The sequence below is a fragment of the Eptesicus fuscus genome, chromosome 13, assembly GCF_027574615.1.
Source record: "Eptesicus fuscus isolate TK198812 chromosome 13, DD_ASM_mEF_20220401, whole genome shotgun sequence".
Taxonomy (NCBI): domain Eukaryota; kingdom Metazoa; phylum Chordata; class Mammalia; order Chiroptera; family Vespertilionidae; genus Eptesicus; species Eptesicus fuscus.
In genome coordinates, this window is record NC_072485.1 from 77,188,615 (window position 1) to 77,257,782 (window position 69,168).

At 56.7% G+C, this 69,168-nt stretch overlaps 2 protein-coding genes across 8 annotated transcripts; one reads left to right on the forward strand and one right to left on the reverse strand.

Moving 5' to 3' along the window:
- The first annotated feature begins 5,882 nt into the window (after nt 1-5,882).
- Nucleotides 5,883-53,887, forward strand: LTO1 (LTO1 maturation factor of ABCE1). 7 transcript variants are annotated; one of them, XM_054724688.1, is made up of 6 exons: nt 5,893-6,101; nt 7,402-7,507; nt 8,517-8,587; nt 11,900-12,017; nt 12,237-12,314; nt 12,767-13,308. In XM_054724688.1, the coding sequence occupies exons 1-5, from the start codon at nt 6,052-6,054 to the stop codon at nt 12,303-12,305; spliced, it is 414 nt and encodes a 137-aa protein (XP_054580663.1). In that variant the 5' UTR covers nt 5,893-6,051; the 3' UTR covers nt 12,306-12,314; nt 12,767-13,308. The 7 variants fall into 7 exon arrangements, 6 of the variants coding, with proteins under 6 accessions (XP_054580666.1, XP_054580667.1, XP_054580665.1 ...); XR_008557875.1 differs by having other exon boundaries at nt 5,894-6,101; nt 12,237-12,847; nt 13,097-13,308; XM_054724690.1 differs by lacking the exons at nt 11,900-12,017; nt 12,237-12,314 and having other exon boundaries at nt 5,889-6,101; nt 12,767-12,847; nt 13,097-13,308.
- On the reverse strand, nt 17,806-28,782 carry CCND1 (cyclin D1). The gene is made up of 5 exons (XM_008146841.3): nt 28,427-28,782; nt 26,710-26,925; nt 26,042-26,201; nt 22,583-22,731; nt 17,806-20,848 (listed from the first exon to the last, which is right to left on the reverse strand). The coding sequence occupies exons 1-5, from the start codon at nt 28,622-28,624 to the stop codon at nt 20,684-20,686; spliced, it is 888 nt and encodes a 295-aa protein (XP_008145063.1). The 5' UTR covers nt 28,625-28,782; the 3' UTR covers nt 17,806-20,683.
- Nucleotides 53,888-69,168: the final 15,281 nt, after the last annotated feature.

Genomic DNA, 69,168 nt, shown 5'->3' on the forward strand with positions numbered 1-69,168 from the left:
GCAGTCATCATGTGGGCGGCTCACGGGAGGCCGCTGCGTGGCGCTGGGACGGGGGCAGTGGTGGTGGGATGGCGGTGGTGATGGTGGTGGCGATGGCAGTGGCTCTGGGATGGGTGAGCGCTGGGTTCATCCGAGCTCTGTTGACACAGGAAACCACGGCCACTCTCGGCGAAGACTGTCCCTTTCATTATTTAAAAAAATTAATTGACTTTTAGAGCGAGTGGAAGGGAGAGGGAGGTAGAAAGAGAAGCATCGGTGTGCGGGACGCGGGCTGCCTCCATTGGTTGCCTCCCGCACTCACCCCGACCGGGGGAGGGAGCCTGCAACCGGGTACGTGCCCTTGATCTGAATCGAACCCGCGAGCCTTCCGTCTGTGGGATCGAACTGTGACCCCTCGGTCCGTGGAATCAAACCCGTGGTCCTTCGTCCGTGAGATTGAACCCGTGGCCCCTCGGTCCGTGGGATCGAACCCGTGGTCCTTCGTCCGTGAGATTGAACCCGTGGCCCCTCGGTCCGTGGGATCGAACCCGTGGTCCTTCGTCCGTGAGATTGAACCCGTGGCCCCTCGGTCCGTGGGATCGAACCCGTGGTCCTTCGTCCGTGAGATTGAACCCGTGGCCCCTCGGTCCGTGGGATCGAACCCGTGGTCCTTCGTCCGTGAGATTGAACCCGTGGCCCCTCGGTCCGTGGGATCGAACCCGTGGTCCTTCGTCCGTGAGATTGAACCCGTGGCCCCTCGGTCCGTGGGATCGAACCCGTGGTCCTTTGTCCGTGAGATTGAACCCGTGGCCCCTCGGTCCGTGGGATCGAACCCGCGAGCCCTCGCGCCCTCTCCTCAGGAGGCTGGGAAGAACGTACTTGGCAAAGTTCTTTAAAGCCACGTCATGGTCAGAGTAGTGAGACACCGACAGGCAGTAGAAGTCCTGGTGCTTGCGAGGTGGATGTGGGGGAGTCGCTGTCGCCGTGGTCGGCATTGCCGCCATTGCCGCGCCAACCTCGTTGCGTGGTCACATCGTCACAGTCAACGCGGTGAGGCGCGGACAGGCAGAGCGGGAAGCGGGGCTGCAGGCTGAGCCGGGCTGCTGGCGGCCTCCGAGTCTGAGTAGTAGTTCGAGCCGCTGGCGAGATGGGTGCGGTGGTGGTCCTCTCGCCGTGGTCGTTATCGCCGCCATTGCCGTCATCATCGTCGTCATCATGGGAGTCATTGCCGAGCCCTCTTCATCCTGGTTGTGTGGTCATCATGATGGGCGGCTACATGGCGCTGGGATGGTGGCCAGTGGGACGGGGCGCTGGGATGGTGGCCAGTGGGACGGGGGGCTGGGATGGTGGCCAGTGGGACGGGGGCACTGGGATGGTGGTGGCACCGGGACAGTGGCCTTGAGGCTGTCCGAGGCGCTGTAAGGAGGTGACGAAGGCTGCATCTGGGCAGCTGACTGGGATGGGTGAGTGCTGAGTTCGTCCGAGCTCTGTTGACACGGAAACCACGGTGATCCTCCACGAAGACTGTCCCTTTCATTGTGTTTTAAAAATACACTTTCAATTGAATTTCAGATAGAGAGGAAGGGAGAGAGAGAAAGAGAAACATGGATGTGAGAGAGGCACATCGATTGGTTGCCTTCTGCACTCCCGACCAGGGGATGGAGCCTGCAACGGGGGGGAGGCGCCCTTGACCGGAATCGCACCCGCCAGCCCTCCGTCCGTGGAATCGACCCGTGACCCCTCAGAGCCCACCGGCCAGCGCGTCCGGCTTCTGGAGACGCTGCAGGAAGGCGCGCCCTCCGCGGGGCTGCAGCGCCCCCAGTTTCTCAGCTCTTGCCCTCGCTCCAGGAGGCTGGGAGAACGTATTCGGCAAAGTTCTTCAAAGCCACGTCAAGGTGGTCAGAGTAGTGAGACACGGCCAGGCAGACAGACAGGCAGACGGACAGGCAGACAGGCAGAAGGACAGGCAGACGCAGGAAGCGTGGAGCTGCAGGCTGAGCTGGGCTGATGGCGGCCTCCGAGTCCAGGCAGCAGTTCTGCGAGGTGTGGTGGTGGTCCCTGACGCCGTGGTCGTCATTACCGCCATCGTTGTCCAGTGGTCGTCTTGGTGGGCGGCTAGGGAGAGGCGGCTGCGGGGCGCTGTGTGGCGGGGCCTTGGGGCTGTCCGAGGCGCTGTGAGGAGGTGGCGAAGGCTGCATCTGGGCGGCTGGCGGGGATGGGCACAGCCCCGGGTTCGTCCGAGCTCTGTTGTAGTGGAAAACCATGGCCACTCTCCACGAAGACAGTCACTTGCATTGTTTTTTTTTTTTAATTTCATAATTGGTTTTTAGAGAGAGAGAGGGAGAGAGAGAGAGGGAGGGAGGGAGGGAGGGAGGGAGGGAGAGGGAGATAGAAAGAGAAACGTCAATGTGGGAGACAATTGGTTGATTGCCTCTCGCACTCACCCCTACCAGGGATGGAGCCTGCCAAGCCTGCCACCAAGCTACAAGCCCTTGACCAGGGTCACACCCAGGACCCTTTAGTCAGCAGGCCAACGCTCTAGCCACTGAGCCAAACTGGCCAGGGCTGGCAAAATGCTTCAAAGCCATGTCATTGCGGTCCAAGTAGTAAGACAGGGACAAGTAGATGTAAGAAGTGGGGAGCTGCCGTTAATTTGCTGGGTGATGGCACCTCCAAATCCGGGTAGTAGTTCTGGCGAGGTGGATGCGGCGGTAGTCGCTGTCGCCATGGTCAGCATCGCTGTTGGTCCTCGTTGTGTGGTCTCGTCATGGTGGGTGGCCAAGGAGAAGTGGCGCTGGGACGGTGGTGGCCATGGCAGGGCCTTGGGGCTGTCCGAGGCGCTGTGAGGAGGTGGCGAGGGCTGCATCCGGGTGGCTGGCGGGGATGGGTGAGCGCCGGGTTCGTCCGAGCTCTGTTGATGCAGGAAACCACGGCGACTCTCTGAGAAGACATTCACTTTCATTATTTTTAAAATATACTTTAAAAAAATCCTCACCTGAGGATATTTTCCCATTGATTTTTAGAGAGAGGGAAAGACAGAGAAATATCAATGTGAGAGAAACACATCGATTGGTGGCCTCCTGCAAGAGCCCCAACCAGGGCCTGGACCAGGGAGGAGCCCGCAACCAAGGTCCATGCCCTCGACCGGAATTGAACCTGGGATCCTACAGTCCGCAGGCTGATACTCGATCCACTGAGCCAAAACAGCTAGTGCTAAAATATACTTTTTAATTGACTTTTAGAGAGAGAGAGGGAGAGGGCGATAGAAAGAGAAACATCGATGTGAGAGAGAAACATCTATGGACCGCTCCCCACGCGCTCAACCTAGGGATCAAGCTCGCAACTTCGGCATGTGCCCTGACGGGGAATCAAACCGACCTTTTGGTGCATGAGACAGCGCCCACGCAGCTGAGCCACACGGGCCAGGGCTCACTGTCCTTATTTTAAAAGACATAATTGTTTAGCCCTGGTCGGTGTGGCTTGGCTGGTTAGAGCAGCCTCCGTGCACCGGGGGACCGCGGGGAGGTGCTGTCGGGTTACTGTTTTGTCACTGTAAACTGTTTCTAACCCCTGGCTTTTACAGATCGCGCTGCACTGGACATCACTGTACCAAAAACGGTCACTTTTTTTCCTGGTTATTTCCTAGAGATGAAGTCCTAGACATGAAATTACTAGGTCAAAGTTAAAAACATTTAATTCGCCCTTACTATCTTTCTACATTGCCAGAATGAAAGGTGGCTTTCATTTTTGCATCTGCGGGCAACGATAATATCTTTCCATTCTAAAAGAAGAATTTCTTTTTAACTATTGTAAAAGGTAACGGCTGCATCATATTTTTCTTTCTATTGGCACTCCTGCATTTACTCATAAGGCGGACCTTGCTTTTCTGTGAATTAGAAAACGCCCTGGGCCCATTTTTTCCTCCTGTGAGGATGCATTTATTTCTTGTTCACTTGCACAAGTTCTTTATAAAGCAGAAGCAGTATGCCTTTCGTTATCATATTTATGACAAATAAACCCCCAGATTGTCCTTTGGTTTCTAATTTTATTACCACTTCTGAAGTGCAGAGGTTTGCATCTTCACAGGTTTTTCCTTTGTGATTTTCTCCATGGCCTCTTATACATTACAAATGCATCTCCAGGCTCACCTGAACGTTCCACTAGATTATTACGTGTCCATTTTTTTTTAAAAAAGAAGTTAAGTCTTTAATTTGTCTGGAACTATTTTAATGAATGCGGTGAGATATAAATGGAACCGGACTTTCCCCAAACAGCCCATTTTTCCATTATAGCAACTGCTTCATATTTATTTTCCCTATTAAGTTGTGCTTCTTTTTATCATACGAGAATCCCTTTCCTGGGCCATTCTACTCTATTTCACTCATCTGGTTTCTTCTTGAACTAACGAATTACAATATTTTAATTGAAACTTTATGTTTTTTAGATCTGGTATGGTAAGTTCTCCATATCATTCTTTTAAAGAAATCTTATTCTTATCAGTTTATTCATCCAGATGACACTTAGAATTTTGACACATTTCCCCCAGATCATGTGGAATTTGGGTTGCAATTGTTCCTACCACGGATCAGGGTGTGGCTGTAGTTTTCTTCACATATATTCTGCTCAATTATTATTTCTAAGCAATTTATTGTGACTATTGAGAGTGGATTTCCCCACCCTCCATGCCCTGGCTACTACTAATTATTGTTAGAATAACAGAAGCAAGTGATTTCTTTCTTCATTTCTTTTTGCTACTACCAATTCTGAGAATGTCTTAAATGCTTATTTTGGGGTTTCTAGATGGGCCACCACACATACAAATAATGATACTTTGGTGTCTTCTTTCTGATACTTGGGTGGCCTTCTTGCTGCTGTTTCCTGTGTTACTGCCTTGGTGAGGCCTGTAGAGAATGTTCAATGGGCCCGTGAGGAAAGCCTACCTGCTTTAGGCTTATTTTTTTTTTTCTTCTTGAGAATGCTTCCAGCACCCATGTCTGTATTCCACGGATAGTCTGAGGCACCTTTTAAAATATCGTGCTCAGAAAGTCTCTCTCCTGGAAACGACAACTGGGAGAAGTAAAACCAGATACTAATTTTTAAAGTGGGGGGTTGTGGGGAGGATGCCTCCGGCTGCAGTGGGGGCGCCCGCTGCTCTTACACACCTTCCTGTACAACTGGATCTGGACTCTGCACGAATTCTGAATTACTCTGCTTCTGCTTTAAAATCAAGCAACAGCAAGGGGCGGGGCGGGGTGGGGGGGAAGGACACAAACATTTCTATTTCCAGTTTTCAAATAACTTAAAAGTTCAAGAGGGGATGCCAACATTTATGACAGACTGCCTTTCCCAGCGAGTGTGAGGACGGCCAGGCTGCTTCTCAGCCAGCTCGCCAGCCAGCCTTGCGTTTCTGGAACCAAGGCCCGCAGACCCTGGGCTACCGCTAACGTGGGCCTGGAGGCCTTTTAGGCTGGGGTCTGAGGTCCAACGTCGTGCTGGACGCTGTCCCCCCGCTGCGAATCGGATCAGTGAGAGGTGGTGGAGGGTGGGAGGGGGTGGGAAGGGTCGGGTCCCGTGACCACCCGGAATTGCCCTTCCGGGAACTTTTCACCCCCAACCCCCCGGGGCAGAGCCTCGCTTTTCCAGTTTCTTCCCAGGTTCTTTCTGGAGCCGCCTGAGTAATTCAGACCCATCTGCTCGCTTTTGTAAAACCTAAAACACGTGCCACGCCCCCACCCCGCGGCGAGGTGGCTGCTCCCTGCTGGGGCCTACTAGCCCATTGTGGAGCGGGGGGCGGGGCTGTGGAGCCGGGGGCGGGGCTGTGGGAGCCGAGGGCGGGGCTTCGTCCCTGCGCAGCGCCGCCTAGCACCGCCCGACGCTGTCCCGGCGCACGCGTTCCGGCTCCGCGCCGGCGCTGCTGGACCCTCTGGCGTGCCGTCCTTTCCCGGCCTGCTCCGCGCAACCGAACCCGGAAGTAGGGCTCGCCTCCTCGGTAGAGGTGCGTCCGTGCCCGGTGGTGGTAGCGCGCATCCCGCAGCCCGCAGCCCGCGGGCAGGGGCTGGTCGGGCTGCCGCCATGGCCGAGGGTCAGGACCTGTTCGACGCCATCGTGATGGCGGATGACAGGTGGGTCCCCGTCCTGTCGAGTCCGCTCTCAGCTGCTGGGGTGCAGCGGCCGCTCGAGCCTGGTGTCCCGCCGGCGTGGGCCTTGGAGGAACGCTCTGTGGCCCTAGAAGCAGCGGACACGTGTGGGGGCCGAGCTACTGTTGATTCCTCTTTACTTCTCGGCCTCTGGGGCGGGGCGGGCCCCACGTGCCCAGCTGCTCCTCCAAACCCGCCTCCGCGCCCGGGGCTGCCCCAGGCATCTGCTCGGTCTGTTGACTGTCTTCCTCCAGGAACGCCCTGTCCTCGGCTGGGACAGACCTCTGCCATCTGGGCACTGCCCCTTTCTCTTGTTTCTACGTGGTAGGACATAAGGCAGCATTCATGGACATGCTGATAAATGTGTCAGACGTCATCCCTGACCCTCCAGAACCTCCGGGAGCGCCTGGGGCTGTGACCAGGGGAGCTGTGAATTGCTTTGTGCCTCTCTGAGACAGCAATAGATGTCAATCAGTCGCTGCTGACTTTTATTTGGAGCTTATTGTGAATCCGACACTGACTTGAGTGTTGCAAACCCCCACCCCATTATCTATTTTAGTAGATTCTGTTATTCACCCTATCTTACAGATGAGGCAGGGTCACTGTCCAGGATCACACAACCAAAACAGGCCAGACCTATATACTCTGCCTCATTAGGGGCTCCCACAAACAACTTTCCTTTTTGGTGACTGAAGGTGAAATGGTGCCATTTCTACTGTTGAGCCCTCAAAGTCAGAACTGGTATTATACTCTAGGCCCCACATACGTTTTGTGGTGATCTAATGGCATTTTCCTCTGCTAGTCTACTCTGATGTGATGGAAAACCCTGTGTATTTCTCAGAGTTCTTGGAAACAATTGGCTGAGTGTATATCTTACAGACTCATAGGACTGTGGCTGCAGACAGCGTCACCTAGGAGGTTTCAAAAAGTAAGATTCCTAAGTCGTACTCCAGACTTAGTGACTAGTGGGGCGAGGCTCTTGAATTGGCATCTTTGAAAATTTTCAGCGTGTCTCCGGCGTGCCACCAGGTTTGGGAATCACTAAAGAGGCCACGCTCCTCATTGCAGAAGAGGCCAGTAGGGCTTCAAGAGGTCCAGTGACTTGTCAGAGGACAGACGTAGGAAGGGGTACAGCCGGGATTGGAACCTAACTCTTCTGACTTAAATTCTGTACTTCACCTACTATTCTGTGCGTTGTCTTGCTGGGTCTGGGCAATATGGGAGAGAAGTTTTTCCAGGAAAAATGCTCTCCTGTTTGCTCAAACCCGCTTCTTCTCTGTCGCAGGTTTCGCGGGGAAGGGTATCAGGAAGGCTATGAAGAAGGCAGTGGTTTGGGCATAATTGAAGGAAGACAGCATGGCACAGTATATGGAGCAAAAATTGGGTCTGAGGTAAGTGGCCGTCCCCACGCAGCAGTGAATCCTGCTCATGGACCGTTTAGAGCTTACTTTGATGATCAGTCTGATCAAGCCAGCACTTCAGGCCTCTTACAATGGCCCTGACTAGACCGGATGTTGATGGACAAATATTCTTAGCACAGAACCAACAGCACATATTGCTGATGGACGTAATGCATTGTGCGTGTGGCTGGGGAGTGAGAAGAGCAGTCCACAGTCACCTCCGTTGCGGGCAAGGGTCACGGTGCCACCTCGTGTTTTCAGCCAGCTGAGTCCTCACTCAAAAAAACTGCTCTGTGTCATGTGGGAACACTGCATTTTCATTTATGTTGAAACGCCATGATTTTCCTTCTCTTTACCCTTCGTCCTACATTGGCCCTCACTTACAGACATCTGGCCTCGAACGCTAAGTCGAGGCAGTCATGACCGTGAGATAGATATCTGCTGCTGCGGAAAGAATCAACACAAAACGTATGGACTGAGGTCAGCAGACATTGGTTCTCAGCAGCTTCCGAGGGCCAGCAGGCCAGGAGCAGCTGAGCTGGGTGCTCACGGCTCCGGGTCTCCTGATGACGGTGTCAGACCAGCCAGGGCTCCGTGGGCTGGAAGAGCCACTTGTAAGGTGGCTCGCACGGCAGCTGTTCTCGCCTGTGGGCCTGTCTGTGGGTCTGCTGTAATGTCCTCATGACACTTGAGTGAGTGAGTGATCCAAAATAGCAAGGTACAGGTGACGTTGTCTGTGTGTCTAGCCTCAGAAGTATGTGCGCCCTCTTCCTCCATGTTCTGGTTATACCGGCCACCCTGGTGCAGTCGGAGGGGGTGGCTGCCCCACTGATGACTTGACCTAACTCCCCCTGCCTGATGCTCGACACCTCATTCCAGAATAGCAATACAAGAAGCACCACTGCCCTCCGCCCCCCTCTTGTTTAGAGGGCTTGATCATGAAATCGAGTGTAGCTCGTTGTGTATTAATTTTACTCTTAAAATATTTGTGAATTCGCAGATCGGGTGCTACCAAGGCTTTGCGTTTGCTTGGAGATGCCTCCTGCACAGCTGTGCAACTGAGAAAGACAGGTAAGTTCGAGACTTCTTTCTTTTCCAGTGTATGGACCAAGAGTTCTGGTTCCATAGCTTGCTATGGCCTTGGGCAGCTAACGTCTCAGTCTTCTCATCTGCAAAATGGAGAAAATAATCAGGCCAAACTTGAACGGTGTTGTGAAATGAATAGGAAATAGCACGGTAATTCTCCTTTATCTGCAGTTTCAGTCATCTGTAGTCTGAAAATATTAAATGGAAAGTCCCAGAAATAAACAACTCATAAGTTTTAAATTGTGCACCGTAGTGAGTGTTGTGACGAAATCGCATGCCGCCCTGCTCTGTTCTGCCTGGGCCACAGATGGTCCCTGTGTCCAGCGAATCCACGCTGCAAACACTCCCTGCGGTTAGTCACTTAGTCGCCATCTCGGTGATCAGATCGACTGTCCTGATATCGCAGTGCTTGTGTTCAAGCCCCCTCCCCCCCTATTTTACTTAATCATGGCCCCAAAGTGCAAGAGTGGTGGTGCTGGCAATTAGGATACGCCATGGAGAAGCCATAAGTGTTTCCTTTAAGTGAAAAGGTGTGTGTGTGGGGGTGTGTGTGTGGGGGGGAGGCGGGGTGGGGGAGAAACAATATATGTAGCATTGGGCACTATCCACGGTTTCAGGCATCCACTGGGGGTCTTGGACTGTATCCCCCGAGGGTAAGGGGAGATTATTGTAATAGACAGTCCTGGGCACATTTTCAGTGTCTGATGAACACCGGGTGTTACTACTTCTCAAGAGTTCTCATGTCCCCTGGCTTTTCATGGCGTCATTTAGAGCAGTGGTGGCCTTCGGGTGCCCGGCCAATAAAATAATGTTGAAATTGATTATATCTTCTCCTTCACCTGTACCTGAATGTCTACCCAAGTACCATGGTCACGGTATGACTAGGGCTCGGAAATGCTGGCTTCACCGTCACCAGTTTTTTAACGTAGCCAACCAGATCTGCTAACGAGATGCGTGTTCAGTGTGCTTAGCAGGCGTCTACACTTGGAAGCACTAAGTGCTGTTGGCCGTCACAGGCTTTTTAAACTGTTCTTACTGTGTGGCCCATAGCATCTGTCTTCATTCTGATGCCTGGCGGCCTCGCCTCGCCTGGGAGGGGCGTGAGGAGAGAGGGCGGCAGAGCAGAGAAGGTGGCATTCCCGTCTCTGTGACTCGTCTTATTTGAGATACTGTGAGTCTCTGGAGCTTGGGCACCCCTGTGTTCAGATGTAAGAACAGGGTGCTTGCAGCTGAGCGGTTGGTCCTAAGTTGCTTGCCCTCTGGCTTGTCTGCTCACCAGCCGCTCCATCTGCATGGAGAGTTGGAAGCTGACCAGGTTCTGGCGCCTTTGCAGGCGTTTTCCCCTGCGGAGTCAGCGGGAGCGCAGGGTGGCTGGCCATCTGGTTGGAACCGTGGCTGGCAGCCTGGGGCACCACTGGGTGGCAGTCACAGCTGAGCTTGGCTCTCCACTCCGATCCATGAAGGGGCGAGGGGAGGTGCGTTCTCCGGAGTTCTCCATGAGTCTCCCCAGTGCCAGGTCTGCTGGCGGGTGGAGGCATGTTGCCCTGGGGCTCCAGTCCTTGCCCAGAGCAGGGGTTCCCTGTGCCTAGTCTGTCAGAGAGCAGGAACCGCAGCTTTGGCATCGGCAGGCGGATGCCCGCAGCCCACCTTGTGGCCGCCCTCACCCTGCCAGCAGTGCCTGAGGGTCTCTGACGCACAACCTAGAGGCCTCTATTTCAGCGCCCTGGCCGGGGGAATGGCCGGTGGAACGGCCTGCAGCTTTTGGCTCTTGTAGGTCAGTACAATTTTGAAAAAATGATAGAAAGCTGATCGAGGATCTTCTGCTTCTGTGTGTCCCAAATGAGGATGCTGAGAGAGAAACACCTGCGTCCGCATCAGCTCTCAGTGAAATTGGGCTCCTTACAGCAGAGGAGCCATAATGGCAGTATCCCAGACTGAGGATGGTGCTTTACACCTGGTGGCCGTAGCTTTTCCATAAACTCTGAGCTGCTGCTTTGCCCTATGAGCAGCCTGGTGAAGCCTCACAGCCCGACGCTTGGCCAGGGCTGAGCTGGGGCGGCTGTGAGCGGTCCACGCCCTCCTGGCACACACGGACTCTGCTGGGTGTGCTCGGAGCAGCGTCACTGACCAGGGAAGAATAAGTCGCTGCTTGCAAAGTTGGAAATGGTGCTGTTCTTCCTATCACGTTCGAATCCGACTGTTTCCCACATGCTGGCCTCTGTGTGCGATCTCCCTGGAAACCAAGTGCTTTGTTGCTTTAATTAACTTGCTCTGACCTTTCACCGCGCTGCACTTTCTCAGAGAGGTGGCCACCATGGTCCTGGTCCAGCGATTTGCTTGGCAGACTCCCTCACGCCTGTATCTAAAGCCGGCAATACAGCAGGCTCTCAGGAGGTCTTGGTTGCTTCGAATTGCTATTGATTCACCTCCAGGTGAATTCTTTGAATTTCCCATGAATCAGATTCTAGCAGACTCTAGACACGCAGATGATCATATGTGGTCCAGGGCGGTGCCGTCAGGGTCCCTTGTGGCACATTACCCAGGTGTGCACATTCATGACTGTTTTCACCCTTGAACTTCCCCAGGTGGGACCCCGGTCTCCAGGATCTGGTGGAAGCGAGGAGACTAAATTTATTGAGCACCTACTCTGTACTAGGTTCTGCATTTTCCATAGATTATCCGTGTCCTCGAAAGCCGGTAGGGTCACTGCTAACTCCCCATTTCACCGATGAGGACACTGAGGCTCAGGGGTTAAGTAACTGAGCTCCTTGGAGCGGTCGCTCAGGGCTGCTCTTCCTACAGAACCACCCGCCGCCCAGAGCTCTGTCTTCCTGGGAACAGGAGCTGGACTCACACACCAGACGCCTTGTCTGCCCTTTGCAGGGAGGGGCTAGCTGGTTCACCCGCCACTGAACTCTGGGAGCGAGTGTCTAGGTCCCGGAAACCGCCCAGGTCCAGAGCAGGCTCCATCGTGCCGGCGCTCTGTCCTGCCTGCTTTTATCTGTTCCCACGTCTCTGACCTGGTTGTTGAGGGCTGTCCCAGTCGCCCGGCTCCACGCCTGGGATGGAGGCATATCTGTCTGCTCAGTGCACTTGATGTGGAGGCATGGGAGTGGGCAAGAGCACGTTGCTAGGTAAACAAATATTGTTCAGTGTAATAAGAAAATGAATCATCCAGCTTCTGAACTCGGCCCATTAGCACGCCTGTTACTTTTAAGTGAGTGATGGCCGTAGTTGTTACATAACCTGAGCCCGTGTGTACAAAGGACTAAAAGTCTTTGTCTCTGTGCTTTACAGCAAAAAGATGAAGGTCTTAGAATCCTTGATCAGCATGATTCAGAAGTTCCCTTACGGTGACCCTACTTATGCCAACCTTCACGAAGACTTAGACAGAATTAGAGGGAAATTTAAACAGGTTTGTCCACCGTGTGTTTCTTTGGGGCAGGAGCGGCGCAGGCCCTGGGGGTCACTGGACTGATGGCCTGGGGGCTGTTTGGGCCGACAAGGGGTCGGTGTGGACTTGCGTGAGGGCCCGTGACGGAGACAGAAGTTGCAGCTAGAGGTAGTCATGCTCCAATTGAGAGTCAAAATACACAAGATTATAAAAACCCTCTCTTCTCTTTTGTGTTTTCAGCTTTGTTCATTACTAAATGTTCAGCCGGACTTTAAAATCAGTGCGGAAGGTTCTGGACTTTCATTTTGAGGATGACAGGTGAACAAAGATGAAACACGAAGGAACAGATGTCCATATGCTAAGTGTTCAAAACTGTGATGAAGGGAAAACAATGATGGGCCATTCATTGTTCTGGAGGGAGGGATCCTGCCCCGAGCCTGCCTGTGTCGCCTCGGTGCCCCCACAGCCCGCGCAGGCCTGAGCCCCGTCTGCCCTGCGGTCCGAGTGAGGCCCCGGAGTTGGCTGGCCTCACTGGTCCTGCCCGGCGGGCGGGCCCTGCTGCTTCTAGATGCAGCGGGTTCCCCAGCCTGGACTCGGCGCTCAGGAACCGTTTACAGAAATGAGAGCTTAGGGTTGCCATGTAGTAAGTGCACGGGAAGTAGTGACCTGTGCGGTGACATTGACTGAACCCTGGGACGGGCCAGCACTTGCCTCCCTGTTGTATTTGATCCCTTCTGTAGCCCACCAGGTGGGTCATTCCCATTCTCCAGGGCAGGGAGCGGAGACCTGTGGACCTGGCGGAGAGGAGAGGCCAGCTGGACTTCGGGAGCCGGACGTGCTAGGTGTTCCAGGTCGGGCGGGGCTTTGCAGCATTCAAAGTGGTTAAGGGGGAGCGTGTTAAACTGGAGACAAAGCGATGGGTTATGCTGGGTGCACCCTCATGTGCAAGACACTGCGGTCCTCTGGGTAGGAGTCCTCATGTTTGTCTCACGTACAGGGTATCATGCGCAGGGAGAGGCCCGGGCCAGTCCTCCCTGAGCTGAGTGGTTCTCCACATTTCTCTGTGCTCATGCGTTTCCCCCTACCCTCCATGTGCCCAGGCAGATGGCATGCTGGTTCCCATCTGCTCCTGTCGGAGGGAGTACCTCTGAAAGCAGGGAGTCCGATGAATAAAAAGGCGACCCAGTCTTACAGTCCTTCCACAGCGTCTTGTGAACCCTACTCCTGGGCGAGGGGACCGGGGCTGGGAGTCCCTGCGGGGCTGACGGGCGTTTTCTTCCCTCACTTCGTGCCCTTGCTGAGTGCTGAGGGGGGCGGGGGGGGGGGGCGGGGAGGCGGCAGACCTGCAGTGCTGCCCTGGCACTGCCTTCTGCTGGTCCTTGGGGCGCACACCCCACCAGGGCTCTCCAGGTGGTGGGAGTCAGGGTTTCTGCTGCTTTCCTTGGTGGATTTTGTGTCTTCTGTTACCTGCTTTTATAATGTATTATTTTTACAATTGGAGAAAAAAATAAACAGTGTATTGTAAAGCAAAAGGCCGCCTGGGACTATTTATAACTCGACATCCAGCCAGTACCCTCCTGGGGTTCTGGGATCTAGGTACAGAGGAAGGCGCCGCGGGTCAGCCCCGTGCAGCGTTCTGTCCCCCTGTTTCATTGGCACATGTAGAAACTGTTACTGGGAAAGAATGGTGCCCATGATGCTCAGGCAAGGGTCAGTTCCCCTTGACCCCAGCCCAGCCGCCTGTCAGCAGTTATTCCTGATCCCTCCTGCCCACACGTCCCTCTTCTCCCTCCCCCTCTCAAGCTCAGCCTGTCCCGTCCAGGTGTTAGTGTGAGTGTGGGCAGCCACTTACTCCTCTGTTCCATCACAGGGCTGGGCTGCCTCAGTGATCCTCAGGGTCTCCAGACACGGGACTGTGCCCGCCCAACTCCTTGGAGAACTAGACCGAGTTTCTAGGAACCCTTGTTGCCGGTCAGGGGTAAGCATGCCCCTCTTCTGGCCTCTCGTGTCCTGTGATCAATCACACCAGCTCAGTGACTCATTCCCCCGGGTCGCAGGCCAGTTCCTCTCTTCATTCATTAAGGACCCGAACGACTGTGGAAATTGGGATGTCCTGGCCTGATAATCATCGTTTTTGATATCTAAGTTACAGTGGTGTTCCCAGGGTCATGTTGAGGTCACATGAAAACTCATAAAGTAGTTGTGCAATGGTCACCTCCTCCAGGAAGCCGTCCCTGCCTCTTCCCCCTCCCTCATTCCCCAGCCCCGCGAAGACAGACACAGAGGAAAGACGGCCACGAGGACACGGAGGCCATGATCCGAGCAATGAGCTATAAGCCAAGGACTGGGGGGCGGGGAGTGCCCGCAGCCCCCGGGAGCTGGGAGGGAGCAGACACCTTGAGTTCGGACGTTCACCCTGGAGAGAACTGCTGCTTTAAGCCACCCAGTTCGTGGTCATTGGCTAGGGCAGCCCCAGGACACTGACAAGGCCCCTCTCTCTGTCGGCTGCAGTGTGCGCTGCGTTGGGTGGAGTCAGACGCAGGCTCTGTGCATTTTCAAGCCCACTTTTGAGGACCGTGCCCTTTCTTCCCTGAGGCAGCCAAGGACTGACAGGAGTGCAGGCTCCCCAGACCGCCCTGGCCCCGGACGCAGTTCCCGGCTGTGTGACCCCGGCTCGGTGACTTCGCCTCTCATCTACAACAGGGACCAGAAAGCCAGCACCCTCAGCCCGTACTCAGCCTGCTGCCCGTTTGGCAGAGAAGGCTCGCCTGGCCGCAGCCATGCTCATTCGTTTGCCATCGCCTGCGGTGCTTTTGCTCAGCGTCTGAGGTGGGACAGAGCCTGGGTGGCCAGTAAAGCCTATCTGCTGACCCTTGACCTGGAAAAGGGGAGAATTACACCTGTGGGAAGGTGGGCTCCCGAGGGCCCACTCACCGGTGTGCCCCCGGACTGTTGCCTACCCTGGGAGGGTTGTTCCAAGATTTAGGGAGAAACCTTATGTTGGACACTTAACACGTGCCTGGTGCCCAGTCTGTGCTCAGTGAACGTGAGCAGTTCTCTTCTCGTGATGGAAGCTGGGAAGGCACGGGCCCTCACGTACTCGGACGGCCCGGGCTCCAGTGTGGGGGTCCTGGGGTCAGACCATTGGGCCCTCGGGAGCCTGCGGTGGAGACGAGTCCCAGCTGCCTTAGCTGAGATTGAAAGGGATTCATGGTCGCTGCTGTCTTCGACAGGCTCGGGGCTGACCGCAGCGACAGGGGAGGGCTGCAGAGTTCTCTTCCCCATCCTCCTCTCGAGCGGCGGGGACAGTGCCCCCGGATGTGGGCCCCCAGGCCCGAGCCTGGAGCTGCCCGCCCACCGCGCCCTGGCTATTGTGTGCTGGGCCCTGGTGTGGCTCAGGGCTGGGGCCAGCGCTGGGACTGTGGGAACGGATTAGAGGCGCTGCTCTGCTTCCCCTCAGTGTAAACCTGATCAAAGACATTCCTGGGATGACAGAGCCCTGTGTGCTTAGAGGCTGCACCCCCACGCAGCAGAGCCCGCTGCTGGATGGATGGTCTGTGGGAGGGGTGTGGGGAGCATGGCACTGCAGCCGCCCCCAGGGGCCTCCTCTGTGGTCTCAGCTGTAGCTGCCTGCTCTGGGGCCCCCGCCTCTCCCCTCCGTGGCCCCAGCAAGGAACTGTCTGTCCTTATCTCGTAGCCCCGTAACCCCGCTGGGTTCTGGGGCCTGCTGGTTCTGCTGGGTCCCTGGAGAGGCCCCTGCCCCCACCTCCTCACAAGGCTGGGTCTATCCTCCCCCTCCCCACGCCGCCAGCTGGGTCAGGCAGGGCGGTCTCTTTCTCTGACTCACAAAGCATCTGGGTGACCTGTGGGAACACGCGTGCCCCTTCCCTTCGGCTCCCACTTCTCAGTACCCACTGTGTTTGCCAGGCTGGCTTTGGGGGCAGAGAGCATCAGCAGGACGCCTGTCCTGAGGCTCGCACCCAGGGCACCCAGGGCACCCGTGGTGGGGTCTGGCAGGAGCCTGGAGGGGGCGGAAACAGTTAGGCTAGGGGAGATGGAGGAGGGGGCGAGAGGGGGGAGTAAGGGGGGAGAAGGGCCAGGTGTCAGGACCTTGGATGGAGCCAGAGGAGCCAGCAGCCCCAGGAGGGTTTAGCAGAGGGCGGCATGGCCACCTGAGGCAGGGAGCTGGGTTGGGAGGCCGGGCAGGCCCAGGTGAGGGCAGTGGGCTGCAGCAGGGGCAGTGAAGTCCCTAACAGTTCAGTTTCTATTTTCGCCATAGGCACGGGCCTTCACTGCCATCTCTGAGTGTGCGCGGGCACCCGAGGGGCTGTGGGTGGCTTGAGACGTCAGCCCAAGGCATCACCCAGAAGAAGAGCCTTCTAGACACCTGCCATGGGGGCTTCCCAGAGGAGCCAGGGCTATGGGGGACACGGGACCCCCCTTGCTCGGCCCAGACCTCTGTGCTTTTAGTTGTGCAACCCATTGGGTTGCATAGTCCGGTTCATGCCTCCGCCTTCCACTCTGTCCACCAGGCAGCCCTCACACACCATCTGCACAGGGACACTGAATGCCACGTGCATCGCAGCCCAGCCCCAGGCATTCCCCGACACAGGGCGCTCTCCCTCTCTCTCTCTCTCCAGGTTCTTGCTAGGACTCAACACTCAGACTGTTGCCCCTCCCCCAGGACTGCTCCTCAACATGACCTGGGCCCTGGTGGTGTCGCAGCCACTGCTCAGCCCCCTGTACACATGTGTAGGCCACAGATGTCCCTGGGCCCCCTGCATCGATATGCCTAGCTGGTCCCGGGCTGAGCCGCCACGATGGCGTGGACCCGGACCTGGCCTTCAAGGCACCTTCTCCGGATTTGACTGTCCCTTGGCCTCCTGCCTCATGGGATCCCCTTTGGAGCACCCTGCAGGTTCCTGAGGCAGCCTCGCCTCATGTCCCATCCCCCCTGGTACGGACAGGGCAGCAATTCCAGCCCTCCACCCACCTCCTCCCAGAAGCCCCAGTGCCCTGCCAGCCTCGTGGGTGCCCCCTGGGAGCCCCGGAGGAGAGCCCTCCTGGGCAGGGCACAAAGGCCGCAGTGAGTTGACAAGTAGTGACATCCTTGACAGGTAACCTGGGGGAGAGCACTCACTGAATTATCTGACAGCCCAGGGGCAAGGACACACAGGGGATCCCCCCCACTCTGGGAAACTGGGACCCAGGCCTGCTGACACCTGCCCAGGGCACCGAAACCCAGGTAGCTGCCACAGGTGTCCACCAGGCCTCCCCATCGACAGTCCGCGTGAACGGCCACCAGAATGCAGCCTGGACACATGCTGTGCTCTCTGGGAGCCTGGGGCCTCAGGACCATGACTCAAAGAGCAAGCAGCCATTTGCTCCAGGGGAGGGGTAACAAAGACTGGACCTGTTTATTCTCCCATCTGCAAACAGCCTGGGAGGGCGAACTGCAGGCTCACCAGGCAGTCACATCACCCGGCCAGAAGCAATCCCTTCCCTAGAGTCTTCTCGGGGCCAAGTGCACCCCCTCTCCCTCCGTGCTGAGAGCTTCACCCGTTCCTGGACCACTGGCGACAGCTGGCAACGTCAGAGACCTTTCTGGTTGTCACAACTGGGGAGGTGCCATCATCGGTGGGTAGAGGTGAAGGATGCGGCTACACACTCCACAGTGCTCAGGACAGCCCCCCACAACGGAGGACCTGGCATCCTGCCTGCCTGCCACCCCCAGCCCAGGAACCCTCAGCACCAGGCTCTGTGCCCCTGGCTCCCCGCCTGCCCCAGGAAACAGGCACCACGCTGGGGTTTTTACTAACTTTATTTCTAGACTTTTCATGTTTGTCTTGTTTTCCGCTGGAAACGTGCTGGTTACATGTCCATGCTGGGAAACGCCGCCACGCGCAACCAAAAACCACACACAGACCAAGTGCCCACCCGCCAGACCCTCACAGACTCGACGGCCACAGGACAGACTCCGCGGTGCTCCCGACCTGCCACCAGGACAGACCTAGGACGGGCCGTCCTCAAGGACCCGGTTTGGTTCAGAAACAGAGGCTGCAGCCAGAAGAGTTGAGGTAAGCGGAAGCGGGGATCCTGCGGAGCGGGGCCTCGTAGCTCCCGGCCATCCCTTTGGGCAGGGCCACCTAGGGTGCAAATTCTTTTGGTTCGGCAGCATGCTAGGCAACGCGGGCACACAGCACCACGGGCTGGCTTCGGCGAGATCTGCAGCCTCTTTAGTTAGCATCGCGCGGCCCTGAACTTAACCGAGAGCACGGGGACACGACAGCTTCCACAGCCCGGAAACAGCGACTCGGAGGCCGGGACCCGTCCAGGGCACAGCACCGCCGCGGCACACAAGACATACTTGTTACAATAATAATAATAATGCAAGTTTCATAGCTATATGCAAACAACACAGCCATAAAAGCTACTAGGATGGTCAATGCTAGGGCAGATGGAGAGTCCAGCACGACGGGCGCAGGGAAGGACGTGGACACCGACACTGGCTGGTCCTCAGACGCCGGGTGGCCGCCCGCACGCCACCCGGCGCCCGTCCCCACCAGGCCCGTCGGGGATCTCGTCCGAGTGTCTGTTTGCCGAAGCAGGAGGCCGCGGGCCAGACGGGGTCCTGGCCGCTGGTCTACACATGGCTAAGTGAAGCATGAGGTATCGTGGAACGGGAACCTTTTTGGAATAGAGCAGTAATCACATTACATCAAAATTGATCACATAAAAAAAAAAAAAAGAAAAACTACAAAAAAAAAAGGCATCCGTAATACATTTTTCTATGAGAAAATTAAAACTCGAACATGGCAGTATATGACATCGTAAAACAGAAAAACTGATCCTCCGATAGCAGCAAAACAATGTGAGAGATACGAAGAGGCGTGGTGAGTCTGTTTCCGAACACGCTGGGAAGTCATCGATAGCAGCGAATAAGAAACGGGGTGCGCAGCCTGTCCCTCCGTGGTCCCGCCGGCCTCCCCTCCCGCACTTCCTCCCTCACATCCTCTCCCAGCAGCAGGCTGGGCGCTCTCGCCTCCTCCCTCAACACTCACCACTTAGTAATTACTCAAAGGTCCATAGCCAAGATGTGCATTGTCTACTGGTTGCTAACGTTTCTTTAAAGGAGGGGTGGGCGCGAGACTACGCTGAAACAGCTCGATTCGGGGACCCTAACTCTCCTGTACCTGATGCCTCTCAGATTGGCTCAAGCTGGGGAACACCCAACAGGCCGGATCAACGTTTTTGTTTTTTTTTTCCTGGGGAATTTCCCCCTTCTCCTGTAAAAGGACCTAACTTTTCTAAGCGGTATCAAGCCCGCCCCTGAAAGGCAGCAGGCTGTGCGTTTGAGTCAAGGGGAGAGTGCATTACTCGAGAAATCATACTGGCCTTACGAACATCCTCTGCAATAAATATTCCTTTTAGCCTTAACTATAAATTACATATTTTTAGTGTTTAAAAAACCTTCCTAACCCTTAAACTACACGTCCTTTAGGTAAACCTTTAAGGCTCCTACTTTCGAACGCCAGTTGGCACCAAAGGATTCCTAAACTCGAACCTCTCTACGGGAAAAGGAACGTCATATATCCTGGCAACGGGAGAACGCACACTTTCTCCTTGACTGGAACCTCGCCTTCCACCACACCCCCTTGCGAACACCGTGGCGACTTGCACGGGCCTTGCGATCCTGTCTGCGCACGCGCGCGCGTGGCTATCCCAACCATTCCACTGGGAACCACCCCCCTTCTCCACCCATGAACAAGAGACCTTCCCTAGAACTGCCGGACCCAAAGTGCTTTGAAATGGAATGGGTTTAGAACATTGAGAAGGAGACAAAGAAGCGAGCTGTGGGTTTCACCTGGATCTGAGCAGGCTGCAGGCCTGGTGGCCGACAGCGTCTCCTCAACAGTTAACTACAAAAATACGAGGATTAAAAAAATAGAATCTGTGACGCTGCTATTTCGGCTTCTCTTTTAAGAGCGTACGCGCTGGCCGGTGCCCGACACCTGCTCAGGTGGCCGGTCCACGGGAAGAAAGAGGATTAGCACTCGGTGATGCTCAACTACACTATTCTACCCGACAGGTTACATCAGCCGTGGACAAGGTGAAGAGGTTACACGCCTACCTACGAAATAAACACGCACCAATGACTTATAAAGTGACTACATGCATGAGCAAGCGAGATACAGGATGCCTACAACCGCCTTAAAGCCGTGCTCCTCAGGAAAGCACAAGAATACATTTTTTTCTATCTAAAATCCCTCCTCTACTTTAAAAATGGTTTGTGGAATTTTTTAAGAACATTTTTATGCTTTAAACACATCAATCAAATCTAAGCCCCCGATAGACTCACTCCTTGTGTTAAAACCTACCCTTACAACGCAGACACAAACAGTCCTACAAAACTAGTCGATTATGGGCCAGAAGTCCTCTATTTCTGTAGCACAACCCTCCTCCCCACTAGAGCTTGGGGTTATGCAACTACTACTTTTTTCTGAAAATTTTTTTTAAAGACAGTTTTGGGTACTTTTTTTTTTCTCTTGCTTAAGTCAGAGATAGAAAGGAGAAAGAGCGAAGGAAAAAAACAACAGAAGAAGGAAGTTTTCCCTTCTGGCGTGGCCATCCGGGAGGGGCGCATCCAGCAGGGGAGCCCCCGGGGCGGCCCTCCCTCCGCCAGCCCCTCAAATGTCCACATCGCGCACGTCGGTGGGTGTGCAGGCCAGGTCCACCTCCTCCTCTTCCTCCTCCTCCTCCTCCACGGCCTTGGGGTCCAGGCTCTGCTGGGCCTGGCGCAGGCTGGACTCCAGCAGGGCTTCGATCTGCTCCTGGCAGGCCCGGAGGCAGTCCTAGGGGGCAGGGGGCAGGGGGACAGGGCCTCAGAAGGAGGCCCACGGGAAGGGCCCATCCCCCAAACACCGTGACCCGGATGGTGATTTAGCATAGCAGTGAGGCTGACCTAAAGTTGCCACCCCGCCCCCCTCCCCCCCCCGCCCCCCTCCCCCCCCCCCCCCCCCCGCCCCAGACCCGAGAGCTGGTCCCCCAAACCCCAGGACAGACCCGCAGGGGCCTGTGTCCAGCAGCTGCCAGCCTGAGGAGCCCACACGCCAGCTGGGCGGTGATGGCCCCACTCAGGACCGAGGACCACAGGGCTGCTGGCCATCGTCTGTGAACGGCGATGCGCCTGTCCTGCGCCCCTCCCCTCCCCCGCCTGTCCCTGTGTCCCCAGCAGCAGGGCCCGGCCTCTCGCTGCAATCCCTCTGCCGGGCTCTGGTCTCTGGCCCCGCCGTTCCCACTGGCCCCGCCACTGTCCTTGGTGAATCCAGCCGTTCCATCCAGGGCAGGGAGGCCCCCTGAGCCCTGCTTTTGGGACTTAACCTCTGCTGTCAGCCCCACGGTGAACCCAGCCTTCTGTGGTGAATGGCCGTTAAAGGCATTAAGCCGTGCATGACTGCGAATGACTCTTGGGTGGCCTGGGACCCTTTATACTGTTCGGCCTGCATCCAGGATGATGCACTGGCCTTGTGTAGTGCCCACCGGACCTCAGCCCCGTCCTGTGATGAGCTGACTTTGGTCCCTGAGGTCCAGCTTTGGAGAAAGGCAAGGCAGACAACCCAGGTGGGCAATGTCTGTCACTGGGTAACCAGACTGACACATTTCAGCCTCAACTGAGTCCCCGCCCACCCCCTATTGGTTAGTGGCATTTCTAGTGAGCAAGCTCCCCCCCCCCCACCCCCCCCCGCCTACTGGAGAGTGAAGTGAGCGTGAGCGTGAGCGCCAAGAGGCAGCGGGGAGTCCGCCTCTATAGACAAGAACGCGTCCTCTGGGGACAGCCTAGTGCCACTGGCCAGAGGACAGGCAGGTGTCTGTCTCACACCCGTCCTTCCCTTCCCTGAGTGGTGCAGGTGAGGTGGCACCTGGCTGGGGCCACAGAGCCTCCCCAATGCTCCAGGGCGGGCCACCAGAAGGCATCCCAAGCCAGACCTGGGCCGGGGTCAAGGCGGTCACTCACTCCCACCAAACCACTCTGGTCTAATTTGGTAAATGCCATAAACCCTTGCCATTGTTATTTTAATTCTTTAAGGAAAGCAATAAAGCGGGAATAAAACAATGGCGTTTTTAAAGACAACACCTCCGCCTCTGGCTCTGACTGCAGCAGCAGCTCCCGGAGGGCCCGTGGTCACGACCTCAGACCTCACAGGAGCCCTTTGATGGCAGCGGTTTATTGGCATCCACATTGTGGCCCGACAAAGCTCGTCTGGGCCCCTGCACACCCATGAGGGTGCGCGCCACTGCCGGCCGCCCCTCTTCCCGAGGCCTCAGTGGCTCCTGAGGGCCTGTCTTCAAGTTCTGGGAGATGCTTCTTCCAAAGGAGTCCCCGGGAGAGGGGGGTGAAGCTGGCACTGGCGGCCTGAGACTGGTCCTGTGCACCCCCACCCCCACCCGTCATCTTCGGGGGCCTCGGCACTAGTCAAAGCATTCCCCTTGAGCGACCTGTGGCTGCAGCACCCCAGCACTGGGCCTCTCCTCCCCGAGACCAGCAGGTCCGCCCCTGCCCGCAGGAGGGGTGCCCGATCACTTACTGGGTCACACTTGATCACTTTGGAGAGGAATCGCGTGAGGCGGTGATAGGACAGGAAGCTGTTGGAGCTTCCCAGGTGCAGGCCTTGCGCTGCGGCCACCACGCTCCCGGCGGCCACCATGGAGGGCGGGTTGGAAATGAACTTCACGTCTGCAGCAGAGGGAGAGGCAAGGGGCCGTGAGTGGGGACACTGCCGGATCCCTGTGGTCTGTGCCCTTGTCAGGGCCTGTCTCAGCACACAGCTGCCTGGGCGTTCACTCGAGGGGCCTGGCTGAGGAAGTGCGGGAGTCCCTGCAACCCAGCTCCTTCCCCGCCCGGGCACAGACAAGGCCCTGGGGCTCCGGAGGTGCCTAAGGCGGGAGCTGGTGCCCTTCGCTCACTAACGAAGCCCTGAAGCAGCCCTGGTCAGTCCCACCGTCGGAAACAAACAGCAGAGGCCTGGTCAGGGCACTCTGACAGCGAACACCCCCATCTCGTCCTTTCAGCGTGAGCCTTTTGAACCCGTAGCCCATTTACACAAGTGAAAGATGACAGAACCCACCAGGGAGCAGAAGTGTCTCCTCTAAGCAACTGCACGGGCACAGGGACTGACGGAGACCTGCCATCCTCCAGAACAGTGGTTCCCAGCGCAGGGCACACGCCCCACAGGGCACTTCGAGAATGAGTTATTCACAGTGAATCTCTGGCATTTCTTATGGTTCCAGGGGCCTCATGTACAGTATATAAATATATATTGTGACATATTTATGCATTTCACTTCTCTATGTTTTGAGACTTTATTTGCTATTTTTTCATATCACTTCATATTATTTTTTAACAATTTCTTCCTCAGGACTTCAACTGTCCTTTTATTTCTCTTCATGGATGCCATGTTCTTTGGAAGCTTGTTTAGACCAAGTGAATGGCCTTTTAGGCTTCCTCCACGTGAATAGGAGTTCACTTTTTGAATAATAATTGTATGTCACGGAGGAGAGGGGCATCAGGATTTTAGAGACGCTTAGGTGGGGCATGGCCAAAAAAGGTGGGGAACCACTGCTCTAGGGTCTTCACCTGCACTGGCCGAGCCTCTCCCCGATCCAGGGGTGCCTCCCCTCCCCCTGCCAACCCTCAAACTTCCACCTGCGAGGCCAAACCCAGGCACAGCCAGCACCCCAAATCGGTGCTTGTCCCCACTTCATCTTCCCCCAGAGTCAGCTTGTTCCCTCCCCAAACTGTAGGGAAACTCTCCACTGGGCAGGGTGGCCACCCCGCCCCCCGCCCCTAGAGGCTGGGTCTAGCACAGAGGAGGGAGTCAGTGAGGGCACCTAAGTAGCACCAGCTATGGCCATGGCTGCCTTCTTGTCGCACCTGAATTATTGGTGGGGAGGGGGGACTGATTTCAGCATCTCAGTGGGGGAGTTGGGGGCCGAGCCTGGAGCGGGTGCTGGGTGTGGCATCTTCGCCACCCAGTTCAGCAAGAGGAAAGGCTCCAGCCCTCGCTGGATTGGCTCAGTGGACAGAGCATCGGCCCACGGACTGAAGGGTCCCAGATCGATTCCGGTCAAGGGCATGTACCGTGGTTGCCGGTTCCACGGCCCTGGTCAGAGTGCGTGTAGGAGGCAACCAATCGAGGTGTCTCTTTCACACCGATGTTTCTCTCTCTCCCCCCCTCCCTTCCACTCTCTCTAAAAATCAATGGAAAAATATCCTCGGGTGAAGATTAACCAAAAAGGGAAAAAAAAAAGGAAAGGCTCCAGTGTACATGCATGTACACGTTTGGAAGAGCCAGGCAGTAGCGTGTGCACACGTGCAGGGACTCAGGAAGCCCAGTCTCCGGGTGTAGGGAGAGCAGAGCCCCCACCCCCACCCCCATGGCACCTTTCAGTGGGGCCCTTGCTCACGCCCACCTCACATAACCTGTTTGTTTTTTAGCTCAATGACGTCACTCCCACCTGAGAGGCCCCTTTGTGACCAAGGGCACGACTGCATCTCAGTCACCCCCAAACTGCGGGGGCACAGTCAGGACCAGGGCCTGAGCATCTTCCGAGGGCCCGGCTGGTTGCTGCTCCTGTGGGGCCCCGCCCTGGAGTTAATGTTTGCAACAACCTGGGTCACCGCAGGTCTCTGAGCAGAAGGCCGGGGTGCCTGCTGGGCCCCGCGTGGGCAGCTTGGGAGCTGGACCAAAGCCAGTTTGCAGCCTGTGTGCCAGGATTGCTTCCCTCACTGCCAGCACCCACAGGCCACACCCCCCGCTGTCCGGGGATCTCGGGAGCGGGGGAGCTCCAGGCTGCCCCAGCTACCCTGGGGGGGAGGGTGTGCAAGAACCACGCCTTGTATGATCTCCAGGAAACTTGCTATTTTTCCAAACAACTTTCAGCTCCATAAAAGGCTGTCTGGGAGTCTCTGGAGGCCCCTCCCAGAGGCTCCCCACCCCTGCCCAAGGACCAGAGCTGGAGCGCCTGGGGAAGGGGCGCCCCAGTCCGGTCCATCCAGGCCAGCAGTGTCCTTGGCTTCTCCTCCTGGGCCCCCACGCCTCACTTGGAAGGACTCGGAGCGGGGTGGGAGACCTGCAGAATCTTCCCAACTCTTGCCTAACCCAGAAATACCAGCCACCAGAGCACCCAGACATCAGGAGGGTGCAAGGAGTTGCCAGGCTGGGGGCTCTGCCTCTTGGGGGTGGGGAAGACACCAGAGGTCAGCCTCCCCCTCTGATAAAGTGTGGCCCTTAGGTTGCTCAGCGTTAAGTCCCAAAGAGATGTGACATCTGAAAGGGGATGGGGCCTGCGTCCTACAGTCAGGGTCTCCAGGGAGAACAGGAAGCAGTCCCAGGGGGTCAGGATCGGGGCTGGGGGAAGCTGGAGGCAACACTGTGTGTGTGTGTGTGTGTGTGTGTGTGTGTGTGTGTGTGTCCCCACCCCCTGTTTTGAAAGGCTGGCTGCCGCCGGGATCTGGGGCCAGGGCAGTGCCAGGGGAGGGAACGCTGCCCCCTGCCGTCAACCACAGCAGCAGGCGGCTCCAAAGCTCCTCCCAGGGCTCAGCCGAGGCGCCCCTAATAGGGCCTCAGGGAGAGCCAAGCTGGAGGCCCAGAGCACGTGGTGCAGGCGCTGGCGGCCTGGGCTCCCCACCCCTGTAGGCGCCCCTGGCAGGTGGCCCAACTTGGGAGAGGCCAGAAGGGGGCCCCAAAGCGCAGATTCCTTGAGGACATAGGAAAGGACTGGAGAGAGGTGGGGAGAGGCAGGCCGGGGGGAGCAGAAACCAAGGCAGCTGGACACAGGCAGACCAGCCACCCAACCCCATGAGGACAACCCCCCCCCCCCCCAGGCAGGCTCAACTACAGGCCGAGCCCTCTGCTCAACAGCACAGGGGAAGAGGAGCACTTCTGAGAACAGAAGGGGCCTGGTGGGGAAACTGAGGCAGATGGCAAGAAGCCCGCCAGGAGCACCCAGGGAGATCAGGCCAGCCAACCAGCCAGCCGCCCTACCTGTGGCACAGAGGGCGACAAATGTCTGCGCGTGTTTGCGGATGATCTGCTTGTTGACCTCGGCCACCGGCATTTTGGAGAGGAAGTGTTCAATGAAATCGTGGGGGGTCATGGCCGCCAGGTTCCACTTGAGCTTGTTCACTAGCAGCAGCTCCATTTGCTGTGGAAATGGGTGACCAAACATGAAAAGTGCAGGGGAACTCCGGGGAGGTGGGGGGGAGCGAGTGGGACCGGGGTCTGGAGAGAAGTGATGGCGATCTGGGGATCCAGGAAATGGGGGACAACATGCAATCCCAGATCAAAAAAGCGAATGTGACGCGTGAAAGGACTCATGCTCATTATTCAGATGACAGTTCACACGTGGCGACAAAAAGAGATCTCCCGCACCAGGAACGCACGCAAGACCTTGTCCTTAGCGCGCGCTGCCCATGCCGTGGACGCTAGAGGGCGCGCACCGCCCATTTTTCGGCCGCGCTAGGGATTCAGCCGCGTTGGGAGGCGAAGCAAAAGTGAGGTGGGGCGGCGGGAATGGGGGGCCGCGGGGTTCCGCTCGCCCCTCGGAAGGGGCTCGCTCCTCGGAAGGGACCCGGGTAGCAGGGTCTCCCGTCCTTCCCCCCCCCACCCCGGGGTCCTGTGGCTAACGGGGTGTCGGGTGGCAGTGGGGTTACCAGCAGCTCGTCGGGCTGGATGGAGTTGTCAGTGTAGATGCACAACTTCTCCGCCGTCAGGGGGATGGTCTCCTTCATCTTCGAGGCCACGAACATGCAGGTGGCCCCCAGCAGCTGCAGGCGGCCCTTTTTCACGGGCTCCAGCGACAGAAAGCGGTCCAGGTAGTTCATCGCCAGCGGGAAGACCTCTTCCTCGCACTTCTGCTCCTCGCAGACCTGCTGGGGCACCGGGTCCGTGACTGCCGCCGCCAGGGCCCCCTTTGCGGGACCCCGCGCCCCCCACCCAGCTCGTGGGTTTCCGAGCGCACGGAGGGTCGGGGAGGGGGCGGCAGACGCTTCTGTTGATGCGCTACCTCCCCCGAGTGTCCCCAATACCCACCCACTGAATGAAACTGAAAGGGAAAGTCCCCAGAAGCCTGCTCGGCGAGAGCGGGAGCGGGAGCGGGCACGGCTGGGCGGCGTGCGCTGTGTGCCGGCTGCCGGCCCTGGGGGCCCTGGCCCGGGTGGGTGCTAGGGGCCCCGCCTGGGCCAGGGTCGCATCAAATGGGGTGTGGGGCCGGGGGGCTGGGCGCCACGCTCGCAGCGCCTGCGAGACACAAAGGTGGCGTCCCAGGCTGCCGCGCCGCATTTCCCCAGACGTCATCTTTTCAAAAAATATTTAAAAATATAAAAAAAATACCTGGGTACATAAAAAAAACCTGAAAATGACCGCCGGGCGGCCCTCTACCCGAGCCGGGGGTCGGGAGCTCGTTGTAGGCTCCGGGGAGATCCCCAGGAATTCAAAATCAGGCACCCCCCCCCTCCCTGGGCGCGGGCACCGTTTCTCTCTCGCAAGGGCACCACGCCGCACTTTCAAAAAAATTATTTAAAAATACTTGTGGGTTCCTCAGGCGCCCACGGAAAGTCTGAAAATGTGACCCGAGCCTCTGGCTCGCTCCGGACAGATCACCCAAGCGGAGACCCCAGCAGACGAGGGTCAATCCTCAGAGTCTTGGGGGCCACGCGACCTTGCAGCCCGGTGTGCTCGCTGGCCCAGGCTGGCCGTGCAGGGCACCCCGGGACTTGCTGCTTGAACAAAGAGCCCCCCCTTCCCGAGTGGGGTCCCCCCACAATACCCGCGCTCGGTCCCCGCACCCCTCCCACCAGTTTTTCGCAACCGCACGGCCCCTAGCCGCGGCTCCAGCGCCTCGCCGGCTGTCCCCCTCCCCCACCCTGCCCCCAATTATTAATAAACTTTAGCTTTGCAATAAAAGAACAAAGATGGCGCATAATACTGGCACGAGCGGCCCTTGCATACGTGTCCAAGAATATTAATTTAAAAATCAAGTATGTGCCCCCTCCCCATGAAGCTGGTGGCTCCGCGGCTGGGAGAGGAGGCGCAGCGGGGCTCGCTCGCAGGCGGGGGCCACAAAGGGCGCCCAGCCTGCCCGCCCGTACCCTCTAGCCAACTGGGGTGCGCCTGGCACTGGCTTTCCCCCTGGGACCCCTCGCCGGCTGCTCCCCTCCCCCCAGGAAAGGGTATTTCTAACGCCCCCACTCCTTCCTAGTTAAAAAAAAAAAACCCACAACATCTATATATTTTGAAAATATGATTCCTAGCAGCAGCCCCGGCAAACTTCAAAGTCAGAGTGGGAGAAAAGGGAAGACGAGTGGCAAAGAAATGTGAGTTTGGGCAACAAGCTGCAGGCGCCTTAAGAGAGCCGCCCCGGCCCCGCACCTCCAGCATCCAGGTGGCCACGATCTTCCGCATGGACGGCAGGATCTCCTTCTGCACGCACTTGAAGTAGGACACAGAGGGCGCGCAGGTCTCCTCTGCCTTGAGCATGGCCCGGAGCACCCGGTCGTTGAGGAGGTTGGCATCGGGGTACGCCCGGCGGATGGTCTCCACCTCGCAGCACAGGAGCTGGTGTGCCATGGCTGGGGCTCTCCTGGGTGGCCTGGGGCGGGAGGTGGGTCGAGGGATCGGTCTGCGCTCGGCTCTGGCTTCCGCGCCGCGCGCTCCTTGGAGCTCTGCTGCCCTTTGCCGGAGCGCGCGGATGCTGCTGCTCGCTGCTACTGCGCCGACAGCCCTCTGGAGGCTCCAGGACTTTGCAACTTTCAACAAAACTCCCCTATAGTCGGTGTGACGTTACTGTTGTTCAGAGATCAAAGCCGCGCAGAGAATGGGAGGGGGGGCGGGGGCGGGCTCAGGGGGAGGGGGCGCGGGCTCGGGCGCGGAGCGCCGGGGAGCGGCGAGGGGCCGAGTCCCGCAGCCGAGTGGCCCCCGAAGCCCGGTTTTCATAGAAATGCAAATCGCCCCGAGGCAGCCTTTCTCCCCGCCGGGGAAGAGGGGCGCAGGGGGGCTGTTCTCCCCGAGTGGGTCCCCCTGGGATTTGGGGGTGGGGTGGGGTGGAGGTGGTTCTGCAGAGGGGGGCAACTAGGAGGGGCGGGCAGGCCACACGCAGCCGGGGGGAGACCACGTGGAAGGGGCTTCTGGGGCTTGGCGACACCCTGTATTCGAGCCGGGAGAATGGGCGCACTTCCGAGAACGCCACGAGGCACCCACGGGTGGAGAGGCGGCCAAGGAATCTCAGCGCCTACATCTTCTTTCATTTTCATTAACACGTGTGAATTTCAGGAACCATTGAACATTCAGGGACGCCCGGGAGAGCCCCACAACCCTGCTGACTTCATTCCGGTGCACGGGGGTGGGGTGGGGGGTCATTGCAAATGCCCAGGGGGGTAACACTAAACGTTTAAGAGATTTCAGCCTAGCATGCGCTCGCTAGAAAAAAATAAAATAAAATAAATGCCCGAAAATTCCAGCAGCAGCCCAAGATGGTGGCCAGCATTTCCTTCATCCCGTCGTCCTCGCCTGGGGGATCTGCGGGCTGTCTTCCTACCTTGGCCAAGTCCATCCTAGCGGGGGTCCCCAAAACCCAACCCACCCGTCCCGGCAATTTAACTGCTAGAAAAACACCCTTTATAGAAGGCAGCAAAACAGTGGTCTCTGTCCGGCTCCTTTTAAAATTAAGAAGTAAAATAAATCACTGGAAATATTAGTCGCTTCTCCGTCTGGGACAAGACCACCGGAAGCTTCCTAATTGGTTCTGTTGGGGGGTGTGGGCGCCTTTTCACCTTCATAATCTGCGCTGGGACTGCATTCGGGAGCCTGAAGGGGATGGCAGGGGCTAACAAAAAATAAGAACAATTATAAGTTAAAGAAATGGGTGTACTGACCTGATGGTTTTTAACAAAAAATCTATACATGTTCGTGGTTATAGGAGAGGGTCCTCAATATTATCACACATTTAAGGTATATAAAAGAATACATAAAGTGTTTTTTTATTATTAGATTCCGTCTTTGTAGTTGTTTTTAGTTGTTTTTTTAAAAAAACATAGGGACATTTTACCAAATCTTAACATTTTAAAAAAAGTTTTACACTACCTGCCCCAAATTAAGAAAACTGTCCATTTACTTCCCTGTGTCATCCAACCACTGTATCCCCCTAACAGTAAAGACTCCAAGAAAAAGGACAAAAAAGACCCCTCCCTTCGCAAGGGGGCTCACACCAAGGCGGGGCACACACCACGGCAAGACACCCCCTCTTTGGGGGCTGATTCGTCCCGCGTTCCCCTCCCCCCGCCGGGAATTGGGGTTACACATGCTCCGGGTCCAGGATGGTCATTATCCCCGGGCTCCCGCCTCGGCAGCCGTGGGTGGCCCGAGCAGGGAGCGCCCCCCCGCGTGTCGCCCTCGCGCGGCACCCACGCTCGCGTTTGCTCGGGGCACTCAGGAGCCTCGCAGCGTCAGCCGGCGCACGAGGGCGGCCGGGCTGCTTTTTCATTCATAAAATTCCGACCCGGTGGCCGCCTGGGTGATTTATGAGGCTGCGCGCTATCACCAGGCGGCTCCTGTCCTGGGGGTCTGGGGGTCCGAGCCCCGCGTGCACCCCTGGTCGGCCCGAGGCGGGTCAGCGACGGCCAGGGCAGCGGGGCATAAAGAGGTTCGCCCACTCCGGCAAAATGGGCTCCTGGTCCTTGAGGGAGCTTCCCCCCCCCCCCCCCCCCCCGCAACCCGGGAGCAAGGCGGAGGAAACTGGAATTAGCATGAGCCAATGGGGGTGCGGCGCTGTTACTAGGCGGACCAGGCAGATCTCAACAAGGAACTCCGTTGATTTCCCCGCTCAGGGACGGGCGCAAAAGTGCAAGCCCGGCCACTGAGCGTGAAGAGCCGTCCAGGAACCCGTGGGGGAGGCGCTGGAATTTGGGGCCAGGCAAGGAGCGCCCGCCGCCCAACCCCCCACCAGGGAGCTCAGATCTGCGTTCCCCAGAACTCCCGAGGGGGCCCAAAACCGGGGGCCCTTGAGAGCTGCTCCTTCTAGGAGAGCAGAGGAGGCATTTTTTTTTTATTTTAACATTTTTTTTTTCTAAGAGAAAAGTAACTTTAAAAAACTTTCCTGTTGCAGTTTAATTTTGCATTGCCTTAAAAAAAAAAACAACACACCACGAAGCAGGAACTGCGAATTCTGGGCTCATTTAAAGTGCTCTGCTCTCATTTCTTGGTGACCATTCGTAGACAAAGGGCCGGCGGCCCAATCGGTAGGGAAACCACGTTGGTTCGAAAGGAAATCTAAAAGGAACTTAAATCACCTTCTCGCTTTCCTCGGCCCCTGGCCCCCAACCGGGGTGACCGCGGAGGGGCGGATAGTTGGCCTCCAGAGGGCGAATTCCGCAGCCGGCGCGTTTGCCACCGCCCCTGGCTGTGGGAACCTCCATTCACGGCGGGGGAGGGCGCGCGTTCATTCAGGAGCGGGCGCGCGGCGCCGACCTTGGGAAGCACCGCGGCTGCGCGCGGCTCCGCGGGGGGCTCTGGGGAGCGGGTGCAGGGCCCAGAGGAGGTCTCCCACGGGTGTTGACCTCCGGCACCCGCTTTTTCCCCCCGAGAGGACGGGGGCGGGGGGGGGGGCGGCGTTCCCAGGTGGGGTCACCTGCAGCCGCATACCTGGCGGCGACTTGAAAGGACTTGGCTCCAGTTCCGCGAGTTTTTCATTGTTAAGCCCTTAAGTAGCCCTAGAAAAACGCTTCCGAACGAGGGCTGCGGAGTTCCGGAGGTGCCCGGGCTCCCCTTCCCCCAGGCTGTTGGCTTTGGGGGCACGCGTGGCGGCCCACGTGCCGCGGTAGCTCCGCCGGGGCCGCGCAGTGCGGACCCGCGGCGCCCCAAGGCTGCGGTCCCCGGCCCAGGCGCTTACCCGGGACCGCCACAAGCTGGGCACAGGGGCAGTCGCCCCTCCCACCCCCCAAGCCTCTGACTTGCGTTTCTATCCCTGATCAGTTCATGTCAGCCACCCACAGACTCACCCCGTCCTCCGAGCCCCAGCCGGAGGTATGGCAGGGTGCGCGATCGGGGCACCCCTTTCCCACCTCTGAAGGCCTCAGGCGAGGTGCGCGTGGGGCTGGAAAAGCAAACCCCAAGGTGTGGGAGGAGGCTGGCTCCCCCTGCCCCCGGGGTCCCGAGGGAGGAGGTGTACTTTTGGAGGTGAAAAAAGAGGCTGACTCCTTGATCTGCGCCCCTCAAAACGCACTGCCCGGTACCTTGGGCAACATGAAACACCAAGTCCGCTAGGAACTCCCCGGCCTCTGGCTCAGGCCCCTGGCCAGTCGCTGACCGGGCGTCGTGGAGTGAGAAGATGACCACCTCCAGCGAAGGCTAATCCGGGGGAGGCGGGGTAATGGCCCAGGAAGCCTTGTCCTTCTCGCCGTCTCCCTTGGCCAACCAACGGCCCCCCATCCCGGGCTGAGCAGACCCCTGCCTCGGACCAAGGCGCAGGGACCCGCCGCGGAGACTCGCCGGGGCTCGGAAACCTTGGGCGGTGGCTCTCGGGCTTCCGCAGGAGGACCGGGTCTAAAGCCTCCCTCGACCCCTGCGGCGTGCCCGCCCGCCCACGAAGGACTCGAGGCCCCTTCCCTCACCTCTAGGACTTGTCACTCGGCCCCCACCCTCGCTTTTTATGGGAGACTGCGGGGAGGACCCCGCATCCTCGTGCCTTCCAGTCAGCTTGGTTCTGCCCTTGAAAGGTTTCCTTCCTTCGCCATGGCCCTGGGGGTGGGTGGATGGAGGGGGCCCTCTGAGTTCTGGGGCTCTGGACACTTGCCAGGAGGGGTGGCGGAGGGACTTTTTCAGGCGAGTGAAGAGGGTTCCACACCTAACGCCCTGCAGCACCCCTCCCTATGGGTCCCTCGGCCTAACGCGGTCGGGCCTGGCGGCAGGACACAGGTTTGGACCCCCTGGGGAGGTCTGGGTGCGTGGGGTTTGAGGGGTTGGACGGGCCGCTCTCCGTCCCTAAACCTCGCCGCCTGGGCGCTCTTTTGGGGCTCGACCTGCCCTTGCGGGCCTGGGTGTCCGGGCCTGGGGCAGGGGTGCGGCCGGGCTGGGAAGACAGAGAAGGTGGGAGCATACGCTGCGGGAACCCAGGCCTTGGCTCCGGAGCAGCGCGGGCTGCGCCCCGCATTCCACGCATTCCCGCCTGGCCTCGGTTCTGCCGCCACGTGGTTGCTCCGCGCGCTGCGCTACCGTAAGGCTTGGAGAAGGCGCGCACTCGCGGCCCCGGAGCGCAACGGACCTCCCAGCATGCAGGACACGGACGCAGGGTCCAGCCGAGGTGCCCCGCCGGCCCTCTCCCGCAGTACAGATAGGGGTTGCCTTTTTACGTAATAAGGAGAGTAGCACTGCCGATGCCATGACACATCTCTTTGTAAAGACTGTTCTGAAGATTAAGTGATGACGGTGACTAGGGGCTTTCTGGGGGGTGGGGGGGGGGCGGGGAGGAGGGAGGATCACCTTGCAGGAGAAATGAGGAGCTGAGGATGGGGACATGAGTGCAGGCTTTTTCTCCAAACCTGCAGGAGTTCAGAGCAAAAGGGCAGCTCCCTTACACCACTGGGGCGGGGAGGGAGGGCTGTCACCAGGATGGGCTGGTCTACAGCGTGTTCCCAGCAGCCTTTTCTGTCCATATCCCCACGCCTGCCTCCACGGGATGGCGGCCAGCGCTCTGTCCAGGCCAGGATTCTGAGAGGTGACCCAGCCAAGCCTGGGGGGTCACGGTGGGCCCCGGGAGGCACAGGGCACCCAGTGGTGTAAGGGAGCTGCCCTTTTGCTCTGAACTCCTGCAGATTTGGAGAAAAAGCCTGCACCTGACCTAGATATTTGTTAGCCGCCACAACTGACACATCTCTTTGTAAAGACAGGCTGGAAGGGTGCTCAGGCCCCCCTGCTGTCCGGAATAGGGTGACTGTCCATCTGAGGAACGTGACCGAACCGGACCAGTGACCATTATGACTTCCCAGCAGGGACAGGGCAGGAGAGGAGCTGCAGTTGTCGGATAGCTTCTTTCTCTTTTCTTTCTTAATTAAGATCAATTCGTGTCTCGGTCCAGTGGTGTGCTAGGGGTGCGGAATGCAGGGGGTGCTGAGTGCAGAGGAAAATATTTGTTAGCCGCCACAACTGAAAAAAAAGTCCTGCAGGTTCCTTCCTCGGGGCGTTCTGAGCACCTGACCTTAACTAGCAGGATGCCTGCCCTGTGCCTCCCGGGGCCCACCGTGACCCCCCAGGCTTGGCTGGGTCACCTCTCAGAATCCTGGCCTGGACAGAGCGCTGGCCGCCATCCTGTGGAGGCAGGCGTGGGGATGTGGACAGAAAAGGCTGCTGGGAACACGCTGTAGACCAGCCCATCCTGGTGACAGCCCTCCCTCCCCGCCCCAGTGGTGTAAGGGAGCTGCCCTTTTGCTCTGAACTCCTGCAGGTTTGGAGAAAAAGCCTGCACTCATGTCCCCATCCTCAGCTCCTCATTTCTCCTGCAAGGTGATCCTCCCTCCCCCAGAAAGCCCCTAGTCACCGTCATCACTTAATCTTCAGAACAGCCTCTCCCTCCACGCACCTAACGGGTGAGGGAACTGAGGCAGTCACCTTGTCCAGTCACGGCCTTGGCAGCCGTGGTGAGCCGCCTGTCAGACCCGCACCCTGAATGGCTGGGCTGTGCCTCCCTCTGTGTCCTGGGTCCTTCCAAGCTGATCAGGATAATAATCTCCCTTTTCAAGAACTCGTAAAAGCAAGCCACTTCCTCCAGCTGCCAGGGAGCCTGCAGCCACGCTTGGGAGACTGCACAAGAGTGTCACACACAGATGGACCCCTGCCCGCAGCGTGCAGCCGGGCGGACCGCTGGCCCCATCTGCGAAAGGGGTGTGACTGCTCATCCCGAGGCCGAGGAGAGAGGAATGGAGGTAACAGGTGTGAAGCGGGTAGCGCTGTGGCTGGCGTTTGCCAAGGCCAGTTAGGTCCATCCACTCACGTATGTGTTCTTGTGCAGAATGAAGGCCATGTGATGGACGCTGGGTGTGGAATTAATGAAACATTTCAGTTTTTATTCAGAAAGAGAATTCAAAACATGGCTTCCTCGTCTAGAAACTCACTTGTATTTGCTGACTTATCTTGAGCTGTCTACATGTGAGATATAAATCCTAGAATGTACGTACAAATACATTTTTAAAGAGTTTGACCATGACTCTTCTCTTCTTCCTTCTCACCCGGCCCAAGTCAAACACTTGATTTAAAAAGGAAGCTGTTGTTTTCGCTGCTGATAGCGCTCGCAAGCATGGTGAACATTCCTAAGACCCGCTGAACTTTCTGTAAGAAGGGTGGCAAGCATCAACCCCACAAAGTAACATGTATGAGAGGGGCAAGGATCTCTGTGTGCGCAGGGGAAGCGGCGCTGTGACAGGAGGCAGAGTGGCTGTGGTGGGCAGACGAAGCCTATTTTCCGAAAAAAAGGCTAAAACGACAAAGAAGATTGTGCTGCGTTGAGCCTAATGGCAGATCTAAGAGAATGCTGGCTCTTAAGAGATGCAAGCATTTTGAACTGGGAGGAGATAAGGAGAGAAAGGGTCAAGTGATCCAGTTCTAAGCATCATATTTTCTTTTATTATATGACAATAAAATCTTGATAAGTTAAAAAAATAAAAATAAAAAGGAAGCATAGTAATTAAGGCCTAAGTGTCAATGAAAGCGTGAGGGACAGATATAAAAGGGACGGTTTCTGCCAGGTCAGAGAGGGCCAGAGTGTCAGGCCCTGCTCAGGCCTCTGGGTGGACGGGGCCCAGTGCCGCTCCTCTGCATAAAAGGAGCCGCTCTCCGCTCAGTGGAAGAGGGGAGGCGGCCACAGGTGAAACCGGCTCAGGGTGTGGGCCAGTGGCAAGGCTGGATGCAAAGAGGGGTCTCTGTCAAGAAGCTCCTGTCAGCCCACAGCTTGGACACCCACAGCCTGCCCTCGGGGTCCCACTGCAGTGAGAGGCGGGGAGGGGGCCTGGAGGCTGGTTTCAGCATTAGGCACCGCTGGAGCCTCTTGGGGAGAGAGGGCTCCTGGACCCCCAGCCTGGAGGGCACCCTCTGTGCCCCGGGAAGGTGGGCATCCATTGTCCTTTGCCCCTTTTGGCTGAGTTGTCTAGTCATCCTCTAACCCACAGACGAAGCTGGAAGCACCAGCTGGAAAGCTTTCAAGCAAAATGCCTGCGGGGTGTGTTCCGCTGGAGCCGGGGAGGGCCCTTCCTTGCCCCCCTCATCTCCTGGGGGTTCCAGGTGCCCGGCTTGTGGCTGCCTCACTCCTGTCTCTGCCTCCATCTTCCCTGGAACTTCTCTGTGAGTCTCCTCTTCTGTCCCGGCCGCCAGCAGAGTTCCGAGGAGGCGCACAGGGAGGCTTTAACCAGAGAAGGAGGAAGGGTGGAAGCTGACAGGTCAGGGCGGAGGCGGCGAGGAGGTGGACACGCCGAAGGAGCAGCGGCTTCGAATCATTTCTAGGGTTTGAAGTGGGAAGCCCTCGGGAGGGTGGGCTCTGGAACTGCAGGCTCGACTCCCAGCTCTGCACCTGCTCTCCGTGTGGCCGGCCCCTCTCCAGCCTCAGCCTCCTCGCCTGTCAGATGGAGACGATGATCCTGACCTCACAGGTCTTCACGGAGATGAGACGGCGTGGCGTAGGTGAAGTCCCGCACAGAGGAAGTCCTGCGTGTTAGCAAAGAGCCAGCATCGATCCCACACTCTGAAACTGTGGCTTCATTAGGTCACAACCAACATATCTCTCCATTTAAAAAACAAACAAATAAAAAGCTTACATCACTGCCGATGAGATCGACACAGACAAGCAGGGCTGTTGTGCCCAGTTTCTGCACTTCCAGCCAAAGGAGAGATCTCCAAGGTTTTCCTTTCGAGTTGGTCCTGGGGGAGTGGGCTGTTTCCCATGTGCTTCTTGAACAACAGTGGTCTCGGGGTCCCTTTTGTCACTTCCCAGGCCAATTTACAGCTGCAGGAAGGAAGCCTCAGGGCCACGGGGGGGGGGCAGAGGGCAGGGTGGGGAGCCCCGGGAGCAGCTCAGAGCAGCTCTTGGGGAGATGAACCTGGGCTCTCCCAGAGGGTGGCCCCCTCCCGGGCCTCACCCACTCCTTCTCCTGCCCTTTGGTTCCTGGCTGATTAGGCCAAGCTCAGAATCCACCCACTAACGAATTCCCAGGCAAGTTTCAGGGTAATAGAGGCTGTTTGGAAAGAGGAGATGAAAGATAAGGATGGTGGTGAGGAAGGTAAGAGTTCCAGGCAGGGGCGGAGGGGGAGTCTCCGGGGGGGGAGGTCAAAAGGCCAGGAGGCCGGCGGGCGAGGCAGGCCGGGGGAGAAAAGAAAGTTAGGAGTCCACCCTGGGAAGCAGCCCCTCCTGGTCCACCCAGGCTGCTCAGGGCAGACACCAGCAGTGATGCTGATGGGGGCGATCACGTGACCCTGCTTTCGGAGACCTCCGACCGGCACAGCATCTTCACAGGTGGTACCTGACTCATCTTCCCGGCGGCCCGAGGACAGCCACCACGTTCCCATTTCACAGATGGGGAAATGGAGGCCCACAGAGCTGGGCTGCCTTCTGGCTGTCTCATTCTAAAACCCGGGGGGGGGGAAGAAGGCAGATTACAAAGCACCTAGAAATTGCAGGGTTCACCTTTAAAAAGAAAACACAGCTGTGTTGGGATATAATTTATACACTGTAAAGTTCACGCACTGAAGGTGCACAAGTCAGGGTTTTAGATAAAGCTGTGCAACCACCACCGTTATCAATTTTAGAACATTTTCATCATCCCCAAAAGAAACCCGCCCCCATCGGCAGTCTGTCTGTGGAATTTATCTGCTTTGGACCCTTCATTTAAATGGACCCCTACAACATGGGCCTTTTGTGACCGGCTTCTTCACTCAGTAGAATGTTTTCAAGGTCCATCCGTGTTTTGTGCCGTATCCACAGTCCATCCCTTTTCACGGCCGAGTAATATTCCACTGTGCCCACGGACCACATTTTATGCATCCATCCATCAGTCGGTGGACACGTGGGTCGTGCCCGCGTTCTGCCTGCTAGAATAATGGTAGTTTTTGCATGGCACCTTCCATTTCTCTTGCAAAGCGGGGTTCGGCTTTAGCGGGTGCTCCAGCTGAGGGAGAACCTTGTGGGGTTTACTCTCCGGGACCCAGGAGGCCAGGACAGACTGACACTTTCGATGAGGACATCTCAGCCACTTCACTCCCCCTGCCCTGCCCTGCCCTGCCCTTCTCTTCTCTTCCTCCTCCTGTTCTTTTTCCCCTTTGATCTTTTCTCTCATTCCTTCCACAGGGAGGTCTCATGTCTGGAACCACAGACAATTATGCATAAGAAATGTGTGTTTTTTTTCCCTGTGAGTTGAGAAACTCGACAGGATGGACACATTGTCCTAATTAGCTTGTGTAGGTCAGCGTGCTGTGACGATGGGGGAGAGTGGTGGTTCCTGGGGTCCTGGGCACCGGCATGGGGCGGGGGGCGGGGGGCGTCAGCTCTGACTTTCACTGAATACACCTGCACCTTCAGTATCCCAGCAACCCGGGACTCTGACCCCTACCAGTGACAAGAGAAAATCTTAGACTTATCTCCTGATTTCCTCCTCTCCCCGGCTCCCTGTCTGGCCTGCAGAGTCCCCAGAGGCCGCCTCACCGGAGTGGAGGGCTCCTCACTTGCCCGGGCTTCTGGGGAGTGTGGGGGTGTGGGCCTGTGGCCCTCGGGTGTGTCTCCTCTGTCTCAGCCACCAGAAGCCCAGAGCTAGAACCAGGGCCTCAGAAAACCAAAGACGCTCACACTCCTTAGTCGGTTTGGGAGCTCAATCCCCGCCCCACCTCCGGTGCCCCTCACCGGGTCAGCCTTCTCTTCCGTCAAGGGCACTCGGTCCCCTCACCGCCATCCTGGCCTGCCCAGAGCTCACGGGAGGGAGTCTGTGGAGTTAGGAGAACGTGCCCGGAGTCCTGATGGGGAGCCGGGATGCGAGGGGTAGGGGGGTCCGCCTGCAAAGGCAGCTCTTGGGAAACGGTGAGGACGCACAGGAAGCCGACCTCCGGCTCCCCGCACGGTGCGCCAGACCCGGGGCCTTGGGAGAAGGAGGCACGGCACTTGTCAGTTGTTCTGTGGGCCCTGAAATTCTGGCCACGGGGCGCCAAAGCTCCCCAAAAGAACACGAGCAGGAGAATCGGAGGGAGACTGTAGAGGAACCTCGTGAAATCGGAAAAATGAGCGTGCTCGCTGGGGAGAGTGCGCCGGCCCCTCCCGCCGGCCCTGATTAAGGGGAATGGGTGTTTGTGGGGGCGTTCGGTAAGAGGCCTCTGATTGGGAGACCATTTTGTGGCTTTGGCCTGTAATTTGGACTCGGGGATCGGGCACAGTTAATGTGATAAACTTACAAACCTCCACTTGGGACCAGATGCTGAGCCGGCCCCCAAGGCAGCCACCAAAGCTGGCACAGCAAGCGCTCGGCTCCTGAGGTGGGGACGGCGGGGAAGGCTGCGCTTCCCAGGCTGGCTCTGGAAGCTGGGAAGTACAGATCCTCGTCCTGTCTGCCATCTATTCCAAATGCACACGGCTGGCTCAAGAGCCGCTTTTGCTAGACGTCCGTGTTTGAGTCTGTCCGTGTCCCAGCCTGTGAGCTCTGGGAGGCATGAGGGCAAGCACCCTTATCCTCCCTTGGGGCCTGACACACAGCGGGGCCTTCGCACAGACACGTGGGGCCAAGGAACGAAGGAATGAATGGGACGAAGGTGTAAAAGACGTGTTTTTGGCTTGGAGAGCCGGGCCACTCCGGGTCAGAAGTTTGTCGCAGGAGGGTCTTTTCGGCTAGTGACCACTTTGTTATATTTCTCTTGCTTCCCAAATCACCAAGATCAGGCTACTGAGGATACTGAGAAGACAGACTGAGTGTGTGTGTGTGTGTGTGTTGGGAAAATTGGGAGGATGGGTTAGATGCTTGGATGGGGTGCGGGAGGGATGGGAGGAAGAATCAATATGCACAGCAGTGGGTCCCCACCCTCTCTGTGTCCCGGCCAGCCTGGCCAGGGGGAGGGGACATGAGCGGTTGGCCGGCCTGCCTGCTGGTCGAACTCCTGGTCGAGGGGACAATTTGCATATTAGCCTTTTATTATATAGGATATACACTGAGTGGCCAGATCATTATTCGTTCAGAGATCATAATAATCTGGCCACTCAGTATATATCGCCTTCAATGCTCTGGTTTTATTTCTCTCTCTTTGGTTCAACCTTTCCTCCCTCACTGTGACCAAAGTGGGGCGAATCCCTGTGCCCCTTCATTTGCTGGGAGAAGACTGGACATTTTCAAACAGGAACGCTTATTAGGTACCTGCAGGCCAGTAAACCAGCAGAACATGGGGCGGAATAAGACGGGAATGAGTTCACCTGACCCTAAGGAGCTAAGAGCTGAGCAGGACCAGCTAGTGGAGCTGCCGCCACCAGCGGGGCCCGTGCCCCCCCTTCCTAAAGGTCACCGACACCCAACGTCCAGCCCCAGCCGGTTTCCGGGCTCGCTGCCGCAGGCCGTGTGATTTCAGATACCATCTCTGGACGGGATGATAAAGCAGCCGGCTGGTTTTCTCAATGAAACAGGGACTCCCTGAGCCATGGCCACCGAGGAAGTGGGTGGGACTCGCGTGGGGAGTCACGGGGCCCCATGACTTCAATAGGAAGTCCCAACAGCCTGCGTTTCTAACCGGCAGACTAGAGGGACTGCCTTCGAGGGGTTCTCACTGAACACAGCGGCTTGGATGGCTTTTCCGAGGCTGTGGGACACTCAGGTCGGCCCGGTTTTCGCTTTTACAAACAGCAGCTTCACACGGAATATCTCTCTTCATCTCAGTCTGATCCCCAGTCGCCTGGTGCTCTGTGAGATGTTCCTAAAGTTATCAGGAAAGAAGATTCCGAGGTCAAATGAGCTGGCTGAAGACTGTGTACTTGGGAGATTGCTAGGGCACGTTTGCAAAGGTACTGAGACGTCCTGCAGGCTAGAAACAGGCTGGCTTGCAAACAGAACACTTTTGACGTCACATCTATTGATAACTGTTGTCTATTAGAAAGTATAAATAGTTGTCTTTTTCTCTTTAATAAAACGAAACGGCTGTTAGAAAACTCGCCAGACAGAACCAGACGGTGGCAGCTCCTCCAGCCATGTGGGAAAGTACTGTTTTTTTTTTTTTTATCCCCGCCCGCTCCCCGCCCCCTCCGCCAGGGTCTTATTTTGCAGCTGGATTGGGCAGGAGCCGGGGGGAGGACACACTACTCATATTATTTAGTGTTTCTTTCTTTAATTGCTAGTGAAGAAGCTTTGCCTTTTTCCATGCGATGATTTGTTCCCCAAATTTTCTGCTGTGCCAATTGTATTTCCTTCTTCCTCTCTGATCACTTAGGAAGTTGAAACTGGATGCGGATCTTGTATATTTTATGGTAATACTTCATCTACACGGGGAGTTGGCTTTTATTTGCATCTATTGCACATTTGCCCGTTGCCGTCGCCCTTTTCGTATTCTATCACGCATGTGATAGGTTTAATTTTCTTTTTTTACAACCTCGAACTCCTCCAATGAGCTGTTTCCATGTCTTTAGTCAGAATTTGTTTCCTTCCCACAGATGGGGTTTTTCGCACCCCACCTCCACATGTTTGGGTTAAGAGACAGGAGATGGGCCCCTGGGTAATTAGAAGGGTGAACAGCATGAGGTCCCCCATCCGAGGCCCCTGCACCCGTGGGAGTGCGGTTCCGGGGAACGGCTTCTGCAGACGCGACTGATGAACCCCAGCAGAACACTGTGGGAGCTGCCCTTCAGGAGGTGGCCTGCCTGCCGTCTGTGAACGCGGAGATGTGCCCCCCCCCCCCACCCCCCCAGTGCAGGGAAAACCGTGGTTCAGGAATTGAAAATTATGTGGTGAACAGCAATTTAGAAGGCTCCTCACTGAGCAAGTTTTAAAACAGAAAAAAAAAATAAAAATAAAGGAAAAGAAACAGCTTGTAAAACCTGTTATAAAAACCTCAATGGAAGTGGTTACTTTCAAATACTACCATTGTTTCTGACTTAATTCAGTAAAATTTTTATTAAGTCAATTTTTCTCTCCCCCCCTCCTCTTGTTTTTGCACTTAATAAAAACATCCAACCAACCTTTCAAACCCCCAAATCAAGCCTTTTATCTTCACAGGGCGAATTCCACCTGCCAATTTGCAAAAGGGCTCGGTGTGGTCAGCAGACCGCAGCATCCCGCCTCAGCAAAGTTTCCACTTGCAGCCAGCCAGGCCGGCTGGGCCCTCACCCTGCCCTGGGGCGGGGGGAGAGAAGCCTGGGTGTTTGATTGATTGAGGGGTGTGTGGTGGAGAGGAGAGCATGGGCGTTTCGAGCTTCCTTTTTGTCTTACTTTCGTAGCTTTGAAGATTTCAAAGGTAGGTCCATCCTCGGGACCCTGTCCTTCCGGCCTGAGACCTCAGAGGGGCGGGAGGGGGGGGGGTGTCTGCTGCCTCTCCTGCCCCACTCAGGGGCCCTCCCGATGCTCCCGGCCCCTCTCCTCTCTGTCCCGTGCCCTGGGCCACAGTCCCCGGCAACCTGAGTCAGGCGCCCACCTGAGAGCGACTTCCTGCACCTTCCTGCGTCCTGGGCTGGGCTGGGCGGTACCGGCTTCCGGCCGGTGGGACCTGGACTCCTACACAATCGTCACAAAACAATGGAAAACGATCAAGGGAGAGAGGAGAGGACGGTCCGATTTGGGGTTTGGGGGTGTCCCTCAAGCGCAGTTGGAACCTACAGGAGGGTAAGAGTCCCCGGGAGGAAGGTAGAGAGGTGAGTTCAAGGAGAGGGCGGCCAGCAAGATACCCCACAGGGACCAGAGTCACCCTGACCCGCAGACCACGCCGGCCTGATACATCGATCACATCGGCTCCCTGGACTGTTTCGACCCCGGGAGGGACACTGTCCAGTGCTCTGCGTCCATCGCAGGGCGGACAGAAGCTGCCACTCGCCTGGACCAAGAACTCGGCTGACAGCTGGGGGACACAGCACCCAGCGGGGACCTGAGCTCTGTCCCGCACCCCCATCAGCAGGAGCAGCCAGCCTGAGGGAACGCTGGTGTTGCCTCTCAAAGACCCAGCTGAGGGGGGACACCCAGCAGAATTGGGGACCCGCCTTCCTTCCATTAGCCCTGTGTGGCGAATGCACCCAAACAATGGCCGTTCTCTGGGGCCGTGTCCCCAAAGGTAGAAAGTCATGGAGTCAAGAGCAAAGGCCGGAAGCGGGAGTGACACAGTCGGCGTCACGCACCGCGCACCTCGTGGCAGGTGCACGCTGCCCGGCCTCGCCGTCCCGCCTCGCGCTTCTCTGAGGACCCCTGTGGGCACGCGCTTGGCACTCACACACCGCGATCTGGCAGTGCTAGGACGTCAACACCTGTGGGCTGGCTCTGTCCAGTGGAGGGTGGCCGGGACAGACCACGGCGGCCCTGACCCGCCCCCCTCTCCACAGGAAGGTCCTGGAACGCGTGCCCCAGGCTCCCTGGAGCACCTTGGAGCGCGCGGCGACCACAGCAGTCGCGGATCCGATACCACATCCCTGTAGCCTCCCCGCCTGTCCCGTCCTGCTCCCCGGCCCCCAGGCCACTCTCCTCCACGCGGGACTCGCGCCTCAGCATTCGCTTCTGTGTCCACTCTCCGAGGACCCCGAGCTCAGAGGGATGGCGCGTGCTCTGCGCCCCGGGAGCTGAGGCCAGTCCTCTGACGCCGTTCCTCGTTCTCATGATGCGTGAGGCGGCATCACAGGGCGGGGGAAACGGCAGTGAACCCGACACAGCCCCGGCCCCGCCCCGCGGACACCGCGTCCTCGAGTGGGAGACCGCGCGTACCGGGGTGAAATGGCGTAAGGTGAGAGATGGCGAGTGATGGTGGGCAGAGGGACGGGACCGCAGGGGCATCTGTGTGGAGCTCTGAGTGCGACAAAGGAGGGAATCGAGTGACCGTCGGGGGTGACGCGACCCGGGCCGAAGGGACAGCCGGAGACCACACGAGGGAGGTGAGCGTCACTTTCATTCCAGCCCATTCAGCGGTGGCTGGAAATGAAAATTATTCCATTTCACATAATACCCCTGAGAAAATGGCTTAGCGGGATTATCCACCAACCTCACGTCCCGCGCCAGCCCGGGAGCTTCAGACCACACAGGATCCTCCACCCGTTTTCCTTGCCCGGGGCACACGATCCAGGCAGAAAACCCACCCAGGTCTCCAAGATGGCAGATCAAAAGGCAACCCCAAAACGGCCTGCCTTCCCTAACCCCTTTATTAGAGACCCCATCAGCTGCCTCCAGTCAAGTCCGTCTGCTTTGTCATCACAGGAGAGAATAGTGGGAGTCGATGGGGCAGGATGGGGCAAAGGGAATGGCCCAGCCCTCTCCCTGGCTGCTCACTAAGAAAGACCATTGTGACGTGGGGTAACCCGAGCCAGGCGGGGTGGGTACCCCAGGCGCCCCCAAATGATATGGGTGACGATGGAGAAATGGACACACGTCCGGAGTAGACGGCAAAGCGATGCTTTTCCTTCCTGGGAACGGGGCAGCTCAGGAGTGGGCTCGGGCTGGGGACCACGGGGCTGAGGCCCGTGGACATCAGGGACGGTACGCGGGCTGGGAGGCAGGTGCCGGGGACAGAGGGACCTCCCAGGAACCGCCGTGGCTGGAAGGGACAAAGTTCAGACGGAGCCCCAGCATCTGATTGCGGGAAGGAAGGCGGCCCCTTGGATCCCCGTAATAACACTCCGTGCTTTGCGGTCTGTGTTCACCCGAGGATCGCAAAGCGTTTTCAGGCGTTAATTAAACTTCAAAACGGCCTGACGCAGTGGGTGTAATTAGACCCATTTCTTAGCCGGGTCATCTGAGGCCCATTAAGACGAGCCGACGCGCTTAGTTAGAGCCTGCGATCCGGGCTTTTCTCTTTCCCGCCCCTGCGTGCCCGGTTTGTTTGAATGTCTCCAAATCAGAGAGGGACACAGGCATTTAAACAAATCTGCTCAGAAACCATTTACTTAAGGAATTCCTGGGCAAACCCTCAGTGGGTCCTGAGACCGCGGTGCTATCTCATTCTCTCATCACCGTGACCGAGGTATTTTTTTTTTTGCATGTCTTTAGGAAAAGTCGTTGTATGGAATAGCCCAAAGCAGGAGGTGGGTTCCAAGGAGCCCCTTTCCCATGGCCCCAAACGGACCCCTCCCTCACCCCCTGGTTCCGGGAGCCCCAGGTACGCTGCTCGGTTCCCGTCATGCTGCCAGGAGGCTATAAAATGTCGTTTCATCTTAAGTTACATAAGTTTCCAGCACATAAGAAGACTGTTATTACAAAGGCAGCCACACTGGGGGAAAATGAAAAAAAAAAAAAAAAAAGGGTCTCGTTTCTTCTGAATATCCGCACCAAACACTTTTGAAGTCTTTTACGGGACTCCTAAATCCTACGAGGGAGAAAAATGCACAAAAGTCCTTTTAAAAAGGCAACCTGGCTGTCGCTGATGTTGGGTCTGGCGAGAAGTCCATTGTCCACAGGCGAGGGCCGGGCAGTCCTAATCCATCCTACGGTATTTGCATTTCCCTTCTGCCCGACAGGCAGCTTATGCAAAGCAGCTCTCAGGATTCTCAGGGCGCGGGGGGCCGGAGAACCCTGCACTCTCACCCCCTTCAAAACCGCGCCCTCCACAATGGGGAACGCTGGGGTGGACGCGCCGCGCGCTGGACGCTCCCCCCCCCCCCCCTTCTCTGAGAAAACAAACGGGCAGTTTCTCTGACAGCGAGATTTATAGGAAACGAAGGAAGTGTGCGGGGAGAGCGGGTCCCGCCTGCAATGTTCCCCGGATCATCAAGGGCCTCATTCACCAAGGCACCCACTGCACTCCATCCGTCCACATTCTTTCCTCTTGACTGACTCTCAAAAGATCCATTTCAACGAGGAAGAAAAACCCCCAGCATCTTGGAGGATGGCCGCCGAGGCTGACACGTAGATAGGCTGTCTGGCGGGCAGATAGCTCTGGCCCGGCGCGATCGGACAATTGACCTGTGGGTGAGGGGACCCCCAGCAGCTCGCTCCCGGGAGGGGGGGCGGGGGTGGGGATCTCAGGGCACGCCGGCCCTGCAGGTTAGGGGGCCCCGCGGGGAACCAAGACCGCCTTGGTGCTGGGTTTCGCCTGGAATCTTTTGGGCGAAGTGTGTGCAGTCAGCGACTTCCTAGGAAGGCTTCAGCTGTAGGGGAAGAAATTTAAGTTCCCAGGGCGCCGTCCCCAGGGCCACCTGAATGGAGCCGGCGTTTGAGGCCCGGCCAGGATCTCGTCCTGCGCCGTGCCAGTTTGCGATTGCATCTGGGTTGCCCCTGACCTTGGTCTGCTGGGGAAGAGGAAGGCGGCCTGCCTGGGGGCGTCGAGGAATTTAATCCCAGCCCGCTTTTAACGTGCCTACAGAGGCTGAGAATTACGAGGTCCTGTGCGGAATGCGAAGATGAATACGTTAAAAAGGGAAACCTTCCGCGGGAAGTGATGATGGCAATGACATATATATTAAGAGAGGCACGAGAACGTTCCGGATGAGGACCTTATTCTGTCTCAAGGGAACCTGGGGGGACAGCTGGGCGCGGAAGGATAAACAGCGTGGGTGGGCGAGTCTGCTCTCCGCCCGCACACAATTCTACAGACCCTGGGCTGAGCAGCAGACCGTTACTATTCCCGTCCTGGAGGCTGGAAGTTCAAGGTCAGGGTGTCTGCAGGGCTCTCTCCTTGGCGAGTCGACGGCCGTCTTCTCCCTGTGTCCCCACACGGTCTTCCCTGTGTGTGTCCTCGTCTCCCCTTTGTATAGAACCCCAGTCACGTGGGATGAGGACCGGCCCACCCTCCTGACCGCATTTAACCCCAATGACCTCTTTACTGACCCTGTCTCCAAACACAGCCACACGGAGGGGCTGGGGCTAGGACTTCAACGCACGAACATGTGAAGAGACAATTCGGCCCCTAACAGGAGGTTTCTCCATGGAGGAGACGCGGGCCGCAGAGCCAGACAGAAAAGGGCAGGGTCTAGGGTCAGGCTTCCTGGGTGCAGAGCCTGAGGCGAGGGTCGGGTCCACGCGACGTATGAGCGAGGGCTCTCAAGAGGAAGGAAGTGAGGAAGGCCAGATGGGGCAAAGGGAAAGGCTCAGCAAACGGGTCTCATCCGCGCACTGGCCTCCGCCTGAGCCCGCAGGGAGCTCTGAAGCGTCTGACCATCATGCCCAGAGCTGGCCCCGCCTGGGGGCATGGGCCATGGTACCCGGGCAGAGCGCGGCCGTGGCTCCCCAGGCTGGGTGCTGCAGCGTGGGTTTCTGGGACAGTGGCTCTCGCATAGCCCTCTGGACAAGGAGGAGGCTGGGAGTAGCCAACATGCCAGGCCGGTGCCGATGGTGGCCAAGCCAATAAGGGGTCCTGGGCGGGTCCCACAGCTTCCCAGAGGCTTGGGGGCCAGGGGAGTGGCTTCTGGTGGGTTGACCACAGGGGCCCGAGGTGGCAGGGGGCTGGGGGAGCTTCCGAGAGCCGTGGGTCTGGGAGGGTTGGCGGCCAAGCAGAGCCTGGACTTGGGCTGCGGGAGAGGACCTGCCAGGGACCTGCTGGTCCTGCGCCTGGGTCTTCACCACACCTGCTCCGCCCGCACCGCTGAGGGGGCGGGGCAGCAGGTCCCACCCGGGGCTCCCGCCCGGGCCAGGTTCTCGTTTTGACCTCCCCTCCCCCGCGCCCAGGGGCCCCACATGTGTCAGGGACCTGCCAGAGGGGTTCCCAGAAGACGTGGGCCAGCTGGGGCTCCACCTCAGCTTCTGAGAGCGCTGCCCCCCCCACGCTTTGGGCTCTTATCAGAAAGAGTGATTTAACTCTGATGAACAGATCAAATGGACTGAGTGGATAATGGGTCCCTGCGTCTCACAGCCCCGGGTCAGGCGGCCTCCGAGCCAAAGCCGGTACCGGCTCCTCTTCCAGGAGAGACGAGGGGGGCATGTGCTGGGGCATCGAGCCCAGGGTGTTCAGAGGGAGGGAGAGGGACAGATATTGGCTGGGTTTGTTTTCTTCCCCAGTTTGTCCGTGGTGGTCCCGTCTACACTGCACACTCAGCTCCATCCAGTTCCCTGGGGTGGTCCTGTCTACACTGCACGCTCAGCTCCTCCCAGTTCCCTGGGGTGGTCCCGTCTACACTGCACGCTCAGCTCCATCCAGTTCCCTGGGGTGGTCCTGTCTACACTGCACGCTCAGCTCCATCCAGTTCCCTGGGGTGGCCCTGTCTACACTGCACGCTCAGCTCCATCCAGTTCCCTGGGGTGGCCCTGTCTACACTGCACGCTCAGCTCCATCCAGTTCCCTGGGGTGGTCCTGTCTACACTGCACACTCAGCTCCATGATGTTCCCTGGGGTGGTCCTGTCTACACTGCACGCTCAGCTCCTCCCCGTTCCCTGGGGTGGTCCTGTCTACACTGCACGCTCAGCTCCTCCCAGTTCCCTGGGGTGGTCCTGTCTACACTGCACACTCAGCTCCATCCAGTTCCCTGGGGTGGTCCTGTCTACACTGCACGCTCAGCTCCATCCAGTTTCCTGGGGTGGTCCTGTCTACACTGCACGCTCAGCTCCATCCAGTTCCCTGGGGTGGCCCTGTCTACACTGCACGCTCAGCTCCTCCCAGTTCCCTGGGGTGGTCCTGTCTACACTGCACGCTCAGCTCCATCCAGTTTCCTGGGGTGGTCCTGTCTACACTGCACGCTCAGCTCCATCCAGTTCCCTGGGGTGGCCCTGTCTACACTGCACGCTCAGCTCCTCCCAGTTCCCTGGGGTGGTCCTGTCTACACTGCACGCTCAGCTCCATCCAGTTCCCTGGGGTGGCCCTGTCTACACTGCACGCTCAGCTCCATCCAGTTACCTGGGGTGGCCCTGTCTACACTGCACGCTCAGCTCCTCCCAGTTCCCTGGGGTGGTCCTGTCTACACTGCACGCTCAGCTCCATCCAGTTCCCTGGGGTGGTCCCATCTACACTGCACGCTCAGCTCCTCCCAGTTCCCTGGGGTGGTCCTGTCTACACAGCACGCTCAGCTCCTCCCAGTTTCCTGGGGTGGTCCTGTCTACACAGCACGCTCAGCTCCTCCCAGTTTCCTGGGGTGGTCCTGTCTACACAGCACGCTCAGCTCCATCCAGTTCCCTGGGGTGGTCCTGTCTACACTGCATGCTCAGCTCCTCCCAGTTCCCTGGGGTGGCCCTGTCTACACTGCACGCTCAGCTCCATCCAGTTCCCTGGGGTGGCCCTGTCTACACTGCACGCTCAGCTCCATCCAGTTCCCTGGGGTGGCCCTGTCTACACTGCACGCTCAGCTCCTCCCAGTTCCCTGGGGTGGCCCTGTCTACACTGCGCGCTCAGCTCCATTCATTGTTTTTTGAGTGAGGGTCTCCCAGTTTCCTTCCTGTCAGCACCGTGTTGGGGGAATGATAATGCACTTGAGTTTCCCAAGCTCCCACCAATGTCTCCAGGCCTGCGTTTGGCACTGACTGCCCGTGGGGGCGGGGGTTGTCATGGTGACAACGTGTTAGGAGACACCCATTCCCACGTCAACATGGTTTAAGGCTTCACGAGAGACACACGCACAAGGTCGGGGCCCACTCCCCGGCTCGATTCCCACGTGGACGCTGGTGGGGCAGTTCTCTAGGACCCCATGTGGCGAGCTGGTTGAGAAAGGAAATTAGAAGCTTCAACTCGCCATCCCACAGAACCTGCCCGGGGCTGCGAGGGTGGAGGGTGTGTGGGTGCTGACCCAGCTCTGACGGTGCCCTGTTTTGACTCTGTGTCGATGATGGAGAAGGATCCCAGGAAAGGCCCAGCGGGCAGCTTAGGGCGGTTGTTCCATGTGCTCAGTTGGTCCTCTTTGGAAAGGGAGCATGCCACAAAAAGAGACACCATCCTGCAAAGGGCAGACGCCCTCATGTTAGAGAAGAATTCATTCTGGAAACTATGTGTTCAATTCTGTTTAGACATTAGTCTTCTTTCCCTTCCCCACCCGCCACGACTCTGCCCACCAGATGGACGGCGAGGCGTCGCGGATCCGAGGCCGAGCTGGGCTTCCCGTGGCCCAGGCTTGGTGGCCTCGTCCCCGAGTGACTACCGGACGGCAAGCATCCCGGTCTCTCGAATTTATAAAAAGATGGAGCTTATTTTTAAAACGAAAGGGCACAAAGACACGCAAAGAAGGAAATGGAGGAATGCTGATTTAACTCGAGCCGACTGTGTTCTTGAGCTGACTTTGAGGCGCGACAGAAATCTGGAAAAGATAAAGCGACCAGTTCAAGTGTATCGAGCTTACTTTTCTGTTCGCATCAAAGCAAACCAAACATTGAGAAGGTCTATGTGCGGAGCTAGAGTACTCAATTGATCCCTTTCCCCCCCTGGACCGGCCGCTGGGGAACGGGGATGCCCGGCCTCTAGAATAACGCTCGGAACAGCGGGCCAATTGTGTGGCGGGCGGAGCGCGGCCGCAGGGAGCCGATAACTTCCTGTGTTGAAGTGATGACTTGGAGATTTCATCATGATATCCTTGCACACACCAGGAAATATCACCTTACGGACCTGCCATTTCTTAAAGTAATCGGTGAGAAGGCCATTACAGTCGATGTCTTAATTAAGCTAAGCATTAGCCGTGGAATTACAGGCATCCGAAGGTTTAGCGTCTTGTGGGATCTGGTTTCCCGGGGCAGAGGTATGGGGGGCGGGGGGTGGGGGGTGGGGACTCCAAGGGACAGGTCGCTGCCTCTCAGAGCACCAGCCTCCCAAGAACGCCTCCTGAAGGCTGCACAGAGGCTGCTCAAGGTGAGCCGGAGCCTGGAATCCTCCTCGCACGGCAGCTTCTTTAACCGGCGTCCTGGCGCTCCGTCGGCGGCTCCGTGCGCTGTGCAGAGGTGCACGTTCTGACAATGAAAGAATGGGGGAGTGGGGTGGGGGGGGGGGATCGGGGCGGCGGGGGATGTGTGTGGAGACTGTATGCATTCATTTATAGCTGCCAGAAATGATTGAAAGCAAACATGGCTTAAATGGGTCTATAAAAAGAACCCCAAATCCCCTTAGACAGACCAATAAGCATCTTGATGATTTCAGTATAAATAAATCTAGAACATCAGGATTGAATAGCTCTCAGACACTCGCGAGTCTGAAGTGGCGCAGAGCAGGGAAAGGGCTGTGGGGAACATGACTGCTTTGGGAGACTGTTTGGGGAGGAACCTGTAGCTAGTTAACACCCAGAAAACAACGGAGGCTTTTTTGTTTCCCAGTGTCTGGGGTGACCAGACGGTGGCTTGACGGAGCATTTTTCTTCTCTTCCTTGTGCTCACAGAGGGAAATCCCATCAGCCCTGGCCCCTCCATCCAGGAAGCCCCTGCCTCCCAGCCTCCCCGTCGCGGGCGTGGCGGCTCCTCACCCAGGGCCACGCAGCATCGGAGAGGGTGGGAAGCTGGCTGGGGACACGTCGATGCCGAAGAGGGTGTTGGCGGGGGAGGGGGGGGCGCGGGGGATCGCTGGGCTGTCAAACTCAGGGCACCAAGGGAGACCGAGTGGGGCTGATGACGTCAGCTGCCAAAAGGGACCCCAAACAATTTCCAGGTGTGAAGGTTCTGCCCCGGGCAGGAAGCATCAAAGCTGGGAGTGAGGAGTCCAGAATGCCAGGGACAAGAAGGGGCAGGAGCCGGGCAGAGGCCAGGGCAAGGCCAACAGTCACCTGTGGGGTCAGTAGCAGCTTCCTATGGGACTGTAGGGGGAGTCTCATGGGAAAATCTGCTGGATTTAGTAAGCAAGATACTCCCCACCAGCAAGATACTCCCCACCAGCAAGATACTCCCCACCAGCAAGATACTCCCCACCAGTAAGATACTCCCCACCAGCAAGATACTCCCCACCAGCAAGATCCTCCCCACCAGCAAGATCCTCCCCACCAGTAAGATACTCCCCACCAGCAAGATACTCCCCACCAGTAAGATACTCCCCACCAGCAAGATACTCCCCACCAGCAAGATACTCTTGGTCCTCAGGATACTCCCTGTATTCATTTCTAGTGGCTTTCATAACAAAGTCCCACAGACAGATGGCTTACACAACAGACATTTGTAAGTCCTGGAGGCTGAAGGTCCAAGATCCAGGTGTAAACAGGCTGGTTCCTCCTGAGGCCTCTCTCCTCAGTGTGTAGACCAGTGATGGGCAACCTTTTGAGCTTGGTGTGTCAAACTTCGCCAAAAAACTGAGCATAACTCGGGTAGTGTGTCCCTTTGAGGAAAAAACATTATTTCGCGATATTTATCGTTTAAGTAACATAAATGTTTCATCCTCGGCATGCGGCCGCCTCAGCGGCCGCGTGTCATCAGAAATGGCACTGACACGCGTGTCAGAGGTTCGCCATCCCTGGTGTAGACGATCATCATCTCGCTGTGTCCCCAGATGGTCCCTCTGTGTGTGTCTGTGTCCTGATCTCCTCTACTTATAAGGACTAGGCCCACCCTAGTGACCTCATTCTACCTTAGTCACCTCTTTTAAGGCCCTGTCTCCAAATATGATCACATATTAAGGCACTTGGTGTCAGGACCTCAAAATATGATTTTTTTTGGGGGGGGGGACCCAATTCAGCCCATAATTTTACACGGTCCCTACGATGACTGTGAAAGTTTCTTCTAGTTCTGAAATTCCAGGGGCCTGATTAGTCTTGCCTTCTGATTTTTCTCATGGTGCTTTTTTTCCCCGTGTGGAAAATTTCAGTTTTTATGTAGTTAAATTTTTGGGTTCCTTTTATATTTTTAGTCATAATGGAAAGGCCTTCCCTATTGTGGGTTACGAAAGAATCCTTCCGTGTGCTCTTTATGGCACTTTTGTTTTCTTTTCTCCTTTGACTCTCAGACCCGGTTGGGAGCTCATCCTGGCATACGCCACCAGCTGCCTGCTTGTCCCCCCCCCAATCAGCTGCCCGCTTGCCCCCCCATCAGCTGCCCACTTGCCCCCCCGCCACTGCCCACTTGCCCCGCCACTTGCTGGCTGCCTCCTCCCATGGATCGAGATACCTTCTCTTTCTTGGTTGTATTCGAGTTTACCTGAACCTTCTGTGCCGAGTCTTTGTCTATTTATTTCTGGTCCCACACTGTTTTAATGATTGATGCTTTCTGATATGTTTTAATATCTTCCAGGATAACCCCTCTTCCAGTCCCCCCCCCCTTATTCAGGGTGTCCCTGGCTAGCTTATTCATTTTTCCATATGAATGTTAGCATCGCCTGGTCTAGTCAAAGAAAACGTTTGTGTTTTCCTTGGTTTGACCAAGTTAACGTTGTAACGTAGCTCAGGGAGCACTGACCTCGAGCTCGGCCTGTCTTTCCGACGGTCCTCCTTTCATCCTTCAATCATTGACGAGTTTATTTCTCATCTAGGCCTTTTAAAATTCTCATTATGCTTATTCCTAGTATTTTATCTTTAAAGACATTAACTGAGACTTGTTTTTTTTTCCTTCCAGTATAGTTTCTGCGCGCGCTGTGTGTGTGTGTGTGTGTGTGTGTGTGTGTGTGAAAGCTATTGATGATTTAGTATCATCTGCTGCCTTGCTGATTCCTTTTCTTGCTTGAAATAGCGTTTCAATGGATCATTTGGGGTTTTCTACAGCATTAGCCCAAATCCAGACGCTGACAACACCCAGTGCTGATGAGATTGTGGAGCAACCGGAACTGTCATGCATTGCTGGTGGGAATGGAAAGCGATAAAGCCTCTTTCGAAGACAGTTTAGTTCTTACAAAAATAAACATACAGTCCAGCAATTACGCTCCTTGGCCCTTACCCATACAGTCCAGCAGTTACGCTCCTTGTTCCTTACCCAAAGGACTGGAAAACTTATGTCCACACAAAAACCTGCACACGGGTGTTTATAGCAGCTTTATTCATAATTGCCAAGACTTAAAAGCAACCAAGATGCCCTTCAGGAGGCCAGTGGATGAGTAAACAGTGGTCCGCCCACACAATGGAATATCACTCTGCGATAAAAAGGAATGAGCTCAGAAGCCATGGAAAGGCGTGGAGGAATGTTAAATGCATATCACTAAGAGAAAAACATTAATTCGAAAAGGGGATATACTGTATGATTCCGACTATATGAAGTTCTGGACAAGACAAAACTACGGCCCCAGCAAAAAGCTCAGTGGTGCCCTAACCGGTTTGGCTCGGTGGATAGAGCGTCAGCCTGCAGACTAAAGGGTCCCAGGTTCGATTCCGGTCAAGGGCATGTACCTTGGTTGGGGGCACATCCCCAGTAGGAGGTGTGCAGGAGGCAGCTGATCAATGTTTCTCTCTCATCGATGTTTCTAACTCTCTATCCCTCTCCCTTCCTCTCTGTAAAAAATCAATAAAATATATTATAAAAACAAAACACAAACTCAGTAGTTGTCCAGGGCTGGGGGATGAACAGGAGTCACGGGGTGTCAGGGCCCTGAAACGACCATGTAGGACACTACAGTGGTGGACACGTGTCATCGTGCATTTGTGCAGACCCATAGATGACACCAAGACTGAGCCCTCGAGTAAACAGAACTCTGCTTAATCGCAAGGTACAATGTTGCCTCGTCAGCTGTGGCAAAGGTTCCGCACCAACCAGGATGTTAACACGGGAAACTGGAGGCGGGGGGGGGATGGGGTGGGGGGGAGGGAGGGACGGGAACTCTCTGTACGTCTCCCTCATTTTTCTGCAAACCTACAACTGCTCAGAAAACAGTCTATCATAAGACAAAATATCGAGAGAGAGGCCCGCAGTGTGCGATTTTGTAAGAACCCCAATATAAAGTGGATTTTGTAAGAACCCCAATATAAAGTGGAGTCTCTCTTTTCCGAGGGAGGATCCTGGGGAAAGACGAGGGCGGAGTGGCTGGGACTCTCCGGAGGTGGCCGCCGCCCGAGGACGCCTGTGAAGGCTGCCATCCGTGCTCAGGGGAGGTGGGCTACCAGGCTGCGGTGGGAAAGTCCTGGGAGTGAGTGTCTGGTGTGGCTGAGCAATTCCTCAGAGAAGCAGCCCCGCCTGGCACTGCCCTGCATGCATGTGGCCCAGGCAGCGTCCCTCCGGCCGCTCTGCGCCTCCCGTGGGGGTCCCACTAACCAGGAGGTTGGACCCAGGCTGCCCCGTCACACACACAGCCGGGTGGCAGCCCAGTCCTGGAGGAACATGGAGTCAGGGCCCTGACCAGCCACAGACCCCCAGGCCAGACCTGCTCAGCCCTGCATCCGGAACTTTCCTCACATCCTCAGCTCGGGAGATGGCAAGCAGACCTCCTGTTCCGACCTCAGAGGGGACAGAGAGAAAGAAGGACCGAGCTGGGCTCGGAGCCACCTGCACCAGCCCACGTCCGGCCAGATGGGCCTCTGGAGCTGTTCTGCCCACACCCTCCTCTCCTGATGAGGAAACTGAGGCTGGGTGTGGGGTCTCAGTCAGGGACAGCAAGGGGTGTTCAGCCCATCCTCCAGGCCAGCACTGCCCCCCCACCCCCAGGTTGTCCCACAGCTGGCCGGAGGCTGCCCGCGGAGGGGAAGCAATTCTGTGTGCAAATGGAGGGACCTTTTTGCTTCCAGAATCCCTGAAACCCAGGACGAGAGCCACCCTGCAGCCACGGGAGGCAGTACCTCCTCCCGCTGGGGCCGTGGGAGTGCTCGGAGGTCCCTTCCTCTCCCCGTGCCTCTCGGCCCGAGAACCCTCCAGGCGGTGCCGAAGTCCATCCCACTTACCTTAGAGCCCATCGGGCAGGGCGGGAAACGTCCAGAGGAGGGACCGGAGGGTGCGCGGGGGTGGGGGGTCCCCGCTCATTGGTCGTCAGTGTAGGAAGAGAGAGAGACGCAGAGGCAGGGAGACTCACAGAGGGAGAGACAGACAGACACAGGGAGACACACACACACAGGGCGAGGCAGAGAGGGAGCTCTTAGCATTTCAGAGGAGAAACTGAACCCCAGCCCCCCTGGGCTCTGGACTCCCTGCAGCACCTTCCATGCCCCCACCTCCGGCCAGACATGTGCGAGGTCTGCCCCTGACCTCAAAACGGCTTTGGTCTGGCTGAGGCCACGTAAAGACACACAGAGCAGTGCACACACACTAGCGCCCACCTGTGGCCATGCCCAGACCCCGAGAGCAGAGGTGGGGAGGAGAGGAGCTGGAGCTGGGGCCCAGGACCTAGCAATTCCACTCCCAGGCACGTGCCCAAAGGAAGTGAAAGCAGGTGCTCACACCAAAGCTTGTTTCCACGCGCTCACAGCAGTGTTACTCACAGCAGTCAAAAGGGGGGAGCAGCCCGCTGTCCATCAGAGGACGAGGGGACCCACACGCCGTGGTCCACCCGTACAGTGACTGTTACTCAGCCATCCCGTGTGGAGGAACCTCCCAAACGCTGTGCTCCGTGAAGAAGCCAGACCCGGGAGACCACACACACTGTGAGGTTCCGTGGGCCTGACATGCCCGGAACAGGCAGATCCATAGAGATAAAGGCAGGTTACTGGCTGCTGGGGGTGGGGAGGGGGGACGGGGCTTGAGGCTAATGGGGCGGTTTTACTGGGGAAGGTGATGACATGTTTTGGAACTAGACAGGGCTGGTGCATCGTTCACTTTAAAATGGCCCGTTTTCTGTTAGGCGAATTTCACCTGAATGGGAAAGAAACCAGAGTCAGGACACAGAAGGAAAGGAAATATAAAACTACTAGAGGCCCGATGCATGAAATCCGTGCACAAGTAAGCCTTCCTTCCCCCCAGCTGCGGGCACCGGCTTCCCTCTGGCACCCAGGACCCGGGCTTCATCCGGAAGGTCATCTGGAAGGACGTCTGGTCTAATTAGCATATTACGCTTTTATTATTATAGATGACCATTCTTTCACAGGCTGTTTCCCGCAGTTTCAGGGTGTGTGGGGGCAGGTCCCCAGAGCAGGGACGAGTGTCGGAGGGAGCCGTGGTGACCGGGACTTGTTTGCAGGGAACCCAGGGAGCGCGTGTTGCCCGTCCCAGCTGGGCAGGTGCCCAGGTCCCTTCAGCCCCATCCGGCTCTTTCTCTTTCGAGAATGGCCCCTGGGGGTAGAGGCCGCCTCCGGGCCGTAAGTGCCCTTCACCTCTCCTCCGTGGGTCCTCCTGGCCCTCCGAAAAGGCCCCAGCCGCTTCCTGCTCAGGTTAATAATTTTGGGCCGGACATATCCACAGACTTAGACTCGGACCTGCAGATCCGCTCCTGGTGCCCGCTGACCCGGCTGGCGCTCAAATGCTCCATTTCGGCAGGCGGGCCAGACCCGAGTCTGCCCGTTCTCCATATACGCGGCGCATCTCCCAGTCCTCCCCCTCGCTCCCGCCTGGCAGGGTTTTCTTCCCAGTGAACAAGCTGATCCGAGAGGGACAGGGCAGGAGAGACCCCGGGGCTGGCACTCGTAGGATGTGGAGGGGGGGCGGGGAGGGCGATGGGGGCGGGGCACAGGTGACAGTGTTTTCTCAGGTGCGTGTCCTTTTCGTGGCATCGCTCATCCCGCTTTAGGAAAACCTTTTCTTGTATCACGTGATTTGTGGGTCAAAGCGTCCGCCAACGTGGATGGTAAGACAGACAGACAGCCGTCATGCTGGCAGAGGCCGTGGGGAGGAGGAGGCAGAACGAAAAGCAGAGAGCAGGGCAGAGGACGCCGGGAGGAGAGAGCTCTGCCTCGTCTGGCTGGGCCCCTGACGGGGACAGAAAGACGCCCAAGTGGCCGCCGCTGCCCGTGGTTCGAGAGCAGGTGGTTGTAAGACACAGCCAGCGCAGGAGAAAACGAGAACGCACGGGATCTCCAGCGCACGAGTGGGCGTCTCTGTCCATGAACAAAGCATGACGGCGTGACACAGCGTCCCAATCCAGGTGCCACACGCTCACGTGGACGGGGAGAAGCAGGACGGGGCGGGGGAGGGGGGGAGGGGAAGAACCGTGACCAGCGGGACAGCAGGCGGCCCTCTCTGAGGGGCGGCCCCAGCTCACGCCTGGCCCTGTTCCCACGTGGGAATTTGGTCCGGCGTTTGTCAGTTTTTACCTTTTTAAGGGACACCAGAAATCTGGGCCTTTACGTGAAATACCCGGATTTTTGAATATTGGCGAACGATTAGAATTAACAATCAAATGTAGGCCAACCACCACACGCCTTCGGGTGGCCCTTACCGTTCGGGCAGCCTCGCACCCTGGATCTTGTCTCTGCACTCAGAGCGGTAATTACGGTCCCGGTGCCGCTTCCCCACTTAACGTGGCGTGCATACTTTCCACGTTTACGTAAGCCTCTCGAAGCTGTTTGCAGGGGTTACATAACGTTTCGGACGTGTCGTGATTTGCTTCACCCTCCCGTCCTGTTAGAAACCAAGGTTTCGGGGCGGAGTCTTAGACCCGTTCCCGCCAAGCTTCACGGTCTTACTTCATCGCCTTCAGGTGGGCAGTGCAGGGGAGGGGCCACAGAGGGCCGGCACGTGGACCTGGCCCGCCCCCCTCCCGAGAGCCCCGAGGTCTTTTCAGGGCAGGAAGAGAGAGACGTTGGGGAGGATCCATTTCCATCCTTTTGTTTTCCAGGTGAAGAAACTCAGGCCTTGTCCGAAGTCCAAGGGCAAGTGCGTAATAACCTCTTTATGGTAACGATGACCAACCTTCACTGAAGTGCATTAAAGAAGAGTTATAGCATCGTTTTCCTTTGTATGGGAACGGCCCTCAATCTAGATGCAATTCGGGGGAAAACCAATACCTTTTTGACGGTGAGTCTTTTGTCCGACATATAGGTACGATTTTGTCAGATCCACATCTAGGCGGTATCATTTGTGTTTCTGTTGCTATTGCAAGCGGCATCTTTTAAAAACGTGTGTTTTCTAAATCACTGTTGCTGCTTTATAGGAATGCAGGTGACCTTTGTATATCGGTTTGGTATCCACTCATCTAATTTAACTCTCTTATTAATGCTTTTCCCACAGGTTATTTTTGGGTTTTCTATGCCGACAATATTTTCACCTACAGCGAATAAGAATTTTTTCTCTACCTTTCTTCCTTGATATTTTTTTCATGTCTTATAGCGTAGGGTTAGGACCTTGGGATGGATGTTATATAGAAGTTTTCAATATTAGATTTTAAAAGGAATTCTATCAGCATCTTTCTATTAAGTATTAGTATTATTGTAGGTATTTTTAATAGATGTTCTTTATCAGATTAAAGAAGTTCCCTTTTATTCCTGTTTTGCTAAGATCCTGAAACCATGATTGGACACTGAGTATTATTAAATTTTTGTTGTCGTTGTTGCATTTATTAAAACAATCATCTGGGTTTTCACTTTTAATCTGTTACTGTGGTCAATGAACAGTAATAGATTTTCTAAACCAATCGTGTATTCCTGAGATAAACCCAACTTGGATATGACTTATCACTAAATATTTAGGACTCTAAATTTCTTTATAAGTATCGCACACACTGTTAACGCATTCTTTCATATTTTCATATCCTTTCTCCGGGCCGCATTCTAAACAGTTTCTCCATTAAGTCTTCCTTCAGCTGTGTCTCCTAAGCTGTTTAATATTCCATCCATTTCTATTTTTTTGTTTTTAAAATTATCATACAGTAAAATCACTTTTATTGGAGAAGATGCACAGGTCTATGAATTTTAACACGTGTGTAGATCCATGTAACCGCCACCACGGTCAGGACACGGGATAGCTCCCTCGGCCTCACCAGCTCCCTGGCGTTACTCCTTTATGGTCAAACTCCCCGCACCCTCCATTTACTCTCCTTTGCTGTCATTTTGTCATCTATGGGATATCCTATACATCAGCGGTCGCCAACCTTTCGACCTCACGGACCACCGGTTGGCGACCACTGCTAAATGACACCATATAGTATGTAATATTTTAGACCAGTATTTTTTTTTTTTTTTTTTACTCACCATGACATCTCTGAGTCATTTAAACTGTTGCAAGTTTTGTTTTTTTTTTCACTGCCAACTAGTGTTTCCTATGATGCACACAGCTTGTTCATCCATTGAACGACCGGGGGACATTTTCCTTGCTCCGTGTTTCGGCAGCCATGAGTGTAGCTGCCGTAAATATTTGTGCATAAGTCTTGCGTGGACATAAGTTTTCATTTCTCTCAGGTGACTACCCAGGGGTGGGATTGCTGGGTCGTATAGTGAGTGTGTGTTTGGCTTTGGAAGAAACTGCCAAATTGCTCTTCAAGCAATTGGCTGCCCCATTTTGCATCCCCGCCAATAACGTAGGGAAGTTTCACTTGCTCCACATCCCTGCCAGCACTTAGGATTGTACACCTAAAAAAGTGTAACTGCTCTAACAGGTGTGTGGTGGTGGCTCATCCTGGTTTTAGTTTGCATTCTCTGAATGGCTCATGATGTTGAATGGCCTGTATGAGTCTCCTTGCTACCGGCTTCCCCTCTTTGAGTCTTTTGCACACACTTTAACTTGCTTGTCTCCTTGCTATTGAGTTCTGAAAGTTCTTTATCTATTCTGAATGTAAGTCCTTTGTCAGATATTTGATTTGCAAATACGTTTTTTTCAATCTATAGCTTTTCTTTTTATCCTTTTAACAGTGTCAATCTCAGAGCAAGTGTTTTTTTTTACTTTTAATGAAGTCCAATTTATCGATTTTTATGGTTCTGCCATTGATATTATGTCTAAGAACTCTTTACTTAACTCCAAGTCACAAAGAGGTACTCATATATTTTTTGTAAAAGTATTATAGTTACATGACTCAGTGGTTGAGTGTCGACCTATGAACTAGGAGGTCATGGTACGATTCCCAGTCAGGGCAGATGCCCAGGTTGCAGGCTTGATCCCAATGCTTGGGTGGTGCAGGAGGCAGCCAATCAGTGATTCTCTCTCATCATTGATGTTCCTATCTCTCTCTCCCTCTCCCTTCCTCTCTGAAATCAATAAAAAAATATTTTTAAAGTATTATAGTTTTATGTGTTACATGTAGATCTATGATTCACTTTGAGTTAATTTTTTGTATAATGTCGAAGTTTTGGTTAGAATTTATTATTATTATTATTGTTATTATTGCATATGGATGTTCAGCACCATTTGTTGAAAGATTATAGATTATCCTTTCTCCACTGGCTGTGTGTTGATGTTTTGTTTTGTTTTTTGACACCTTTATAAAAAATCTCTTTTATGTGGGCATCTCTCTGGGTTTCCATTCTGTTTCACTGCTCTCTGTCGCCAAGCCTGTGCCTGCAGGCTCCTTCTCCTGCCCTTTGGTTCAGGGGTGGGGGGTGGCCTCCCTGAGCTGCACTCCCGGGACACAGTTCCCCCGACGGAAGGGTGAATGCCGTCTCGGCGCACAGACACCCAGGTGTGCACCCCTTTCCCTCCACCGCACACGCGCACAGGTGTGTTCTCCCTCCGCGCCTTCTCAGGGCGGTTTGCGTTTGCTCTGGGCTGAGGAGAACGCTCCTGGGACCGGGGCCGGGCCGGACCCGCGTCGAAGCTGGTGCAGTGTTGGAGAGAAGAAGGATGGTAATAAGAAAAGGAATCATCAAACGGGGGGTGTAAGCATGTGCCTTTGGGGACTCTCTCCACCACCTTTTCTCTCTGCCTGGTGGTGCCCGAACTCCATGCCACCGTGGGTTGGATTCTGGTGTCCTGAGGGCTCTCTGGAGGAGAGGCTAACATTCCATGGGATGAGCTTTTCTTTTATTGAGGAGACATTCATACAACTAGGCATTTTAAAGGAACGATTCAACAGCCGTTCATACACCCATAACACTGTGATCCTCACATCTCTCTAAGTTCATCACCCTGGAAGGAAGCCCGCACCCCCTGAGCAGTGTCTCCCCATCCTCGCCCACCCCCACGACGGGGTGAACTGTAGGAAACAGGCGGGAGCCTCGGTGAGTGCGGGTCCTGCTCAGACACCTGCTGTGTTTCTGCACAGCGCCCTCCTTTCCTGGGTGCCTGGCCTTGCTCCACACCCCTTTTCCTCACCCCCACCACCCAAGGCTCGCACCTCCCTCAGAAGGGATCAGTATGAAGTCTCTCCCGGGCTCTGTGTTCAAGAGCAGGCTTCTCAGACTGTCCTGTGAGGGGAGCTCCCGGGGCCATGTGATTATGGAGGCAGAGGATGGAGTGATGCTGCCACAAGCCAAGGAGTGCTGAGGACGGCCAGCCACCACCAGAAGCTGAAGAGGCAAAGAAGGGCCCTCCACCTCAGAGCTTTCAGGGACAGTGTGGGCCTACCAGCACCTTGAGTTTGGACCGTTGGTTTCAGAACTATGAGAAAATACTCTCCTGTTGTTTTAAGTCACTCAACAAAGTGGTATTTTGTTACAGCAAGCATGAAAAACTAATATACTTCATTACACATATTGGCTGGATGGGTAGATGAAGGATGGATGGAGGGAAGGATGTGTGCGGGGATGAGTGAGTAGATGGGTTGATGGATGGATGGATGGATGGATGGATGGATGGATGGATAATAGATGGGTGATGGATGTGTGGATGGATGAATAGATGGACGTGTGGATGGACGGATGGGTGATGGATGAGTGGCTGGACAGATAGATGGGGGAGTGGGGGATTGGATGGGTACTTACAGAGGTCTGTAAGTATCTGTTGGGTTGGCCCCCTACTGTGAGTTGCTCAAGCACAGGCTGTGACTTTTGTCCAGGTGTCTCTGGCAGCCGGCAGGCCGTGCCATGTCTGCCCAGAAGATGCCCGTGGGAATGTGGGCATACAGGCTGGTGACCAGGGGCTCACAAAGACCTACCTTACAATTTGGCAGACAACACACCCTGAGCCCCGAGGCATGGTGGGAAAGGAGTGTGGGAAACTGTTGCGACCATCCCTGGCCTCCCGCATGCAGCGGGAGGAGCAGAGGCTCCTGGGAGGGAGGTTTTGAGCAAAGAAGCAGGCACGGCACCCGGCCGGAGCCACGGAAGGCAGAGGGCTGCCTTTGCCCCAGAAATGGGACCAGCGCCGCTCTTTCTCTCCGTGGCAGAGGCTGGCAGGGAATTTCCTGGAAACAGCTGCGACGTTTGGGACCGTGCCCTCCAGGCCTCCTGGCTGTGAGGAGCGGCCGCAGGCACATGATGACGGCACTGTTGCTGGCCAAGTTTTGCTTTTCGTTTTTTGTTTGTTTCTTTTGTTGTTGTTATTGTTAATCAAAATCCAAAGTCTTCTTTCTAGTCTTGAAAACAATTGAATTATCCAAAATATTTCTTTAAAATCCCTCAGGAATTAGCCCCCCAGTAGATGTTGCTGAAGTTCTGGAAGTGGGGAGTTAAGAAATCCGCACCGTGTGGGGTGAGCGAGCTTCCTTGCTGGGCAGGCGCAGGGCAGGGGGAGACGGAGCCAGAGGGTCCGTGGGCTTCCGATGCGTGGCCTGAAAACTTCAATGGCGACCTCTGGCCTTTGGGAAAGGAGGGGCCACGCCCAGGGCTGGAGTCAGCCAAACATCTTTCAAATGTTTCGGGTTCAGCAAAAACCCACATCTATTTGCCAAGTTTCTTTCCCTTAAATTCTTAAACCTGGGCACATTCCCAGGGAAATGTCACCCTCTCGCTTCTGATTCATCGATGCTTCATTCATCAGCGCGCTCTATCAGCTCCGCGGGTGTCTGCGCCGCCGGAATCCCGCCCAGGCTTCCCTGACACCATCCCGCTGGCCCTGTAAACAGGAAGCTGAGTTTTGCCAACATCGGATGAACTTGAACACCAGAAGGGCTGTGCTCAGCTTGAAATTCAGGACCCTGGGATTTCAAGAGGGTTCTCAGGGTGTCCAGACACCCTCTCCTGCGGTGTGAGCAGCCTCAACCCCGTGCGTGCTGCGTGCGCGCTGGGACCCAGCAGCCGGGAACTCGGTGGGTGCGCAGACCCCTCTCAGGGCAGAGAGAACCTCACAGAGTAGAATCTAGTGTTTGTCCACTGTGACCGGCTCATTCACTCAGCGTAATGTCCTCAAGGCTCACCCATGTTGTAGTCAGAGTCATTTTTCAAAGAAACTCTACCAAGTGTCTTAATATCCTAGTCACGAAGGGAACTGGGGGCCTGGAGCCCCCTCCTCCAGGGAGTCCCTGGGGCACCTTTGCAGAACCCCAGGACTCCAGGAAGTTGCAAGTGATACCCTCGGATTAGTGACCGGGCCAGGGAGTGGGAACCCGGGGGGTCGGGGGAGGAAGGGGGGCGGTGCGCCAGGCCAGGCGGGCGAGGCTGGGAGGACAAAGCGGGCAGGCAGTCGCCCAGCACTCCGCGGGTAACCTGAGCGCTCTGATAAGCCTCCGCCATGCGGGCTGGTGGCTGATAACAGAGTGGCCTGTCCCTCGGGTCAGGTCACCGACAACTTGCGTTTGGACCGGGGGCCAGGAACGGCCCCGTGGGAATGCGACTCAGTCCCTGAAAGGCTCATCAAAGAGAAGCTTTGTTCACCCTCCAGGGAGGGGCATGCAGGAAGGGCTGTGGGTCTTAGTCCTGTACCGTCCGGGTGCAGGTGCAACCTGAGCGCCCAGGCGTGGCCCAGAGCAGGTGAGGGAGGGTCCCCTCCCAGGGGTGCAGCCCAGGAGGCTCCGTAGGCCCACAGTCTCCTGCACCACCTTTGGCCTCTGACACTGACCGAGCCCCTGGCCGACAGCCGCCGCCACCTCCCTGGCCACCTCTGAGCTGTGGGCAGAGGGCAGGGCGTGGGGCAGGCAGCCGGCTGGCCCCAGCTCTTCCCTCTGCCCTGGCTCCCGGTGCTGCTGGGAACAGAGCGGGGCTGGGTAAGGTGTGTGTGTGTGTGTGTGTGTGTGTGTGTGTGTGTGTGTGACCAATCAGGGCACTGTGGTCTGCAGAGTTCAACACCAGCTGCAGTGACCACCAGCAGTGTGGGCCATAGGGGACCGGGTTTTAGTGGGTTTTTAAAAATTAATAGATTTTTTTTTTACAGCGGTTTTAGGTTTACAGGACAACTGAGTAGAAAGTTCAGAGACTTCCCATATGCCCCCACCCCTTCCCCCCAACACAGTTTCCCCTATCATTCTGTCATTAATAGCATGCGCTGGTGTGGCACATGTGTCTAAACTCACGAACCAGGACTGATACGTCATGCAACTGAAGTCCACCGCTGACGTGAGGGCCCGCTCTTGGTGCTGTGTGTTCCCCATGGGTTTGGACAAAAGAATAATGACCGTTCCCCCCACCCCCCCACCCCCATAGCATCAGGCAGAGCGGTGTCACTGGCCTGAAGGTCCTCTGTGCTCTGCCTAGTCACCCCCGTCCCCAAACCTACCAACCACTGAGCCTTCCACTGTCCCCAGAGTTTGGCCCTTTCCAGACGCCATATGATGGGCATCAGACTCTGGGCAGCCTTTTCAGACCGGCTGCTTTCACGTAGGACAGGCATCCTCCACGACTGTCCTGGCGCGATAGCTCACTTCTTCCTGGTGCTGAAGAAGATTCCTTTCTCTGGATGTCCCACCGTTCGTTTACCCACCACCCCCTCAAGGCCTTCCAAGCTGTGGTGACGATGAAGAAGCTGTTATACACACTTACGTGCGGGTTTGTGCGGACGAGTGTTTAGCTCCTCCGGGCAAACACCCAGGAGTGTGACTGCCGGAGTGTATGATAAGAGCATGTTTAGTTTTGTAAGAAAGTGCTTCTTTTGATCTAAAACGTGAACGACATTTTGAAATGGAGAATAAAGGGACTTACCCTTTGTCCCACTGGGGGGAGGCTCACCATACCCTTCATAGTTGGCACGTGGGGCAGGGGGGCTCTGGGTGCTCCCCGAGGCCTCCCGGTGCTCCTGGAGGGACCACAGCGCCTCACCCCACCCCTGCCCCGCTCTGCCTCCGGTGGTCAGGACCAGCCCCAACCCCGCCCCTGCCGGGTCGTCCCCGTGAGAAGGTGAGGGCCTGGGACGTCCCTCCTGCCCTGGATGCTCACGGCTGGCCCACTCCTCTCCATGGCCCCCGTGCTCAGCCTCTCCACCCCTTCCCGCCCTGCTTGGCCCACGGGCTGTGTTTTCTGCACTGGGGTCATCTGCAGACCCCTGGGCGTCCCCTTCCTGGGAGACTTTCAGCCCTGGGCTCACTGTCCCTTCCTCCCCCGTTACTTTATGTCCCCGTGGGTGGGCCTGGCCTGCTCAGCTGGCCACCTCCTCTCCCGGCTCATCTGTCTGGCCTGGGCCTCCATCTCCATCGCCATGTTAAGCACCAGCGGGTTCATCCCCTTTAGCTCCCCCCTTGCCCAACCCCCACCCTCTGTCCCTCTCCTCCCCCATGGGGCCCCTGCCCCTCGCCCCTCACCTCTGTACTTGGGTCTGGGATCTGCCATTGTCATTGCTTCTTTGCAATCCCCTGGGGGCCTTCAGACCCCCATCTTTGCTGGGCTGTGTCAGGCATGCGCAAGGCTGGAGGAATAGGACCAGGCTCACCGTCTCCCCTAGAAATCGGGACCATGGACCTGCTATTGGGCATCTGTGCTGCCCGGCCAGCTGACCTCATTGTCCAGGTGACCTCGCTGCCCTCCCCAGCCCTCCAGCCCTCCTCAGTGTGACCATTCCTACGTCGTGACCAGAAGCCACGAGAAGAATAGCACCCACCCACCTGGGGGAGAGGCCTGCCTAGTCCACAGTCCCGGTAAAGACTCAGTGAGAGGGAGCAAAGCTCGGGGCCGCGCCTAGTAGGTGCTCAGGAAGGTGGCTGGGAGTTTTGTTCTCACCGCCTCCTCCCTGGAGCTCCAGCTCGCAGCCAGCACTGGAACGCACGCCCCGCCAGCCCCCGGGAGGGAGGAGGGCCAGCACCCTGGAAGAGACCCAGGCTTTATTTATCTATTTATCTGTTTACCCAGCCACCCGTCTATTTATTTTCAACTCTAACATCATCTCATTAGGGAGGCACCAAGAAGGAAAAAAAAGTGAAATTGATACGAGGTCCCTTTCAAGTGGGGAGCCGGCTGCCTGCGGCCTCGGGAGAGAGGCGGCTTTCTGATCTCCTTCCAGCGAGCGGGTGCCCGGGGCTTCTGCGGAGGGTTTCCTAAGATCCCGCTCCACACCAGGCCAGCCTCCTCCGTCCTTCACCACATCAGGGAGGCTGCGCGCTGCCTCCAAGTCGCAAGGACGCGCTGCGATGGAAAACATGCATGTTTTTGCAAAGTATCCATTTAGCAGCTGGTTCAATGGGCAGGGCCGGGCAGGCCAGCTGGCTGGGTTTCTGTTCAGGAATGCCACATGGCCTGGGGCACAGAGGCCCAGGTTCGAATCCTGGACTTTATCATCATGACCTGGGTGACCTTGGGCACGTGCCCATCTCTACAGACCACGCGGCAGACCCGGAAGAAAAAGGGTTTCCAGGATCAGATCTTGGGACACTGGGCAGAGAGGGCTCGTGACAGGAAGCCCATCTCGGGGATCTCTGTCATTCGGGCGCCGAGGGGCCGGCGGAGCCAGCTGGGTCTGGTGGCAGGTGGGCCTGGAGCGCAGCTGGACCAGGCTCTGGCTCCACTCCTCAGCGGTGCTCTCGCTCTGCCTGCCTCTTCGTGTCGGGGCTGCCATCAGGATGGGTCGCTTCGTAGCAACAACGTGGCTGCAGGAGCTCCAGGCTTTGCCTCTGTACTCCTCACTGGTCTGTCTTCGTGAACAGAAGTCCGGACCCTTGCTTCATCAATATTCGTGAGGGTGAGTGTGGTGTCCAGAGAGGCAGGACCCAGGAGGGAGGGGGATGCGCCCACCTCCTTGCCCCCCCACATTGCCATGGTGGGGGCGGGGGGTTGGCAAAGGGACTGGCAGGGACCACCAGGCATTTGCATAACAGGGACACCAGGCCCAGCAAAGGGGTCCCTACACCTTCAGAAAAACCAGCACCTGTGGAAATAAAGTTAACAGAGCAAACAGGAGGACTTGAAATACACACACATATAAATAGTACGACCTTCAGGGGATGCAGGAGAACAGCAAGGAGGAGTCAGAGAGCCTGGACGTCATCATTTGATTGTCGAAAAGGATGTCACCTCAGCGCCCCACAGCCTTGGCAAACTGTCCCCGAGGTCGGTTACCCAGCCGTGGGGCTGGCTGGGTGTGGGCACCCTGGTCTCCTTGGCCGGCCCCCAGACAGCCGGGAGTGAGGCGTCTAGTGAATGAATATGTGCCACGAGGTGCGTCCACAAAGATATGTGCCCCCCACAGGCGGGCCCAGCTGGAGCCTGGGAGTTCCGTGTCCTTTGCTGGGTGGCCCCGGAGGGCAGGGCCCCGGTGTCCTTCCTGGGAGACTGGGGGCTTCCGTAGGACTCTGACTAGTGCCTGGCCTGTGTGCTCACCAATGCCCCGGTGTGGCTTTGCTCTAACGCCCGTGGCCGTGGCTTTGGTTGGACGGGCAAAGTGCGGGTCTTCAACCGGCCCGGTGGTGCAGTGCAGCTTAGCCAGGCTGGAGGGCAGATGCTGGCTCTGAGCCCTGGAACCTCTCCCGCCCCACTTTGCCCTGTTGGCCCCGGAGAGACTTCATAGACAGAGACCCTTCGGGACCCTGAGCGCCTGCCTCACCTAAAGCCTTACCTGATGCTGTGGCCGCACCTCTCCAGTCTCTGCCTCTGTGGCCCCTTCCCCTGTGCGTCTCCTCTGTGTCTGTGTCCAAAACTCCCGCTCCTTATGACGGGCTCAAGCCCACCCTATGCAGCATGACCTCTCCTTACCTCGATGCACCTTAATCTGCAGCATCGTTACCTCTGCAAAGACCCTATTTCCAGAGGAGGTCACACTCACAGGCTCTGAGCCAGGACAGGACATCTTTTTGGGGACACAACATCTAACACCAAGGGGTCCCCACACCTTCAGTCCCCACCTCTCTGTCCTGCTTTTCAGCCGAAACTCTGCCCATCCAGGTGCCGGTGATGAACTTGGGTGAATTCGATGCCTCGCTGGGTGATGCCTTCCATGCGACCAGAACCAAAGTGCGTGGCAGCGGCCGGCCCCCCACACTCCCCCGGTCTTTTCCCGGCTCTGCTGTGGTTAACAAGCGCTCATTAGCTTGCTCCTGACGGACAGAGCCAGTGTTGCTGGGTCTGCACTTTCATTCCCACTAGCAAGACCTGCGACGTGATGCTGTCCTCTCCTGT

Coding starts and splice junctions, on each gene's coding strand:
- LTO1 (XM_054724687.1), top strand. CDS start 6,052: ATGGCCGAGGGTCAGGACCTGTTCGACGCCATCGTGATGGCGGATGAC. Junction 7,508..8,516: donor GAGCAAAAATTGGGTCTGAG/GTAAGTGGCCGT, acceptor GTGAATTCGCAG/ATCGGGTGCTACCAAGGCTT. Junction 8,588..12,766: donor TGTGCAACTGAGAAAGACAG/GTAAGTTCGAGA, acceptor CCCATTCTCCAG/GGCAGGGAGCGGAGACCTGT.
- CCND1 (XM_008146841.3), bottom strand. CDS start 28,624: ATGGCACACCAGCTCCTGTGCTGCGAGGTGGAGACCATCCGCCGGGCG. Junction 26,926..28,426: donor TGGCCACCTGGATGCTGGAG/GTGCGGGGCCGG, acceptor GTGCCCCAGCAG/GTCTGCGAGGAGCAGAAGTG. Junction 20,849..22,582: donor AAGTGATCAAGTGTGACCCA/GTAAGTGATCGG, acceptor CCTGCCCCCTAG/GACTGCCTCCGGGCCTGCCA.